The 72,089-nt window shown below is 39.4% G+C and overlaps 1 protein-coding gene and 1 long non-coding RNA gene across 4 annotated transcripts in view; one reads left to right on the top strand and one right to left on the bottom strand.

The window, feature by feature from the left end:
* Positions 1-41,050: 41,050 nt before the first annotated feature.
* Positions 41,051-67,669, bottom strand: LOC122206467. The gene is made up of 3 exons (XR_006196464.1): positions 67,453-67,669; positions 44,464-44,532; positions 41,051-41,261 (listed from the first exon to the last, which is right to left on the bottom strand). It is a non-coding gene; the product is annotated as an uncharacterized LOC122206467 (long non-coding RNA).
* Positions 67,670-68,967: 1,298 nt separating this feature from the next.
* MED13 (mediator complex subunit 13) overlaps positions 68,968-72,089 on the top strand; it is a 107,875-nt gene continuing 104,753 nt past the window's right edge. Inside the window, exons 1-2 of one of the 3 annotated variants that reach the window (XR_006196688.1) lie at positions 68,968-69,132; positions 70,913-71,147. Coding sequence is in view for 1 of the 3 variants with exons in the window: in XM_042917005.1 (XP_042772939.1) it covers positions 69,067-69,132; positions 70,913-71,147 (301 nt within the window). In the remaining 2 variants the exon portion in view is untranslated. Of the gene's footprint in view, positions 69,133-70,912; positions 71,148-72,089 lie in introns of those variants that run through there. The other 2 variants (XM_042917005.1, XM_042917006.1) reach the window with 2 other exon arrangements.

Raw genomic sequence — 72,089 nt, 5'->3', positions numbered from 1 at the left:
ACTTCCATTTTTGCTTCTTGAACACATTATCATCCCCATCCTACTCTCTGACAACCGGAAAGTGTTACAACAAGATCTGGAAGGCAAGCTTACTGAAACACAAGTCACCTTTTCTCTGCTGATGAGAGTAAATTTCTAAGGTTGCTAGATTTAGCAAATAAAAATACAGGATTCCTAGTTAAATTTGAATTTCAGATAAATGTTACATGGGACATACTTATACTTTAAAAATTCTGTTTTTTATCTGAAATTCAAATTTAAGTGGCAACCTGTGTTTTATCTGGCAATTTCATGAATTCCTCAAAAATGGTTTCTCTAGCATAAGGATTACATTTTATTCATCTTTCTGTAGAACTAGAACAGTTCTCAGATCAATGATAGTGGTGTTGAGTACTAAAATCAGTGACTATTCATTATCTTTTCTGGGAAACAAAAATCTAATGTAACTTATGGATCCCCTTCCCAGAAAAATGCACAAACACGAAACACTTTGCACATAATTTCAGACCTCTAATACCTAACTTGTAAGGTATCACTTCCTGACTTTTCCCCAACTCAGACCCTTTATGTAGAGTTCCTTATTTGTATGTTTTGTGATTTACAAAGTGGTTTCATCTTCACAACAGTCTTATAATAGAACTAGCCCATTTTGTGGATGGAGAAAGTGAGACTTGGATTCAGAAACATTATATACCCAGTAATTATAATCAGAATCAAATTCAATTCTTCCCACTTTGACTCATGGGCTCTTTCACCATACCAGCCTGCCATATAAATCTTCCTTCCTTATAATGTTCTGATTTCTATAGCAGCATTTTTTGTATGGAAGTCAGGGTGGAAGAGTGGAAAGTGCATTCAGATGAAGAGTCCTGGGTGTGAATCTTAGTTCCTTCACTGAGAAGCTATATTCTTGGGCCTTAGTTTACCCATCTGTACAATGAGAAGGCTGGACACCATCCTCTGAGAGCACTGATATTCTATGATTTTAAAGGGCCCCTTCACTTTCCCCAACTTTCCTAGTAGGCCATAATAAAACCTACTTTTGTGACCTTCTAAGGTGCAGAGATTACAGATGTACTCAGAGGAATTTGAAACTGAAAAGGCTTAGGAGTTAGGAAGATATGAATTTGCTCTATGTGGGGGGTTTCCAGGGCCTATAGTATAAAGAGTTATATCTACACCTAGCCAGGGTATGAGGGGAGTCTAAAGGCATAAAGGAGTGAGATGAAATCCCCTGTGCAGACTCTGGATTTGCAGTGAGAGTAGAACATGGCTGCAGTCAAATTCTAGGCTTTGCTTTTACTCTTACCTTTTGGCTGAGCATGGGGAAGACAGAGTCTGGTGCTCAGGGACCCCACTCAGACCATCAGCCTTACTCAGCTGTCCTTGGCTGCTTTCTGTGGAGCAATGAACTTATAGCAACTAGTACCTGGAGGCACTTTCCCCACTTTAGGATTTAAAGGGAAGCTCTTTCTTTGAAACACAAGGGAAGAGGATCCTGGATTCTACTTCTTGGTACCTAAAAGAGCAACTAACTAAATTCCTGTGCTAATGGCCATATTCTCTTCTTCCCTTACATTGTTCTACTGGATGCAGATATGCCAAAGCCACACATGCCCGAGCCTAATAAACATCCAACACCACATAGGAATCCTAACAACAACCTTAGGTCAAAACAATGTGCTAAGAAATATCTTGGCAGTTACCTCAGCAGGTTTGCCAATTTGGGAAAGTTTCTTTCTTTTTTTTTTTAAGAGAGAGAGAGGGCACAAGTGAGCAAGGGGCAGAGAAAGAGAGCATCCCACAAGGGGCAGAGAGAGAGGCGAAATTTCCAAAAAGAAATCCTTGCAAAGCAAATGGTTTGTACCTCACCAGCATGGTGGTGAAATGGGCAGATGTAGGAGAGGCCATACTAAAGAGAGAACACAGCATATGTAAGAAATCAGAGACCTTCATATGGGCAATCTGGGGAAAGAGGGAGCATTTCTTTTTCTCTTCTTCCTCCTCCCAAACTTTATCCCCAAAAGTAGCAACAAGTCACCTCCTCTGTGATGCCTTTCCCATTCCACTTGTCTTTCAGGGAAAGGTTGAGACACAAGAGTGTCCCAGATAGACTAATAATTTGGTACCTCTTGAAAAAAAAATCCAGTTAAAATATTTATTCAACATTTATTAGGTGGAGTTAGGGAGAAACCAATATTTTTATTATTATATTTTAAAAAAAGAGGCTTACTCTCACTGGCCAAAGTAGAGTCAATGTTCTGGAAAAAAGAAATCTCATTTTTCTGTAATTCCTGTTCTCGTTTCTATTTTCTTTTGCAATTTACTGAATCAGACTACTTGGGAGACATACCAAAGAATTTAAAATTTAGGCTTTGTTCAACAGTTTAAAATTCATTCCAGAAAAAACAGCTTGGTGTTATGCATGATTTGATTTCAGAATTTCAGTTGACTTCATCTGCAGCTGCTCATGGCAAAACTAATCAACAGACATAGGTCAGTTCTAGAGAGAAGGTCTCTGTTTTTTTGTTTTTAAAGTTTATTTATTTTTTTAAAAAAATTTTAAATGTTTATGTATTTCTGAGGGAGAGAGAGGGAGAGAGAGAAAGAAGAGCACAAGTGGGGGAGGGGCAGAGAGAGGGAGACATAGAATCCAAAGCAGGCTCCGCACTGTCAGTGCAAGGCCTGACATGGGGCTTGAACTCTCAAACTGTGAGATCATGACCTGAGCTGAAGTCAGACACTCAATTGACTGAGCCACCCACACGCCCCTAAAGTTTATTTATTTATTTTGAGAGAGAGAGAGAGAAGGGGGAGGCAGAGAGAGAGAGAGGGAGAGAGAGAATTCCAAGCAGGCTCCATGCTCTCAGCATAGAGCCCTGAGCCAAAACCAAGAGTCAGAGGCTTAACCAACTGAGCTACCCAGGTACCCCTGTTTTTTGTTTTTAATTTCCACATGAAAGCATTGTTTTCTTTGGTGGTAGCAAAACCAAATTATCTTTCACCAGAAAGGTAAGTAATTTTGTACAGAAACCTTAGTTAACTAGCACATTTCTGGTTTTCATGGCATCCCATATGTATTGTTGCCTGCTATTGTTGCCTGGATTTCTCATTTCTTCATACAGCTGTGTCTGTCAGCTAAACAGAACTGTGTGCTTCCTCTGTCTTTCTACAGCCTTCTACTTTGCCTTGATTAGAGATAATACTTATCACATGATATTGTCATTGTTTTTGCATCTTTGTTCCCTCCTAGACTATGAACTTGCTTAGTTCAGAGACCATATTAATCTTCATGATTCTAGTGGGCCCTCAATAAATGAATGAATAAATGCCATGGGCAACAAGGAAAGATCAACAGGCAATAGGCCTGCATGTGGGATATCAGCGAAGAATCTGTAGTCTCACTGGGCAAAGCCTTCTATATGAGAAATCCTGAGCCATCTGAAGTTGCCAAAAACTCAAAGAATTTAGTCACACATTGGCCATTTTTGGTGCATAGTCCACAGCATCTCTAATTTGACAACAAAGCAAAATTAACCGTAATTGAGTTACTGACCTAAGATCTTTACACATATTTTTTATTAAATTATCATAACAACCTTATGAGGTAGGTGTTATTAGCCTCTATTTTATAGGTTAAATAGCTAAATTCAGAAAGGCTAATTAAGTTCATAATGACTGAGTCAAGAAGAGGTAGAACTGGCCTGTAAATCCACCTTTGCCTTCTTCCACCACACCTCTGTTATAGTTATACATTACATATCTCACTATGGAACTGTAAGGAACAAGGGACACCAAGCATTACATTAATTAGAACTTTCATGTGATATTCAAGAAGTCAGTGACTAAATCTCTTCAACCTCTGCCTTGAAATTGAAATACAGTAAAGTTAGACATAATAATGTATCTTGATTTTCCCCCAAGGAATCTCCCTCTCATATCCACATAGTGAGCATTAACAATTAATGGGAAGTGCTTTCCAAGCCATATAACATCATTCTTAATATTTATGATGCCCACGAAACACACAAACATCTGTTCTGTAGAGTGATAGCTATTAAAGCATACTTAAGTGCCAAGCACTCTCATGTAGACAAGCCAAAGCTTTAAGCAGTTGCTCCTCTGGAGATGTCTAAATAGCAAGGATTCCAAGAAGATGGGAGGAAGACAATTTTAGCCTCAACTCATCTTGAGGAATATTAATTCATTTTATTATGGCCCAAACACATAGTAACTTAAAGTGGAATAAAGCTATGTTTAAAAGGTTGACATGACAGTTGGGTGTCTGACTCTTGATTTCGGCTCAGGTCATGATCCCAGGTCTGTGGGATACAGCACTGCATTAAGGTCTGTGCTGAGCGTGGAGTGTATTTGGGATACTCGCCCTCTCTTCCTCTGCCCCTCTCCCACTCTTGCACGCTTTCTCTCTCTCTAAAATACAAAACTATTTTATCGAGCATTTTTCTGGGAAGAGGATCCTTAAGTTACATTAGATTTTCTGGGTGGCTCAATTGGTTGAGTGTCTGATTTAGGTTTGGGTCATGGTCTCACGGTTCATAAGTTTGAGCCCCACATTGGGCTTGCTGCTGTCAGGACAGATCCTGCTTTGGATCCTCCGTCTCCCTCTTCTCTGCTCCTCTCCTGCTCTCGCTCTCGTTCTCCCTCTCCCTCTCAAAAGCAAATAAACATGTTTTTTTTTAAATAAATAAATGAATCAAACAAAATAAATTAAAAAAAATAAAAGGTTGACATGATCTTTCATATTGGGGATGATTGTAAGACTAAAGCTAAAGTTAATGTTTCCTTCTGAGAAACAAAATTAGACTCAAAAGTTCAATGGATGAGATTACCCATCAGCAGGAATGACAGATCTAAGAAATATGCTGTTAAAGTAAGATTGAAGAGTTGAGCATACCCAAAATCCAATCAAGGTGGTCTGTGTGTACCCTCAGGGAGCAGGCCTGGCTTGAGATTATTACTAAGGAAAAAATCTCTTACCTGCTTGTAAAGAGAATATGTTAATGGAAGAGAGTGGTTAGCCTGGATCTCTGGTAATGGAGTCAGTGGAACCATTACCTTCACCAAAACTTCCTATTTATTTGACAATAAAATTTGTCATGATAAAATAACTAATACATTAATGTCTACATATCTATATCAATACCTGTATCTATATCAACTTATCTGTATGGCTAACCTGAACATAACTCTGTGTATGGTAACACAATTTAGTTTAGCAAAGCTGAGGACCACCTTAAACATGGCAATCAATACAAGCAAATACTACCACCCAGTCTTTCCCAGCTGACACTTGTTTCAAATTGCAACAAACAAAAGATCAACATAACAGCCACAACAACAAGACAACAACAACAGTAATGGCAACTGACAATTGATGCCCACTTATCAAATATCAGGCATACTTCTAAAGCTCTGCATATGAATTACCCGTTGGGTCTTCAAGCAACCCCATGAGGTAAAAGAAAAAAATGCACACAGAGATTCTGTAATATGAACTAAGTCATATGTTAATGAGAGGTGGGGCCTAAGTTCTAACCTAGGTAGGTTGTTGGCATTCTTAACCACTCCTTGGAGGTGGGGGTCATGGGGAAACAATATAAATATATTTAAATAAGATGTTCAAACAGAGGTTCTTTTGTTCTTTTGGTTGCAAGATATAAAACTTCACTCAAGCTACTTCGAATATAATGTTGTTTGAGGCTAACCCTAAGCCAAGTAAGGTATTTTGTTCTCATAATATCTTACATTCATCTCTATCATTGCATTTACTACTCTGTTATAGTTATCTGTTATATGTTCATTATAATAGTCCCTCTGGACCCCAATAACTATGATTTTTTTCTCTTTTGTTTACTACTGTAGCCTTCCTTGATGCATGTCTGACAACTGATAGGTGCTGTTTGTTCAAATAAAAAGTAGGATTGGGGACACTGGTCAGGGACAGGAATGTTAATTGATTAATGATTTTTTAAAAAGCATGAAACAATGTCAGTCAGATTTCATAGGAAATTAAAATTCAGGAACAGATCTCATTCCTCCACCCTGCACCCTACTCACAGTGCCTTGTCTCTGTACTTTTTTTGCATATGTGTTCCATTTTCCTTTTTTTCAAGTAGGCTTCTTTTGCTTACTTAACAGTTTCTGCTCCCTCATAATTTTGGCTTTTGTGAAACTTTGGATAGCTTTGGTGTTAATCTCAGCCTCAACTCTAGTTGACCTTTGAGTTCTAGAAGCTCTAGCTCACCACTACCTACAGACTCAAGACCTACTAATTCAGATTGTCATGAGAAAGATTCTGATTGGTTCAGCTTAGATGAAGAGTTCTCCAGATGTCCAATAAGTTGTGGTTGGCGTATTGTGTGACAAAATTGGTTGTGTAGGCTTGCCCTTTTTCCAAGGAGACAGTTTTCTTTTCTTTTTTTTTTTTTTAGTTGTTTTATTTATTTTGAGAGAGAGAGAGAGAGGATCCCAAGCAGGCTCTGCACTGTCAGTGCAAGCTCGGTATAGAGCTCAAACTCGCAAACTGTGAGATCATGACCTGAGATGAAACCAAGAATCAGTTGCTTAACCAACTGAGACCACCCAGGCACCCAGAGACAGTTTTCACAGAAAGGGATGTGGACTGAGTATGTACCCCTAAAGTAGGTCTCCTATAGATGTCAAACTGATATTTCTCTCCTTTTGAAATCTAGACAAATTTTTTAAACCACCAAGGAGAATATTCTAAATTACATAGAAAATTTATAGTCATACATTTACCGTATTTTAACAAGGAATTTCTATGGACTGCCATTTTCCAGTTGCTTGCATTTTCAATTTTGTTCTTTGATTGCTTAAAACACAGACATCTCTTCTCTCTTGCCATGCAATGAAAATGTTCTATTTTGATATGGTATGTGTTAGTCATAGTGTTTGCATTTTCATTATGATATCAAGAAGTTAATCTGTTCCAGTCTTTTTAACTAGTGTAGTTAAGGGCTTTTGATGGTTTCTTGTGATAATTGCATTATGATTTTCATCCTCTTATATTTTGGACTACATAATTTCTGAAGCGTTAAGAGAATTGCTGGAATTTTTACTTGTAGTTCTTGATTTAATACTGATGCTGAAGAGCCCTAGATTGCTTCTAATTTACAAATGAATTCTAAAAGATAGCTTCTATGTCAGTTTGAACCTGAGGTACATTCTCCTAGTGGTTTGTAAGAGGTTATTTAACCTATAACATATTCATTCGGTAATTCATTATGTTAAGAAGCACTGTTTGCTTGGCATTGTGTTAAGCTATGTGTACAACATGAGCAAAACATATAGTCTCAGTCCCCATGAAGCTAGTTAGTCTATGGGAGGAACACAAATGAGCAATTACATTAGGGCTAATAGTAATAGCTGACCCTGGGTGTCTGGTGCATAGTAGGTTCTCCAAAAATATTCATGAGATGCATGACTCAATAGGTTAAAAGTGAATCATTTACATTCATTATTTCATTTAATCTTCACAGTTCTCTGAAGACTTAACCTTTTAAAATCTTTAATCCTAACTAAACTGATTAGTAGTTCCACTCAAAAAGACAAAGCTACTATGGATATATTTAAAACTTGTTATTGATGTATAAAATATATATACAGAATATGCACATCACAAATACATCTCACTGCATTTTCACAAAATGAAGACACCCGACGAAGAAACAAACTTTATCAGCATCTCAGAGTCTTCCTCATGTCTCTTTAAGTCACAACACCCTCAAGGATATTATTTAAATATTAAATAGTTTGGCTTGCAGTTACTTTATAATGTATTTGAGAGGAAGAAAGATTTAAGGAAATCCTAATTTGTCTGTTTAGAACTCAACAAAATTTGTTATTAGAGTTAGTTATGATTAGATTCAGATGTACATAACTGAAAATTCACAATAACAATGGTTTAGCTAACATATTTTATTTCTCTTTCATGTGAAAGAAGTTTAGAAGGAGGTATATATTTAGGGCTGATTTGGCAGCACCATAGTTATCAGACATCAGGGTTCCTTTTAGGTTATAGATCAGCCATCTTTGTGCTTAGCTAGTGATGGTCCAAGATGGCTATGAGGAATCCAGCCATTACATCCACATTCCAGACAAGAAAAAGGAGGAAGGGCAAAGGACTGCCTCCCAGCTGATTAAGTTCACCTCTAAGGGGTCTATCCCCAAGTCCCTCATAACATTTTTGCTGTTACCTAATTGTCCAGAATTTAGTCATGAGGCCATAAGTTTTTTAAGTGAAGCTGTCCTTTTAGCTGGGTATATTGATGCCCCCAATAACATAGGGTCCTGTTAGTAAGGAAGGAGAGCACATATTTGGGGTAGGCTACTAGTTGTGTCTGCTAAGTTATATTGATGTGCAGTGTACTTACCAAACAGCACATCATCTAGTGAAATTTTTCTTCCTAGGAAGGGAAAAAATGGAAATTTAAGTGTCATATATAAGAAACTGAGAGATGAGATTTCAAAGAAAGGTGTCATGTGTAAGAAAGTGAGAGATGAGAGTTCAAAGAAAGTTCACTTACTATACAAAGTGATCTAGCCAGATTCAATTTCTTGCTGTAGGCCATTGAACCCATCAGCAGACTTCTCTAAGCCCAAGAATCTCACTGGTAGAATGTGGCAGAAACACTTCCTCTCTAATTATAGCACAGAGTCATGGTTAGAATTTTCTCTTAAAAGTTCTGTGTGTGTGTGTGTGTGTGTGTGTGTGTGTTATGCATTTGCTAGAAAAACTCAAACTGATAGTATTCAGTCCTCATGGGCACATTTCATAACTTCAAATTTTGTATTTTGATATTAGCAAATGGGTAAATGTTACAGTAGAACCTGGCTTATTATATGGATTTATATCTAGAACAAGTTAGGTCTTGCCTCTCACAAGAAAAAGTTACATAAAAAGGCTAATGCACCATGATTATAAGGCAGTTACCTTGTCTCCCTTTTCCACCAGGTTATTAATGTTGGGCTCTGTTCCAAGAAGAGCCCTCTCTAAGGCTGGGTGAGACAGGGAGCAAGTTGTACTTTGAGGCCTTCCTGCCTATCATTTTTGAACAAGTAAAATCTGGTTACAGTGAGCCTCCAGGGCAGTCTGTATCAGTAGATCTAAGGACATAAACCTCAGGAAGAGCAGGAGGTAGAAAGAGAGATCAGCAGGTACCGAAAGGACCTATTTCTAAAGGAGACTATGTTTGGGTTTAACTGGAAGATGGGGCAGGGAAGCAAGGGTAAGTGATGAGAATCTTTGCAGAGGGAAAGAATAAAGAAAGGGAGTGGAAAGACAGAGAGAGGTTTCCAAGTAGGTAAAAGAGTTGCAATGAGCATGTACAGAGCCTCAAACTTCAGGAGAATGGCAATTGTAGTGGAGCAAGGGCCAAGTGGATGATTCCCTGAACATTACTGAGCATCGGCTATGCCAAAGGCACTGTGCTAAGTGCTGTAGGGGACATCGATATAAACCATACATAGACCCTGCCCAAACAGTGCTCATAGTCACCAGTCTATCAAGGGAGATGAAGCATGGGTTTAAAGGATGTCATAAGGTTCAAGGTGATCAGTACTGTAAAAGAAGAGTAATTGACATTCCAGAAATTCAGGGGGAGGATGACAGTTTAGCTGAAAGAATGGTGAAGGTGAGGTAAGGTAGGAAGAGGGGACTGTGGAAGGTCTGAGGAGGACGTATCCTTTGAGTTGGATTTTCAAGTCTGAGCAAGAGGAATAGGATTATTCCCCCCTTCCACCCTCCCATCTCCCCCACTTCCCATCACCCCTATGCCAATGGCCTTTATTGTTCGCAACAGGAAGTGAAAGAGGAAGGGACAGGACAGCTCTGGCTCCGGGGGTGGCCCCAAAGACCTACTCTGTCACTGTCCTTCAAAAAGTAAGAATAGAGTTTTTGGCGATGGGAGAGTGGGTATTAAGAGAAACAAGGGAGCTGTGAAGAAGATGGCACTAAGAGGAATGGCAGGATGACAAAATTTCATTGTTCTGCAGGAAATAGGTAGGCACCCAGGACCTCATAATGTAGAATCTGCTCTGGGGAATATCCTCTGAAGGAAGAGCAAAGAAAACACCTGCTCTCTCCCTCAGTCTCCAATTTCTACTTCTCTCCTAATTTCTCTGCCATACCTCGACTTTGCCAGCCGCATCTGTTGTCATCATCACAAGGAGATTTAGGGCACTCTGTTCTGTGACCTTTCAGCCTAGATGTGGTGGCTGCAGCTGCAGCTGGAGAAAGTGGGGTGAATTCGAAAGAGACATGAGTGAAAGAAAGAGAGAGAGAGAATAGGATGATTGCAATAGTCCCTTTGTAATAAAGCTGGTGGGTTTATTTACAAGATTTTCTTGATTTGTAACTTTGAAATCCTTCCTGAGAGAGTAATTTCCTTTAAGTGGTAGCAGAATACACATTCTTCTCAACGCGTACATAAAACATTCTCCAGAATAGATCATATGTTGGATCACAAAACAAATCTTAACAAATTTAAGTGGAAATCACATCAAGTATATTTTTTGACCACAATGGCATGAAACCAGAAATCAATAAAAGGAGGAAAATTGGAAAATTCACAAATATGTGGAACTGAACATGCTCCTGAACAACTAATAGATCAAAGAAAAAATCAAAGGGAAATAAAAAAGTATCTTGAGACAAATGAAAATGGAAATACAACTTACCAAAACTTATGGGATGCCGCAAATGCAATTCTAAGAGGGAAGTTCATAGCAATGAATGCCTGCATTAGAAAAAAAGAAAAGGAGGTGCCTGAATGGTTCAGTCGGTTAAGCATCTGGTTTCAGCTCAGGTCATGACCTTGTGGTTCTTGAGTTTTATCCTCGTGTCCGGCTCTGTGCTGACAGCTCTGAGCATGGAGCCTGCTTCAGATTCTGTGTCGCCCTCCCTTTCTGCCCCTCTCCTACTTGCACTCTGTCTCTTTCTCTCTCTCTCTCAAAAATAAGTAAACTTTAAAAAAAATTTTTTTAAAGAAAAAATAAAGATCTCAAGTAAACAATTTATACTCAAGGAACCAGAGAAAGAAGAACAAATGAAGCTCAAAGTTAGCAGAAGGAAACAATAGAGGTTGAGCAGACATAAATGAAATAGAGACTAGAAAGACAACAGAATAAATAAATAAATAAATAAATAAATAAATAAATAAAATGAAGTGGGTTTTTTTTTAAAGATAAAATTGACAAGTCTTTAGCTATGCTAAGAAAAAAAAGAGAGGGAACTAAAAGAAATAAAACTATAAATGAAAGGGAGACTTATAGCTGATACTACAGAAATAAAAAGGATCATGAGACTACTAAAAATTATATGCCAACAAATTGGACAACCTAGAAAAAATGGATCAATTCCTAGAAACATACAATCTGCCAAGACTGAATCATGAAGAAATAAAAAATCTGAACAGATCTATGGAAAGTAAGGAGATTGAAGCAGTAATCAAAAACCGCCAAACTAAGAAAAGCCTAGAACCAGATGGCTTCACAGGTGAATATGACCAAACATTTAAAGAAGAATTAATACTAATCCTTCTCGAACTCTTCTAGAAGAATGAAGAGGACAGATGCTTCCAAACTTATGTTGAAGCCAGCATTACCCTGATACCAAAGCCAGACAAGGACACTACAAGAAAAGAAAATTACAGGCCAGTATCTCTGATGAATAAAGCTGCAAAAATCCACAACAAAATACCAGAGACCAAATTCAACAGCACATTAAAAGGATCAGACACCATGATCAAATGTTATCCCTGAGATGCAAGGATTGTTCAACACATACAAATCAATAAATATAATTCACCACATTAATAGAATGAAGGACAAAAATTATATGGGGGCCCCTGGTTGGCTCAGTTGGTAGAGCATGCAACTCTTGATCTTGGGGCTGTGGGTTTGAACCCCACATTGGGTGTAGAGATTACTTAAAAATAAAATCTTTAAAAAAATGGTATGATCTTATCCATAAAGGCATAAAAAGCATTTGACAAAGTTCAATATCCATTTATGGTAAAAACTCTCAACAAATTAGGTATGGAAGGAACCTATCTCAACATAATAAAGGCTGTGTATGACTTAGTTCAGAGCTAACATCATAATCAATTGTTTGTTTCTCCAGCGCTTTCCAAAGAGTTATAAGCATCTTATTCCCCATATTAAATCCCTTCCTGCCTGAGACACCTATAGTGGTTTCTGTTTTATTACTATGTCCTGTTGGATACACCTGATGGAATGGAAGCTTAAAATAGAAATTATTATAGGAAAATAAACTTGTATTTCCTGTGCACCTGAATTTGTGATTCAGACACATACATCCTCACTTCATCACAAGCAGCTGAATCATGAATCTTTAATTAATAGCAACGCCTTCTCCTTTATCTCCCCTCACCGCCATTCTGATTCACTAAGCAGATCGAATCAACCCAATCCTGAAAACCACATAGCTCCCAAAAGAGTGGGTCTCAAGAAATTTTCCAGTTTCCAAATCATAGGTTTGACTTTATTTTAGGATGCACAGAATTTCATACTTACCCTCATGTCCTTTCCATGTTTTCCTTACCCTTGGCCTCTGCTCATTTGCAAAGCCTGGTATCACCTTCTTTCCATATTGTTTCATCTATTCTCTTTTGGCCCAACTCTCCCATTACTGTTATTAATCCAACTCCACATACTACTAAATAACTCTCCAATTTACTCCAGCATGCAGTTGCTACAGGTAAAAAGAAAGGAAAGACAGTCCAGGCTCCAAGGAGTTTACAGACTATTTTGAGACACTATATGTAATTTCAATCCTGATGTTGCTAAAATGTTAATTACAAAATGTACACCCTTTAAGGGACTGTTACAAAATATAGAATTAGATATGGTGAGACTATAATCCATAGATTTACAACTTGAATGGACTCTTGTATATCAGGTTAATTTAAAGCATGCCCACTCGGCTATTAGTGAGCTGTTCTTAATGGAAAGGAGTTGCATCAGTTGATTTATTATACAGAGGGCAAGATCCAAGCTGTCACTGCTTTGTATCTAAATTTGATTCCTAAAGGGTACGCAGGTGAAAGATCAGTTTTCAGATGAAAGAGGAAAAATTCCAAAGAAGAACACACATGATAGAGTCATAAATACTTAATGTTAGCCTGAGGCAAGCAAAGTTTATATACTACTTTTTGAATATTTATTCATTTCAAGAATGGTTTAAATTAGTACTTTCCTTCAAAGCCCCAAAGGCATTGTGATTTCAACAAAACTAATAATCACTTCCTGATAACATTAACTGACTTATGTATGTTTTTCTTCTTATCTTGTTGTTTGAGAGAAGGAAGTCATAAAACTAAGCATCTGGTTTCAGCACAGGGCTTCAAAGAAAGAGCTACTATGTATGTTGCAGAGGACGGGTATATTGAAAATCTTTTTACTCTTTTCATTTATCACCTAAATCTACTTGCACATTGTAACCTGCGGACCACCGAAATAAGAAGGGGAAGCCTTCTGTAAGAGATGCTCCTTACTTGGAGTGCTCACTCAGCCCTGAAATCTTGTTTGCAAAAGTCAGATGGAATCCGACTGGTTCAGATACTTTTCTTTCACAAAAGGATTCTTAGACCCATGATACCAGTAAGATATCAAAAAGATAGTTAACTGAGAATCACTGGATCCATACAATGGAATGAAATATATGCATTACCCAATAGTTCAGCATAAATATATGTATTAGGACTCTTAATGAAGGTAACAGAAACCAACCTGAGGTAACTTAAAGCTAAAGAGGGAATTTATTATGTGGGTAAAGTGTTATCTCAGGCTGGAAGCCAGCCAGATTTCAGGAAGTAAGTGACATTGGATACAGGGGAACTGTCAAGATTCTGGCTCTCTTGTATTTTGCTTCTCTCTTTGCAACTTGATTTTTCTCTACATTGACCAAATTTATGCTATAGAATTTTATTTTTGTTGTTGTTGCTGCTGTTTTGTTTCTTTGTTTTAAATTGGGGAAATCATAAATGCCTCTGGACAACTGCCTTGCAAATATTAAAGTCAACTCTACATTCACAAACATATTTAAACTAATGAATATCACTTTTAAAAACTGAAAACCAGGGGTGTCTGGGTGGCTTGGTTGAGCCTCTGACTCTTGGTTTTGGCTCTGGTCATGATCTCGCAGTTCATGGGTTCGAGCCCCATGTTGGACTCTGCACTGATAGCACAGAGCCTGCTTGGGATTCTGTCTCCCTCTCTCTCTCTCTGCCCCTCCCCTGTTTGCTCTCTATCTCTCTCTCAAAATAAATAAAAATAAACTTAAAGAAATTAAAAGAAAAACAAAACTGAAAAACCCGGGGCACCTGGCTGGCTCAGTCAGTACAGCATGTGATTCTTGATCTCAAGGTCATGGGTTCAAACCCCACATTTGGCATGGAGCCTACTTAAAAAGAGGAAATAAATTATTAATCAATTTTAAAAAATTAAAAAAACATAAAAGGAAAATTTGAGATTGACATATTAGTAAATACAGATTCAACAGGGATATATTTTGAGAGCTTATTTTAATTACCTGTGGGGAAATCCTTTTTACTTTTTTAGGTAATGATAGTATTAATTTTAGATTGTATTACTATTCAAAGGAATGAAAAATTATAAAATTATACAGAAATCTTTTAAATCGTGTCTTCCAAATAATAATGCATTAAACTTAATAAACTACTAAGCTGGTTTACTCCTGTGAAAACTATCTTCATTTTTCATGAAGGGAAAATTGCATGTATTGCGTTTAGGAAACAGTTTCCTGTACTAAGATAGTATGACATGTTGAGATTTTGGCGGGAAATCTTGAGGGAATATCAAGTTTATGGACTTGGATTAAGAGAAGATTGTACAGACTTCTATTATGGCATTAAACACACACAACCACCCCAAAGAAGTGAAACTCAATGTTGATGCCAGATAACTCATCCAACTCAAAGATGTTTTAATGATAATTACAAACTATTAAGGTATGCAGGAAATACAGAGAATAGGATAACACATTTTATATTGGTCTAATGATTGTGAATTTATTATAAGAACTGAAAAATAAGACAATATCATTTTAAAGAGTTCTTTCTCTTAAGATGTAATATGAAAATATCAAACAATTTTGATTTTGCTTTCTAATTATTAATTAGTGATTGTGGCTTAGGCACTTTCCAAATATTCTGAAAAATGTATTTAAACATTTATACAATTGCTGTAAATATATATTTGCATACAATTGGCTTTAAAAAAGCAATTAGAACTTGAATAGTATGTAAATTCAGTCCAGAAGAAATACATCTATATAGAGTTTATCAACTATATTTCTCTTACTATAATTAAAATCCAGGTATATTTTTTTACTTCATTTATTTTTTATATTTTTAAGATTATTTATTTTGAGAGAAAGAGCGTGTGTGTGTGTGCACTAGAGGGGAAGAGAGGTGGGGGCGGGGAGGGGGGAGAGAGAGAAGGAGAGAAAATCCCAAGCAGGCTGCGCACTGTCAGTCAGCTTGGAGCCCCATGCAGGCTCTAAGTTGCACAATGAGATCGTGACCTGAGCCAAAATCAAGAGTCAGATGCTTCCCCAATTGAGCTACTCAGGTGCCCCATTATCTATTTATTTTAAAATTGAGCAAACCAGGGGCGCCTGGGTGGCGCAGTCGGTTAAGCGTCCGACTTCAGCCAGGTCACGATCTCGCGGTCCGTGAGTTCGAGCCCCGCGTCAGGCTCTGGGCTGATGGCTCGGAGCCTGGAGCCTGTTTCCGATTCTGTGTCTCCCTCTCTCTCTGCCCCTCCCCCATTCATGCTCTGTCTCTCTCTGTCCCAAAAATAAATAAAAAACGTTGAAAAAAATAAATAAAATAAAATTGAGCAAATCGGATCATAAAATTTTGGATATGAGAAAGTGAATTTGTTTTACAACCCCACTACCCCCCCCAAAAAAAGGACATTAGATTTTTCACTTGTTACCAACTTAATCGTATGACATCAAACACAAAATGGGACTAGTTTTTGCTAATACAGTTATCCTATAAACATATTTTTCCCATGTTGAAATTGTTTTTTACCATCTGGAATATGAGGTGAAAGACAGCCATACAAATGATGTAAATAGCACATCTTTTAATGTTTATTTAATTTTTCTTTTTCTTTTTTTGTTTTTTTAATGTTTTCTTTTCAAATGTTTCTTTCTTTCTTTCTTTCTTTCTTTCTTTCTTTCTTCTTATTTTTTTGGTGCTAAAAGGTGATTTTATTAAAACACATGGACAGGAGGGATGGGCAGAAAGAGCTGCCTATTTTTTTTGAGAGAGAAAGAGAGAACGAGTAGGAGAGGGGTAGAGAGAGAGGGAGACAGAGGATCTGAAGCAGGCTCTGCGCTATCAGCACAGAGCCTAATGCAGGGCTCAAACTCACAAACTGTGAGATCATGACCTGACCCCAAGTCGGATGCTTAACCGGTTGAACACCCAAGCACCCCATACCACACCTCTTACTAGATTTGTGTGAATAGACTTATATTTGCAGAGAACATACAAGACCAGGAATTTAAAGTCCCAAGTCAGGAATGACTTCTGTCATTGTCTTCCATTAGTTATGTAGGAACCCTTTTTGTGATTTACTACAAAAATTTAGCAGTTAGGAGCACCTGGGTGGCTCAGTCGGTTGAGTGTCTGACTTCAGCTCAGAGCATGAGCTCGCAGTTCATGAGTTCCAGCCCCACATCGGGCTTGCTGCTGTCAGCATGAAGCCTGCTTCAGATCCTCTATTTCCTTCTCTCTCTGCCCTTCCCCCACCTCTCAAAAATAAATAAACCTTGGGGCCCCTGGGTGGCTCAGTCGGGTAAGCCTCCGACTTCGGCTCAGGTCATGATCTCAGTTTGTGAGTTCAAGCCCTGCGTCGGGCTCTGTGCTGACCGCTCAGAGCCTGGAGCCTGTTTCAGATTCTGTGTCTCCCTCTCTCTCTGACCCTCCCCCGTTCATGCTCTGTCTCTCTCTGTCTCAAAAATAAATAAACGTTAAAAAAATTAAAAAAAAAAATAAACCTTTTAAAAAAAATTTAGCAGTTAAACTCTAGAGGCTGATTATACCCCTCAGCCATCAGCCAGAAGGATTAACCAGTGGCTTTAAAACATACATTGTAAAATCCAGTTCAATATTAGTCTTTTGGCAATTTTATTTTATTTTTATTATGTAACTTTGATGCATACAAAGGAATAGAAGTCACATATATTAATACAATGATGAAATGAATATCTGTTACCTACCAACAGTCTATGAACTAGAATGTTGGAGCATGTGCTTCTCCTTGTTCCATTCTTCTGTTGCATCTCTGAAGAGCTAACTACTATCCAGAATTTTGTGTATTTTCCTGTTTTAGTCCATTCAGGTTGCTATAACAAAATACCACAGACAAGGGCTTATATACGACAGAAATTTATTTCCCACAGAAATGGAAGCTGGAAGTCCAAATTCAGGGTGCCTGAATGGTCAGCTTCCATGTCTGATGACAGCCTGCTTCCCACGCATAAACGGCCATTTCTTCACAGTAACTTCACGGGTGGGAGGAAGTAGGAAGCTCTGTGGGCTTCTTTTATAAGGTTACAAATCCCATTCATGAAGGCTCTGGTTTCATGACCAATCATTCCCCAAAGGCTCCACCTCCTAATATCATCTCATTGGGTACTAGGTTTCAACATGTGAATTTGGGGGTGGGGGGGACACAAACATTCAGCATATAGCAATTAGTCTCTTGCTTTTTAAGATAATTTAATCATACATGTATGTATTTCTAAGCAATATATTATTTAGTTTTGTTTGTGAACTTTATAAAAATGGTATTCTGTATATAGTTTTCTGCCACCTGCTCTTTTCACTCAGTGTTATGTTTTTAAGATTCATCTGAAGATTATGTCCTAAGATTCATATGCTGTTGCATATGGCTGAAGCAGTGTTTTATGACCTACTTTTCCACTCATTCTTGCATTTCTAAGCTATATCCTTGTTGCTGTGTATCTCTAGGACCTTGGGCTTTCCCTCTCAGCTAGAATTTCCTTACATTAAAATGGAAGTAATAACAGTAACTACTAATAATAAATTATTGTTACATTTCTTTAAAAAAAAAAGTCTTCTGATAGCTTATTGTTTTGTTCTTTGTGGGTGCCCTGGCTTTTTCTCTCTGGGATTTTTAAGGTCTTCATTTTTGGTATTGTGCCATTTCATCACAATATGTCTTGGTGTGGATTTTTCTTTATTTGTCATGCTTGAAATATGCTGTGCTTTATCTGTAGGTTTATCTTTAGTCAGTTTAGGAAAATTCTTGGGAATTATCGTTTTCAATATTGGCTTTCTCCTATTCTCTCTTTTCCTTACTTCTAGAACTCTGATTAAATTTATATTAAGCCTTATTTTACCTTCCGTGTCTTTTAACCCTTCTTTCATATTTTCCATCTGCTGTACTCTCTATGCTTCATCCTGGCTAATTTCTTCAGATATAACTTCCAGGTCAGTAATCCTGTCTTTAGCTGTTTTTAACAGGTTTGCTGAGTTGTTAATTTCAAAATCTAAAGCTATTGGGCTAAAAAGTTCTATTTGGTTCTTTTACTAATCTTTCTGATCTCTTGTTTCTAAATCTCTCTCTCTCTCTTTTTTTGAGAAAGAGTATGTGAGGTGGGGAGAGGGCCGGAGGGAGAGAGAGAATCCCAAGTAGGCCCACACTCAGTGCAGAGCCTGATGCAGAGCTCAATCCCATGCCTTGAGATCATGACCTAAGCAGAAATCAAGAGTCAGATGTTCAACCTACTGAGCCACTCAGGCACCACTTTCTATTTCATTCCATATTTGATTTCTTTAAATGGTTCATAAAAGGTTATTTAATATTCTATAAATGACAATTCTAATTCCAGTTCTTTAGTTCTTACAAATTATTGTTTGTTATTTCTGTTGATCTTAACTCATGGTAGTTTATGTATTGGTGATTTTTTTAAAATTGTAAACTTATATTTTCTTGAACTTAATATGTGGAAGTTTCAGGGACCCAAACAGGGAGTTGCTTTACTCTAGAGAGTCCTTGCATTTGATTCTGAGAGGTATGAGATACAACTGATCAGGGATCTCTGAAGCTCCTTTTCAGAACCAGGCTCAAAGCAGAATCCCAGGTGTGATTTCCACACTTTGCAGTGTGCCTCCAAGCTCAATCTCTTGTCCTGGATTGGCACTAGCACTTGTCCATTACAACTCTAGCTTTTGTTTGTTTATTGCTCCCTGTTCTTGTTTGAGGTCACTTTTTCTTTTTGATCCCTTTCATCAAACCCCAGCAAAACTTTAAAGTGCACATTAGTTTTCATTCAAATTATATTTAATTGTCTCATAGCTAAGGGGCCCTTCAGGTTATCTGGCTTTCCATGCTGCCAGAAATAGAAGTCTACACAACATTTCTAGCCCAGAAACAATTCTTAGACGAAATTGTGGAGGATTCTTCCTTTAAATTTTTTTTAACGTTTATTTATTTTTGATAAAGAGAGACAGAGCGTGAGTGGGGGAGGCAGAGAGAGAGAGGGAGACACAGAATCCGAAGCAAGCTCCCGGCTCTGAACTGACAGCACAGAGCCCAACACGGTGCTCGAGCTCACAGACCGTGAGATCGTGACCTGAGCTGAAGTCGGACGCTTAACCGACTGAGCCACACAGGCGCCCCAGAGGATTCTTTCTTTAATATTAACCTTCTCCTTTCACTAAAGTCCCTGTCACAGAACTTAAGTTCTGTGCAGAAGGAACATTCAGTTAGAAGTCACAGATGTGAAATATTGTCTATGTTACCTTGAAAAAAATTGCTGGATAAGTTATTTAACCTATTTCTGTTAATTGTGCTGTAAAATGGGGTTATAGTTAGCAGCATACCTACCCACAGGTTGAAAGGGTAAAATGAGAAACTGTGCTAAAAAACACATTTTAATTTGGTAATGTGAGAAACAAAATGTAATGATAATTGTGGTAACTAACATTTATTGAGCGTTTACTATGGTTGGCGGTTTGTTAAGCTTTCATCGGCTCCTTACAACAACCTTATAAGATGGGTACTGATATCCTAATTTAACAGTTGAGAAAACTGAGTCTCAGAAAGACTAAAAGTGTAAGATGATGGTACCATTATTTCGGAGCTCCTTATTTTCATCATGAAATACTATCCAGTTCAGCTATGATGATGAAGAACAGAGTATGCAAGTTAAGTACTACCATATCTCAGTTTCCTAGATGATTTTTCTCTCAAATAATGAGAAGTATTTTACAAGGATACATGCCCCTCAAGATGCCTGCTATGTTAAACTTCCATCCCGAAGAAGTGATGTGCTTTTGATAAAAGCAACTTTAGCTATGAAGACTCCATTGCAATTTGTACAGCTGTGTAATCGAAACTGCTAAAAGGCAAGTTAATATATTATTCTACTCACAGAACAGCAGTTTGATTCCTATGACTTCTTGGCACATCTGTTTGGGATATAAATCCTAAGCAGACTGAACAGTCACTTTCTAAATCTTCAAAATGCTTTACTAAGCAAAGTCTTTAGTGTGGTTAAGGGGAGAAAAAAATTAATAGACTCCCAAGTGAGGGAAGTAGTCTAGCTCAGTGCAGAGTGTTTAGGGCAGGTGCAGGTGGGACTGGGACCTTGAAGAAGATGGATTTTGAGGTAGAGGATAGCACACAAGCCTACAAATGGCAGAAGGTGAACTCTCCTGCCAACTTGAGATAATTAGAGAGGGTCTTTGGGGAATGGGTCTTTGCATGGTGTTTAATTTTTTTTTTACTGGCAAGAGTTCAAGTTACATTTAAGTAGGCTTGATTAGAGATGCCAATTATTACTGGCCTGCTCACATCCCTTTCTAGTAAAATCCCTACCCATTGACCATACTGCGTGGGCAGTGGGCCAATGACTATGACCATAAACTATACCCCATGACTTAGGCCTCCTGTACTTTGGTCTAAAAAGAAAAGCAGAAGTCAGAAATTCTGTCTTGGAAACATGCAATAAGAGACACAATAAGAGACACAAAACTGGCTACAGTTTTGGTACGTGCTGGAATTGGAGGGCCATAGAAGTATAGAGGTTAGAGTGGCTACTTGTGCAGCCAGTTGTAAGATGAGTAAGTTGAGAAGGCTGGTTCAGAGAGAGACTGGTGCTGATTCACAGAGAAGCCAAAAAACCTTGAGAGAGGCGAAGGGGTGGCTATTCCGCAGTGCTAATGATGTGATTCTGACTCTTCCTGAGGCCCTGTGGTTCAGTTTACTCAGGTTTTAGCACACGTACGTTTTTTCTATAAGCCTTTTTTTTTTGCTTGTCTTTGAGTAATGAGTAACTTGGCTCTAGTAAATTGACTCAATCTTTGTTTCTTGCAATGAAAATAGCCCAGTAAAGGGGCGCCTGGGTGGCTCAGTTGGTTAAGTGTCTGACTTCAGCTCGGGTCATGATCTTGCCATTTGTGGGTTCGAGCCCCACATCGGGCTCTGTGCTGACAGCTCAGAGGCTGAAGCCAGCTTCAGATTCTGCGTGTCTCTCTCTCTCTCTGCCCCTCCCCTGCTCACACTCTGTCTCTCTCTCAAAAATAACAAATAAGCATTATTAAAAACAATAACCCAGTATGGATCAGATAATTCATCACCAATTCTCCTCCACGTGTTAATAGTTAGACTGTCTTCAAAAGTACCCTACTTGGGGGCACCTAGGTGGCTCAGTCAATTAAGCATCTCACTCTTGTCTGAGCTCTGGTCTTGATCTCAGGGTTGTGAGTTCAAACCCTGCCTTGGGCTCCATGTTGGGCATGAGGTCTACTAAAAAAAAAAGTACCTTACTTGTTTCCTGTTTTAGTAGTACTTCTATGTTGCAAGTGGCAGGAAGCATATCAAACTGAATTAGAAGGGGAGTTTATTGGAAGGACTTAGTTATCTGATGAAACAACCAAGTTTGGAGAAGGACAAGGATGCTTCTGAGCCTCAGGAACCTAGGTCTCAAGGTTTTTAGAAACCTACCTCTACCCCTTTTATCAGCTTCTCTCTATTTTTTTTTTATTCTTTCTTCTTGCTACAGATGAACTCTATCTGCATGGCAGAAAACATGGCCTTTGAGCATCCCAATTTTACAGAGACTGTATGGCCTGGTGATTAGGAAGCATGGGCCCCAAATCAGGTGGCTTGTTTTGAATCCAAACTTAGCCATCAAGTAGCAAGGAGATCTTGACCTTTAAACTTACCCTTGACTTCTATGTAACCCATCTAAGCCTCTGTTTCCTCATCTATAAAATGGAGATTAAAAATAAGTGACAGTCTCCCAGCATTGTTGTGAAGATTGTGATAATGTGTGTAAAGCGTTAACTCAGCATCTGGCACTCATTTAATTTAGTACTTATTATTACTTCTCTGCCAAGTGCAAAACCAGAAAAGGCTTTTCCTTTGAGAATGTAGATCTTAGCATGTCTTGATGCAAATACATTTATAGGAAAAAGGAAGGTGGGGCCTGTGGTGAATTTCTCTATCAGCAAGTTGCAGGAGGTGAATTGCAAAGAAGGTAAAGCTTGCCAGGATCTGATAGCTGATTCTGATAGCAGCTCCTTTTAACTGTCACTGGTGAGCACTAACAAGCTCTGTAGGAACCTAGCTCTGAAATTCACTGCTGACCAAGGCACACCCATCCATGGCCACAGGAGGGTGCCAGATGTTAAGACGGGGAGCTGGCCCAGGCAACTTCACTGGCCTAGGAGTCTGTTCTTGGAGAGCAAGCTAAGAAAGAGAAAGGAAAGAAGGCCAATAAAGGAGTCCATGTGCCTTACTGGCTTATTAGAAATGCCATGTCAGGTAGGAGCCCTGGAAACCTGGGACAAATGAGAGTCCAAGGAAATCCAGAACCTTAGGAAATCTCAACATGAGCTTGGTCTGAGTTGAAGTTTCAAATGACCATGTCTCAAAGAGAGCAGGCTGGAGAAGCAGGGAGCTGTTAAAACATTCAGACAATGGGGGGAGATTAAGAACCTGCTTTGAGTTGGGGCGCCTGGGTGGCTCAGTCGGTTAAGCGGCTGACTCTTGTTTTCGACCCAGATATGATCTCGAGGTTCATGACGTTAAGCTCCTTGTCAGGCTCCACGCTGATAGCACAGAGCCTGGTTGGGATTCTCTCTCTCCCTCTCTCTGCTCCTCCCCTGCTTGTGCTCTCTCTCTCTCTCTCAAAATAAATAAATAAACTTAAAAAAGAAAAGACCCTTTCTTTAAAAAAAAAGAACCTGCTTTGAGTTGAAGAATCTATATAGAAGTCAAGCAAGACCAAGAGCAAGATAAAGATAGAGCTGAAAGATATAACCCAAGACAAAGTTAGCAGAGGGAAGGAGCCTTTGACAAAGCTTCTAGGCTGCCATATAGGAGGGGTGTGCTGAAAGCATCAAACCAGTTCATACTAAACTGTAAAATTATTATTTCAGTCTTAAACTCTACTGATGAATTCAATCGTGCTCCAAGCTAACATATGTTAAAGCAAAACTTAATATGTAATTTTCTAATATGTATAATGCATTTATTAGTTTTTTAAATTGATTTATTTATTTAGAGAGAAAAAACACAAGTAAGGGAGGCACAGGGAGAGAAAGAATCCCAAGCAGGCTCTGTGCTGCCACTGCAGAACCCAACGTGGGGCTTGGACTCACGAACCGTGAGATCATGACCTGAACCAAAATCTAGAGTTGGATGTTTAACTGACTGAGCCACCCAGGCGCCCCAATATTTGTTAGTTATTATATAAACTGCAGTTCTTTGAGCACCACCAGGAAACTCATTATGGGGGTAACTGGCTGGCTCAGTCTGTACAACATGCGACTCTTGATCTCAGGGTTGTGAGTTCAAGCCCTATGTTGAGCATGGAACCTACTTAAAAAATAAAAAAAATAAAAAAGAGTTGTTGAACCCTTAGAAAAAATTACTTTGATAAAAAGGAAAAAAAGAATGGTGCCTGGGTGGCTCAGTCGGTTGAGCGTCCGACTCTTGGTTTTGGCTCAGGTCATGATCTCACAGTTTGTGAGTTCAAGCCCTGCATCAGGCTTCACACTGACAGTGTGGAGCCTGCTTGGGATTCCCTCTCCCTCTCTCTCTGCCCCTCCCCTGCTCACTCTCTCTGTCTCTCTCTCAAAACAAATAAACTTTAAAAAAAATTTTAAAAAGGGAAAAAAACGCATTATGGTTTAAAGTTGTAGGAAAAAAAGAAAGCACTAGCAGTCAGAAATCCAGAGGCATTTGAAAAAAACACTATTCAGGGGTTCCTGGGTGGCTCAGTCAGTTAAGCATCCGACTCTTTTTTTTTTAAGCTTACTTATTTATTTATTTATTTTGAGAGACAGCATGAGCAGAGGAAGGACAGACAGAGAAAGAGAGAGAGAGAGAGGGAGAGAAAATCCCAACCAGGCTCTTTGCTGACACACAAGAATCCCATGAACCTGTGAGATCATGACCTGACCTGGGCTGAAATCAGGAGTTGGATGCTCAACCAACTGAGCTACCCAGTTGTGCATATGCAGCTGACGATCTCAGCTTAGGTCAGGATCTCAGGGTCATGATCTCAGGGTCGTGAATTCAAGCCCCGTCTTGGGCCCTACTTTGGGCCTCATGTTGGGCTTAAAGCCTACTTAAAAAAAAAAAAACAACCAACAACATTTATTGGGTTTCAAAAATATGGAAAATATAGAAAAGAATAAAAAAAAATGATTTATACTTTCACAATTTTAATTAAAATTAAATTTTAATTTATACTTTCATAATTTCACTCTTAGTGTTACTTTAAATATATAGTTTATGAGTGTATTCAGTTTCATATTCTGTCTTTTACACCTACCATCATTTCACAAGTATCTCTATTTAACAAAATTACTTCTAATGACTGCATGTGGGAGTTCTGAATTTCGTATGGGTTTACCATAAATTACTTTCAACATTTTCACTGTAATTGAATATTTAGGTTGTTTTCAATTATAAATTATACTATGATAAATATCTTTGGTACGTAAAACTCTGTTCACATTTGTGATTATTTCCTTAAAAGCTATTCCTAAAAATAAAATTATTGATTCAAAAAGCCTGAGCATTTTAAGACTCTTAATAAATAAGATTGAATTGTTTTACAGAAAAATTTGGTCAAATCTACATTTCTCTCTGCAATTTCACCAGCATTGAATGTTATCTCACTTAATGTCTTTGATAAATAACACTAATAAAGCTGTTGGTTTTTCCATATTTTCTAGCCATTTGTGTTTCATCTGTTGTGAATCACCTGGACATGTTTTCTACTTATTTTTCTAAAATTTGGATCTCTGTTTTTCTTATGAGTTTATTGAGATGCAGCATAAGGATTTTACAATATATTATTTGTCATATTAATTATTGGTATTATTTTTATTATGATATCTTGTTTTAGAGAAGATTTTTATGCAGTTTAATTTATTTTTAATTTATTTTGGTCTTTCATCTCTTGATTTAATGATTACAAGGTTTTTCTTTATCTAACAGATAAGGTGAATATTCATCATATTTTCTCCTAGTATCTTAAGATTTTATCTTGTATTTAATGCTTTAAATTAGCAGGATGTCCTTTGGAGGTGTGATAGGTGTGAATCCATGTATCTTTATAATAAGGCAAAGTGCTTGTGAAAGGGTTCCCTACTAGTGAAATATAGCCACTGGTCCTGGTGAAAAGGTTTCATAGTGTTCAATGTCTCCCTGACTTACTCCTGGTGCTTGGTGCCTGTGCTAGGCACTGTGAACATCAGACCTTGGATTGCCTTTGTTAGTTGTAGCCACAGAAGAATTTTCAAGAGTAGGGATGTTTCCTCTACTTCCTGGTACTTTGAAATAGGGAATCTACCTGGCCATTTCACTATCTCACTTATAATAAATATTAAAATCAGGAGCACCTGGCTAGTTCAGTTGGAAGAGCATGTGACTCTTGATCTCAAGGTCATGAGTTCAAGCTACACGTTGGGTGTAGAGATTACTTAAATAAATAAAACTTTAAAAAAGAATCAAAACACTCAAAGAAAGGAGCTCACCTGAGTCTATCTCAGCTTTTCCAGGGTTCAGTGGCCTACGCACATTGTCACAGGGCATGGGATACCTGTATCTAGTTTGATGTTTTCAAACCTCTAACATAGCCATGATGTTAAATGATTCTCATTATTAAATCAGGTAGTTAATATCAACCAAGCCAGCTTCCTCCATCAGCTTCCTCTGATTGTTGCCAGAGCCATGGCTCTCTTATCTTGGGGCAATATGGCCCCCATCGCACTGTTAAAGGCATTGGTTTCAATAGTGTAGAGCTGTTTGGGTCCAGGTAAGTAAGGTTGAGATAAGCAGGTCTTCAACTGCTAGAATGTTTTAACTCTGGATCTGAGGGAAACTTTTTCTTCCTTTTGAGGAGGTTAGTTTTGGTCCAGTAAAGGAAGAGTCCTGTGAGAATCCCAGGAATAACTCAAATGCCTTTGGTGAATCTGGCTGGGTAGAACAACCATAAGGGTCTATAACACTATTCTTTTTTTTTTTTTTTTTTTTTTTTATTTATTTATTTTGGGACAGAGAGAGACAGAGCATGAACGGGGGAGGGGCAGAGAGAGAGGGAGACACAGAGTCGGAAACAGGCTCCAGGCTCCGAGCCATCAGCCCAGAGCCTGACGCGGGGCTCGAACTCACGGACCGCGAGATCGTGACCTGGCTGAAGTCAGATGCTCAACCGACTGCGCCACCCAGGCGCCCCTATAACACTATTCTTAGAGTTGGCCTGGAGTTGTAGTACTGCTGGTGGTCAAGGAACCTGGTTTGTGGGCTCATGTTAGGTTGTGGGCTCACAACCCAAGGAGGTTGTGTAGATACAGCATGACCTCCAGGAAGTCATAGAAAGTACTGTTCATTAAATGACTGAGACACTGCTTAGACAACATGACAATGCCATATATTTAGACTTACCCAATCATAAGACAGTCTTTCATTTTCCTTCAAGATCTGGGAGAAGTTGTGGTCTCTTGATGTTTTTATTTTGTAAAGATCTGTACCAGAATTCAGACATCAGTAGGAGCAGATAGAAGACCTCTAGATATTGTGGTAATTCTACAGAGCCAGAATTACAAAGGGCAATGGGACTAAGATGAAGGAGGTAGAAAGGCTGATAAAACTGTTACAAAGGGAGGGGATCAAGATATGCCTGCTGAAGATTCCTAACTCCGAAGGGAATACACATGAAGGATCATCACATGGCACCAGATCTATTGTTCTACCCTACTCATATAGCAGGGAGGCTCCTCTATTTATGTTTTTAAAAGCACTTCCTGGGGTGCCTTGGTGGCTCAGTTGGTTAAGCATCTGATTCTTGATCTCAAGGTTGTGGGATTGAGCCCTGTGTCAGGCTCCAGGCTGATTGTGGAGCCTGCTTGAGATTCTCTTTCCCTCTCCCTTTGCCCTCTCCCCCGCTCATGTGCTCGTTCTCTCTCAAAAAGAAAGGAAGGAAAGAAAGAAAGAAAGAAAGAAAGAAAGAAAGAAAGAAAAGGAAGGAAGGAAAGGAAGGAAGGAAGGAAGGAAAGGAAGAAAGAAAGAAGAAAGAAAGAAAGAGAAAGAAAGAAAGAAAGAAAGAAAGAAAGAAAGAAAGAAAGAAAAAGAAATTCTGGAAACAGAGATCACGGATAAGAGGGTGTTTGGTTGGGGGTTGGGGTAGAGGCAAGGGGATGGCAGAAATATAACAACGGGGGTGGCTCAGTCAGTTAAGTGGCCAACTTCAGCTCAGGTCATGATCTGGCAGTTCACAAGTTTGAGCTCCGTGTCGGACTCTGTGCTGACAGCTCAGAACCTGGAGCATGCTTCAGATTGTGTCTCCCTCTATCTGCCCCTCCCCCACTCACACTCGGTCTCTCAAAAATAAATAAACATTAAAAAATATATGTGACAATAGGGAGAAGGAATGGGTTTTCCAGGTCATGGTTGGGTCATGGGCCTCCAGTCAGAGCCAGAAATCCAGAGACAGCATGTACATTGAACATCCCAGTTTCTATCTATGCTGCAGTGCCCCATGTCAAGTGGGTGAGAAACCAACTAGACCAGAGAAATCTGCTTGACCCCCTTGAGTCCATCATTGCTCCAATCTGAAGACTAGAACCCACAAATCTGTACTCCACTGGAATGTGAAACATCCCTTCCTATGCCTAAGGAAACCAGGCTACAGCATGGACTGAAGTACACAGACCATCTGGTGAGGTGGATGGCACCTTTTTGGACCAGGTATTAGTGGATAAAGCCTACTCTTTTTCAGACAAGCCGAGCCATTCGGCCTGCTAATCATGGAGCAAACAGAAAATGCCAACTGGTTAAGTTGAAACATACCTTACTTTATTTGGCCAACTGTTTGGTTTAATTAAGCAGACATATTTCCATACTCAATTGTCTCAGTTGTTATTTTTAATCTAACATCGAATCTTAATTCACTCCTTTTAAATGATGACAAGGGAATGGCATTACAGTTTGCCTGTTTTCCTAGAAATCTTTCCACTAACATAAATATGTTTATTTCTGTAAATAAATATAAACCATGGTTACTACTGAATACAGCCATCATATATATTATGCCTTCATGTTAATCATGTTACTAGAACAGTGAAGAGCTAGGAATTGGTGACCTGCTCCTAAAGTAATGTTTAAGTAAAAACATTATTTTTTCCCTCTACCTACACACCTTTGACTTCTCAGGTGAAAGTTGGGCCCATTACACCTCAATATGAATCATCATTTTTCTATTGTGAAGATGGCATACTATAACTATGCCTTCAGTGGATTACACTTCCTTGCTTCACAAGCTGTAGTGGCAGATCTGCCCAGATCTATCAACATTCTGCCGGTAGGGTCTGTATTAGTTAGAGTTCCTCAGTTGTTCACAATAAGAACAGATTCTGAAAAACTTGAGTAGAAAATAAATGTTTTAGGAGGATAATATGTAGCTAATAGACCTAAAGGGAAAGCTGGGGAATCTGCTTAGAGAAAGACAGGAACCAGGACATCTCTAGAGGTTTAGGTGGCCAGAAGTCCTTGACAGTCTGAGGATACAGCTGCTGGGTGTCAACTGGATTTTCAGTGTCTAGGCCACATCATTCAAGATTCATTCCTAGTCTGTTTACCTAACTCCTCGACTATGGGAGAACAAGGCAGTTTGATTTATAATCTCATCAAGATTATAGACAAGGTAGTTTCCCAGTCAGATTGTTGTTACCCAAATAAGTCTTGTGTGGTACTAGGGCTTTAAGCGCCCCTGTCCAAAGTTGTTCTAGTTCTGATCCCAGGGACTCATATTCTTTTTCAAGGCTTCTGCGGCTCTTTTAAGGGTCGAATTTGGAATCCTCACCACTTTTCTTGATCACCAGGACCACCAAATGTCATTGTCTTCCACCACTATGGTTAGGACTCTGGATGTAGTGAGAAGGCTTCCTACAATTAGGACTTTTGTAGCCAATAGGCAAGACATTTTGCCTATGGAGAAATGATAGTTCTGTCTTTCAGGCCCCCAAATACCATGTGGATCTTTCAATTTTCAGTTCTCCAAGTGAGCCCTCCAAGTGTGAGTGTTCAAGTATACTCTTCTGTATCACGCTGAGGAATATTTTCTCCTGCCAAAGCAACTAGTATCCTAACCTGAAGAACATTTTTAATCTTATTTTAACCAACTTCAGGGTGAATTCTTGGTCATGCTATCCTCTATTCAAAGGTTGTCCCATGCTTATCTCCTTTCCCAGTGTTTCAGGGATTGTACTAGTCCCAAAGTCTCTAACACACATTTCCCTCATGAGATGAGGACTCCTGTTCTCAGGAAAAGTCCCAGAAATATACAAATGAGGTCCTAATGTGACACAGTTTAAGGATCAGCTTGTCATTGGGTGTGCAAGGCAGTAGGGGTAAGAGGCCCCCTACTGTGCTTAGGATGCTAAACTTAGACTACAGGCCAAGGTACATGGTGGGGCTGGGATCATCTCTATGGAGGTGAATTACTTGGAACTCCAGCTTGAATCCTGTAGGAACAGAAGGCAACTAATCTGCCCTCTATCACACATGGAACCATTCTGATAAGAATGATTCAGCACTGTGGGAATAGGTCAAGAGTCCAGAGAATTCACAAGGCTGAGGAATATGTGTTACTGGCATTAAAACTCTAAATGCACTTTTCCCACAGAAACACTTTTATAAACAGTGGTCAGGGTGTTTAGTATTTTTAGTGTAATGTTTTATGTACATTAGGGTTCTGTAAGCTTTTGTGGGCTGGCCTTGGGGCAGAGCTGCCATTTGTAATATTATTTCTATGGAAAAACTTGTTCCCAGTTCCAGACAAACCAACAAATAAACTAATAATCTGGGAATTGCCTGTTTTGAGACTTTTCACTGGTACACACAATAGATTCATAGGCTTTCATAGTCAATCAAACTGAGCTTACAGCTTTGTAGTTTAAGATATTGGTTCTGCACTCAGAAGCCCTCCATTGCCCCTCTGACCCCTCTCTGCTGAACATTTTTAAAAATTGAGGTAAAATTGGTATATAACATTGTATTAGTTTCAGGCATACAGCATAATAATATGATATTTGTATATACTACAAAGTGACCACCGCAATAAGTCTAGTTACCATCTGTCACCCACTTTACCCCTTTCACCCATCCTGTAACCCCTTCTGCTTTGATAACCACAAATCTGTTCTCTGTAAGTTTTATTTTGTTTGTTGATTTATTTTTTTAATTCCACACATAAGTGAAATCATATGGTATTTGTCTTTCTCTGACTTATTTCATTCAGCATAATAGCCACAAGATCCATTCATGTTGTCACAAATGGTAAGATTTCCTTCTTTATTATGACTGAGTAGTGTCCATTGCATATATTTACATCTTCTTTACCTATTTGTCGGTTGATAAACACTGGTTGTTTTCATCTTGGCTTCTGCGACTAATGCTGCAATGAACAAAGATGTGCAAATACCTTTTCAAATTAGTGTTTTTGTTTTCTTCAGATAAATATCCAGAACTGGAATACCTAGATCATATGATAGTTCTTTTTTTAGTTTTTTGAGGAACCTCCAAACTGTTTTCCACAGTGGCTGCACCAATTTACATTCCCACTAACAGTGTATGAAGGTTTCCTTTCTCCACATCCTGGACAACACTTGTTAGTTCTTGTCTTTTTGATAATAGCCATTCTCCCAGGTGTGAGGTGATATCTCATTGTGGTTTTGATTTGCATTTCCCTAATAATTAGTGATGCTAAACATCTTTTCATACGTTTTTGGCCAGCTGTATGTCTTCTTTGAAAAAAATGTCTATTTAGATCCTCTGGCCATTTTTTCATTGGTTTGTTCACATGATCTTGAGTTATTTGAATTCTTTATATATTTTGGATATTTACCCCTTACCAAATATATGATTTACAAGTATTTTCTCTCATTCTATAGGTTGGAATTTTGTTTTGGTTTCCTTTGCTTGCAAAAGCTTTTTAGTTTCATATAGTTCCACTTGTTTATTTTTCCTTTTGTTGCCTTTGCTTTGCAGTCAGATCCAAAAATGTAGTGCTAAGACTGGTGTCAAGGAGCTTATTGCCTAGGTATTCTTCTAGGAGTTTTATGGTTTTAGTTCTTACATTTAGGTCTTTAATCTATTTTGAGTTCATTTTTGTGTGTGGTGTAAGGTAGTGCTTTAGTTTCATTCTTTTCCAAGTGGTTGTGCAATTTCAGGAGAGATTTATCTTTTTAGTGAAGAGATTATCTTTTCACTGTTGTATATTCTTGGCTCCTTTATCATAAATGAATTGACCATTTATTTGTGTGTGCTTATTTCTGGGCTCTATAGTCTGTTCCATTGATCTTTGTGTCTGTTTTTATGCCAATACCATACTGTTTTTATTACTATAGCTTTGTAATAGTGTTTTGAAATCAGGGAGCTTTGTTCTTCTTTCCCAAGATTTCTTTGGGGTCTTTTATAGTTCCATACAAATTTTAGAGTACTTATTCTAGTTCTGTGAAAAATGCCATTGGAATTTTGTTGGGAATTGCATTTAATCTGCAGATTGCTTTGGATATTATGGACATTTCAATAATATCATTTCAATCCATGAGCATGGTATATCTTTCTATTTATTTGTGTTGTCTTCAACTTCTTTCAACAATGTCTCATAGTTTTCAGAGTACCAGTCTTTCACCTCTTTAGCTGAATTTATTCATAGGTATTTTATTTATTTATTTATTTATTTATTTATTTATCTATCTATCTATTTATTTTGATGTCATTGTGTATGGGATTTTTTCTTAATTTCTCTTTCTGAGAGTTTGTTATTAGTGTATAGAAACACAATAGATTTCTGTATGTTGATTTTGCATCCTGAATTTTATTCTTTTTATTTATTCTTTTAATTTTATTCTTTTTTTATGTTTATTTATATTTTTGAGAGAGAGAGTAGGAGGAGCAGTGGGGGGGATGGCTTCCAAAGCAGGCTCTGCACTGACAGTAGAGAGCCTGATGTGGGGCTCAATCTCACGAACCCTGAGATCATGACCTGAGTGGAAGTTAGATGTTTAACTGACTGAGCCACCCAGGTGCCCCATAATTCTTTTTTTTTTTAAATGTCTTATTTATTTTTGAGAGAGAGAGAGAGACAGTGAGAGAGAATGAGTGGGGAAGGGCCAGGGAGAGAGGGGGACAGAGGATCTCAAGTGGGCTCTGCGCTGACAGCAGAGAGCCTGATGCAGGGCTGGAACTCACACAGCAGAGAGCCTGATGCAGGGATCTAGCTCACAAACCACGAGATCATGACCTGAGCTGAAGCTCAACCTACCGAGCCACCCAGGAACCCCACTTATTCTTATTCTAGAGGGTTTTTTTGGTGGAATCTTTAGCATTTTCTATATATATTATTATGTCATCTGCAATAGTGACAATTTTGCTTCTTCCTTTTCAATTTGGGTGTTTTTCTTTACCTTGCCTGATTGCCATAGCTAGGACTTCCAATAAATACTATGTTGAATAAAAGTGGTGAGAGAGAGGGGTTCCCAGGTGGCTCAGTTGGTAGAGCATGTGATTCTTTTTTTTTTTTTTTAAATGTTTATTTATTTTTGAGACAGAGAGAGACAGAGCATGAACAGGGGAGGACCAGAGAGAGAGGGAGACACAGAATCTGAAACAGGCTCCAGGCTCTGAGCTGTCAGCACAGAGCCCGACGCGGGGCTCGAACTCACGGACCGTGAGATCATGACCTGAGCCAAAGTCAGACGCTTAACCGACCGAGCCACCCAGGCGCCCCGAGCATGTGATTCTTGATCTCAGGGTTGTAAGTTCAAGCCCCATATTGGGTGTAGAGATTACTTAAAAATAAAATCTTAAAAAAAAAAAGTTTTAGTGCACATGGGTGGCTCAGTCAGGAGAGTGAGAGTGAGCATAAAAAAGTTTTCAGCTTTTCACTTTGAGTATGTTAGCAGTGCAGTTGTCATATAGGACCTTTATTATGTTGAGATATATTCCTTCTGTACCCACTTTGTTAAGAGTTTTTATCATAAGTGCATGTTGAATTTTGTATGCTTTTTCTGCATCTATTGAGATGATCATATGAGTCTATCTTTCATTATGTTAATGTGATGTATCACATTCATTGATTTTCAGATGTTGAACCACTCTTGCATCCCTGTAATAAATTTACTTGATCATGGTGTATGATACTTTTAATGTATTGTTGAATTTAGTTTGCTAATATTTTGTTGAGGATTTTTGTGTCTATGTTCATAAGCGATATTGGCCTGTAATTTTCTTTTCTGTGGTGCCCTTGTCTGGTTTTGGTATCAGGGTAAGTAATATTGGCATCAAAAATTAGTTTGGAAATATTCTGTATTCTTCAATTTTTTGGAAGAGTTTGAGAAGGATAGATACTAAATCTTCTTTGAATGTTTGGTAGAATTCACCAGTATGGGGAGGGTTTGATTACTAATTGAATTTCCTTACTAGTAATTGATCTATTCAGATTTTCTATTTCTCCATGACTGTTTTCTTTTCTTTAATTAATTAATTAATTTTTAAAAAGTAATCTCTATGCCCAATGTGGGGCTCGAATGCACAACCCCAAGATCCAGAGTCACATGCTCTACCGAGTAAGCCAGCTAGGTGCCCCCTCTTCATAATTTTTGAGTCTTCTTTCTTCAAGAATCTTAGAAGATTGTGGTTCTAGGAATTTATCCATTTCTTGTAGGTAGTTCAGTTTGTTGGTCTATAATTGTTCATAGTAGTCTCTTATGATCTTTTGCATTTCTGTGCTATCAATTGCAACTTCACCTCTTTCATCTCTCATTTTATGTATTTGAGCCCTATGTCTTTTTTTTTCTTGGTGAGTTTAACTTAAAGGATGTGTCAATTTGATTCATCCTTCCAAAGAACCAACTCTTAGTTTCATTAATCTTTTCTTTCTTTCTTTCTTTCTTTCTTTCTTTCTTTCTTTCTATGTGTGTGTCTGTTTCATTTATTTCCACTCTGATCTTTTTTATTTCTTTTTTTCTAAGATCTTATTTTTAAGTAATCTCTACACCCAATGTTGGACTTGAACCCACAACCCCAAGACCAAGAGTTGCATGCTCCACTGACTGAGCCAGCCAGGTGACCCCAATCCTTATTGTTTTTTTCTTTCTACTAACTTTGGGCTTCATTTGTTCCTCTAGTTCATTTAGGTATAAAGTTAGATTGTTTATTTGAAATTTTTCTTGTATTTGGAGGTAGGCCTGTATTGCTATGAACTTCCCTCTTGGTTTCAGCTCAGGTCATGATATCGCGGCTTGTGAGTTCGAGCTCCACATTGGGCTCTGCGCTGACAGTGCAGAGCCTGATTGGTATTCTCTCTCCCTCTCTCTCTGCCCCTAGCCTACTCACTCTCTCCCTCTCTCTCGCTCTCTCAAAACAAATAAATAAACTTTAAAAAATTCTTTAACTTTTGACATTTCAATTATAATGTGTCTAGTTGTGGATCTCTTTGAATTCCTCTGATTTGAAACTCTCTGTGCTTCCTGGACCTGGATGTCTATTTTCTTCCCCAGATTAGGGAAGTTTTCAGCCATTGTTTCTTCAAATAAGTTTTCTGCCCATTCTCATTCTCTTTTTCTTCTGGGACCCCTATAATGTGAATGTTATTCTGCTTGATGTTGTCTTATAGGTCTATTAAGCATCTACACTTTTCTAAATTCTTTTGTCTACTGATGCCCTATTTCTGCTAAACATTTTAATTGAATTCCCCCTAGCTTCAAGAGCCCATCAGCCAGTGCTCTCTCTATCCCCAGATCCACCTGCAGAGATTCCAGTAAGGTAAAACCTGAGTACTTATGATTCTGAATTTTTTAATTGAAACGTTTAAGAATTAGAAAATGTATAAAGAACACTGAATGCTTATGTATACGTCTTCAGAAATAAATTATCATCTACATAGTTGAAGGCCCCATAGCTGTCCCTGGTCTCATCCCACCTCCCAGAATTAATCACTTTACTGAATTCAGTGATCATCATGGTTATATAAATTCTCATTCTATACACTTACCCTGGGCTTCCTTTCTGCTAGAATGGCGGAGATGTAGAGAGTGGGAAAAGAATCAGTCTGGTGAATACAGACCAGGTGATCTGGCCCTAATCCCAATGTTTGGGGATGAGGACTCAAACCATGTTGTAGAGGGAAATTTTAGGAAATGGAAAAAACACTCAGTATGTGTTAGGCTCACATTCTGGAGGGATGTGGGGAAGGAGGCCAGAAATAATTGGGACAGGGTGTCTCGTGAGCTGGATTTGTCTACCCCAGCAGATGATTTATATCTGGCAAGCATGGAATCAAAGCTAGGAAATTGATATTCATAGAAAAAGGTGGGCAAGAATGGAAAAGTATTGTCAGAGAGGTCATCTCCTAGAGCCCTACATTTATAGGCTAGGAAAACAGGGCAATAAGAGATCAAAGTCCATTTACTCACTCAGTTATTCATTCAGTCATTCATCCAACAAATTAACCCCTGTTGAGGTCACAGGAAATGTGTTAAACATTATAGGAAAGGAATATAAACAAGAACAAAAAATGGCCTCTGTCCTGAAGAAACTCATTAGAAGAGGAGAGGACATATAAAAAACAATTACAGGGATACCTGGGTGGCTCAGTTGGTTGAGCGTCCGACTTCGGCTCAGATCATGATCTCATAGCTGGTGAGTTCAAGTCCCTCGTCAGGCTCTGTGTTGACAACTCAGAGCCTGGAGCCTACTTCTGCTTCTGTGTGTCCCTCTCTCTGCCGCTAACCCACTCGCATTCTGTCTCTGTCTTTCTCAAAAATAAATAAACATTTAAAAAAAAAACAATTACAATATGTGGTAAGTTGGAAGATAGAAGAGGCTTGACAGGACTCAGGGGGCAGGCTGGGTCAGCATTATACCCACTCACTGGCCATTAGTTTAGTAAATAATCTAGGATGTCACTTTTTAGAGAGGTAGCAGAGGGTTTGGTGGCATAGTGAAGATCTAAGATGTGTTTAAGGGCAAAGGAAGGGGATGAAATGGGGGAGGTCAGAAATTCAAATTCAATGGGTAAAGATCAATCAGGGAGCAGACAGATGTCTGAAACGGAATAGGAGTTCAGGTGGTGGGCAAATGGTACAACTGTCACCATGTGCTTTTTTGGTCCTCCAATAGCTATCATTTTAGATACCACCTTCCTGACACCACCGTTTAGAACCCAAAAGCCACTCTAATACTTCTTTGCACTTCTGCTTCTCTTCACCCCACCAGACATTTCTATTTGTGTCCTGTGGAACCCCTGTCTGTTGGTGTAACTCCCTTACTTCTACTTATTCACAGAACTACCTATAGCAGATACCTTTTGAGGTATCTCCCCAGATCACAAAGACCTTCATAGCACCTCTCTTGACCCATAATGGTGAACTTTTGGCTACCATCTTGTTCCATGTGTCCCAGACACCCTTGGATACTCCCCCAGTCATCTACTCTCTACTGGCCACAGATACCTAGAGATGATTTCTGTCACATGCAACCAGAGATCTAGCTAATCTCTCTCCACCTTCTAGCCTGAATTGAAACCTGGATTTCCCCTGAGGTTATCACTTCCCCTGTAGTCCTTTCAAGTAGAAGCTATTTATTCCCCATACCCCACAAACAGAGAGGCATTAGCAACAGTCTTCTAGCTCCTCAAGACCCTTCTAAATAATTTCTCCTCTATTCTAATATGAAAAACCTCTGCCCCACTGAAGTTCATGCCATTCAACTAGTCATCTTCTCTCATGTCATCTACCAACCTGGTTACACCTTCACAATTATTAAATGCCTGGTTTATTTCTTCATTCTGTGAGGAGGGGGAATTTATTGATTCTGTGGAGCACCCATTTAACGTCCCAGTTAGTTCCTTGACCTTTCAAACTCAGCATCTTCACTTCCAGTCCACTGCAGTGTCCTCCTATGGCCACATCCTGTACTCTATCACCACCAGAACGGTTCTACCCAAACTGTCTGTCATCCATCCGGCACTCTTCCTTGACACAATCTAATGGATTGAGGCTTTTACAAATTTTCAACCTGTGTTCTCAGCCTAGAAACCTTTTTACTTGTTTCCCATGAGCTTTTCCTTTCATCCCTTATGGTCATTGCAAATCTTCTCTACTCTTTTTAAGCTCCACACAGTCAGGTGAAACTCTGTTTGTTTATTAATTTATGTATAACACTACTCAACAAATATTCATTACATACCTGCTATGTGCCAGGTGTGTGGATACAATGGCACAGCTTTGCCAGTAAGAAGTTCACAGTCAAAAAGGATTTGAATCCAATAATCACACCCATAAACATATTATAAACCATGATAGACCCTGGGGGTAGGGCTGGGAGGTAGAAAGGGGCATTTCAGGAAGAAGAAACAGCATGAGCAAAGCTCTGGAGAAGAATGGAATGTGGTTTGGGGAAATGAAACAAGACCTATAAGGTTGGAAATAGAAAACTAAAAAGAGAGTGGAATAAGATGAGACAGTGAGGTGACAGGCTAAGTGACAGGGTGAGATCTGCATTTTGAAAAGACTACTGGCAAGGGATGAATAGGTGGAGCCCAGGGGCTTTTTTAGATTAGTGAAATTGTTCTGCATGATATTGTAATAGTGGATACATTTGTCTTGTCAAAACCCATAGAACTGTAAAAGACAAAGCGCGAACCCCAATATTAACTATGGGCTTTAGTTAATAATGATGTATTAATAGTGGTTCCATCAGTTGTAACAAATGTGCCACATCAATGCAAATTATTAATGATAGGGGAAGCTGGGAGTGGAGTAGTGAGTGGGGTTACAAGTACAGAGTAGTACTATGTGCTCAATTTTTATGTGAACCTAAAACTGCTCTAACAAATAAGAGTCTACTAACTAACTTTTTTTTTTAAATAAGAGGGATGGGGAAGACCATTGGCTACTGTGAGGAAAGTAGATTTGAGGTAGAACAAATATGGGCAAATCATGAAAAAGCTGTCACAGAAGTCCAGGCAAGAGAAGATGGTAGTTCAGATCAGAATGGCTATGGGGAAAAAGGAGAGAAGTAGACACAAGATGGTATTGACAAGACTTGGTGAGGGACTGGATATGAGTTGGGGATCAAGGGCCCCTGCGATTTCTGCCTTGCCCAACTTGATGGTTAAATTATATCACTCAACAGTTGTTAAAGAGGATCTAAAACAATTTTATCAACACCATTGCTACATGCTAAGAAACCACTGAACACATAGATTCTCAGCATGCATGTAAAGGTGATATTCACAGTAAAGACGTGTAACCGCCTATTTTTCAGCTTTGACCATGATTGTTGCCTGCTAGACCTTGTTTAGAGAGAGTTCATCCCATGAGTTCTATTCCTGTTTCAACCATTAATTGAAGTAGACAAGGTTACTTGGATTTTCTGGGCCTTAGTATTTATACCCATGACATGAGAAAGCTGAACCAGATTATCTACAATATGTAGTATCAAGTGAGGACAGGGGATGCCAGTGGTCTCTAGCAGCCAGAGGTCTTCCAGATAGTGAAATAGTCTTCATGCCTGTCACTTCCCAACTCCTGGGCTTTCACAATGTATGCTAATACATCCAATTTGTTGGTCAGTGTTCTCCTGCTCCTGGCAGGTCTTCAGTTCTTGGATTTCTGCTTATTTGTTCCAGGATCACGACTAGTGTCTGCATGAACCATCATAACCTCAGATAACTCTGGGCCAACACTAAATACTTCTGTCCAAGTCAGGTTTAGGACACACTACCAGATGGTCCCAGAGAAAACTCAGTTCTCTGTGTGTTTTTATTTCAAAATCAAGCCTATCTTCAGACAACAGAACAAATGTGCTAATATCCTGTTCCAAAAACCAAAATACACAAACTCTCAGGAACCACCAGCCCTCCAGTTGATCTGCCTTCTAGAAAATGCCCTTACTATTCAATGTCTCTGGGTTCTTACCTCCTTTTCAATCACACCAGTAATGCAACACAGCACCTGTAGCAACTGAGCCTTGCCAACTTTGTTGCTAACCATATAATCCACAGTACAGGGAGCTGCCACTTAATCTGGCTTTCCCCACATAAATTCCTGTTTGTGGGTTCCAGCAGGGGAAGCCAAGGTCATATGCCATAGTTGGGCCTTGATGCCTTTGCATACCATGCTTCATTGAGAACTGCCTAAGATAAACACAATGGTTCTACATCTGACATAAGAGTTAGCGCTTTGCTGAAACCTATGGCACTTAGGCCCGGACTAAGGACTGTCCCAGAGAATCCAAAGGCCTCTTGCTCTCGCCACTTTCTTCTAGGCATCCCAGGAAGCAAATTTTGTTAGAAACTTATCACTGATTTACCCTTATCTAAGGCTATGCTGTTTTCCTGCAAGGAACTGGACAGAATTTCCCTAAGCTTCACTCTGGTCATCATTTGAGTGATTAACGCAGCCTGATGCTGTATTCAAAACCACCCCTGCTCTCTGCCCTGCACCCTGCTCAGAATCCTTGATTCAAACAAGTGCCCTCTTTCTATCTCATGAATGAGAAAATTCCCTATGGGTGAAGTCCTTGCACATTTAGATTACTGCTCTGGAGTGTAAGGTTTATCTCCCAATGATAAACATGTCAATTCTATATAACGTCTGCTGCACTGTAATTTCTTCCTTCCAAGAGAAGCTTATTAATTTGAGTTAAGCGGCAGGTTGCTGATCAGCCCATGTATTAATTGTCCGTGGTCAAATGCCAGCCTTTAGTCCAATTAGCTCTGTCTGGATGTTGTGGACATGACCGCCTGTTGTTGCTGCCCTGAAGATGGCCAGCTCATGGGTAGTTTAGCAACTGATCCCAAGCCCTGGTTTGAACAAATAAACCGAGGCAATTAGAATGCACCTGAAGCACTTTTGTGATTATCTGACTAATGTCTTTCTGACTAGACAATAAACTGCATGGGAGCATACAGTAGTTGCTCAATAGGTATTTTTCAAATTAATAAATGTATGAATAAAGCAGAAAGACTATGGGGTTAAGAGAAGTCAGGGAAGTCAGGGGAGGACTTGAATGAGTCAAAGGTTTGACTAAGTTATGACTAAGCCAAGTTATGAGTAAACAAAACCTATAATGCAGAGAAGACACACAGAGTAGATGGTAAAAAATCCAGACAGTAGTGAGTGGAGAGTGTGGCAGACATAGGGAGTAGCTGAGTCACTTAAGAGTAAGAATTCACAAAACTCAATGGCTGAAGTCTTAGAACTGCCTTGAATCCACAGCCGCCCTCCTATTCCTGTTCTTCCTGACTGTGATTGCTCATCCTTCCCTGGGTTTTTATGAATTGCATCTTTAAAATAAATCATTTATTACTAAAGGTAACTTGAGTAAATTGCCACTCCTGGAAGTCTCAGTTGGGAGCTTGAGGATAGCACGTGAGCTCTAAAGAATCCAGTTGTTTTTCCCATGAAGCACATTATCTCTTTCTATGAAGAGAGTGATGGTGAGTGATGGAGACACCTTGACATAATTGCATTCAGGGTGGAGACACAGCTTATGGTCCATCTAGAACTCTTGCCACAAATATTTATCTTCTTTTTTTACTCCACATTTTAAGAAAATCCTCTTATTACTCTTGAGCAGTGATAACCAGATTTGCTTGACCACATCTGCATTTTAAGATTGAAGATTAGAAAAAAATATTTTAGAATATTATTTTTGAGGATTTGTGAAGGTAATTTTTATCATATCATAAATAATTATTGCTTGGTTATTATGATTAATCAATTGGTTAATTGGAAGCCATACTGTCATTACCTCCGTGGTCCTGAGCCCTTTTCAGTGTCTGTATATATTGGTTTTCTATTGCTACTATAACAAATTATTATGACATTAGGGCTTAATCAACACAAAATTATTATCTTAAAGTTCTGTAGGCTGGAAGTTCAACACAGCCTCGCTGGGCTAAAATCAAGATATGAGAAAGGTTTCATTCCTTTCTAGAGGCCTTATGGAAGAATCTGTTTCCTAGCTTTTTTCAGCTTCTACAGGATGCCAGCATTCCTTGCCTCACGGTACGCTTTTCCCTTTTCCATTTTCAAAACCAGCAATGGTGTGTTGAGTCCTTTTTATATCAAATCTTTCTGACCGTTCTTCATAGTCACATCTCCCTTTCACTGACTGCAGCTGGGAAAGGTTTGCTGCTTTTAAGGACTCATGTGATTAAGTAGGGCCCACCTGGATAATCCAAAATAATTTCCCCATTTCAAGGTTCTTAACCTTAAACACATCTGCAAAATCCTTTTTGCCAAGTAAGGCAACATATTCACAGTTTACAGGGATTAGGAGATGGACGTTTTTGGAGAGCAATCATTCTGTAGTTACATACTCCAGTTACAAATCCTTTTATGTTCTTATAAGAACATCTAGGATCAAGATAGCAGTCAAGTATGTCTGTAAAAAGTGCAAGTAGGTTGCTAGATGGAGAGAACCTTATATAAGAGATGAGATATGGCTTTGTCCATTAAAAATCAGCAGAAAAGAAAGAGAATTACCACTTACTGGGTGCCGTTAGCTTCAATGTTTCAGGTATTACAGTGAGATATATCTTAATCACAGTTAGCCTTCACAACAACTCTCCGATAGATATTATCTCCATTTCCTAGTCAGGGAAACTGAGACTCAGAGTGATTAAATAATTTGTGCAAAGTCACACGGCTGATAAGTGGGTAAGCTCGAATTCAAACTAGATTTGTCAGGCACTAAAACAGGTACCCTTTCCAGTATGCTACAGTATGTTACTCCCAAATTTTCTGTGGAACATAGTTCGACTATATAAAAAAACATACAAAAGATTCCTTCAGGGGCTTGAAGACTGACTTTCTGGGACTCTTTAAAGATGTATTTGGCATTGCACATCTAAAAGGAAAAGATGTTCCAAGGACAGGATGCTGCTTCTATTTCCCCACTGTGGTGTATAACCAGGAAGACTGCTAGACACTGCTAGACACACTAAATATTTTTCTTAGAAATATAATCCTGCCATTTTATTAACCAGGAAGGCTGTGGACCTGAGGACTGCCCACGAAGATTTACTGATCAGATCCATGCTCCAGTCAAGTCCTCCCTTTCCATCAGTGACAGATAAACCTGCATACGAAGCTAGCCAAGACAGCCCTGAAATACTTTCCAAGGAACCTTGTTAAGTCTCCTTCTCACTCCTAACCATCTAGTTACAGTTACCAGCAAGACTACAGACCAGGCTCACTGCAGACGCATTCTCACCAGGGTGAGAGAACTGTAATGGCTTTGTTGAGGCTAAAAGAGTATGTTGCTTCTATACTGAGAGTCCTTCTCTGTTGGGTCTGGGTACTGTCTGTTCTGCTAACTCTGCCTCTTCCACATTTCCTGTGACCCTTTCTGAGGCCAACTGTTTGATTGATCAATAGCTTTCCTCCCTGCAGGCCGTATGTACTTTGGTCATCTTATCTTGTTCTGCCCTTGGATATTTATTTACTCATTCTTGATTTTTGTTGATTAATTGGCCTTTGTCTTATTGCTGCCCAAACCCTTGCATTTCTTGTTGTGGCCTTGGTCTGCTGCAACATTCAACATAAATACTATTTCTTTCTAGAATTCTCTAGACTGTTTTGGAGTCAACTTCTTTTAGATCTTTCCACAATCAAAAGCCATTTATTGAGATCAGCAATATCTTAGGACTGTGACTTTTTCTTGATTCTATCAATTTCTTAATATTTGTATTTTTTAACGCATAATGTAATTTTGGTGCTTAATTTGTATACTTGAATTGCATTCTTCTGCACCTCAGTATGTGCTTCTTTGCAGAGCTCGCTATTTATGCTTCTCTCGGTAGACAGTTATAGAAAGGGATTCATTTGTGTACTTCTCAGCAAATGCATTTTCTTTTTCAGATCAGCTTGACTCCGTAACACTATTCAGTAATTGGAAGGTAGTTAATGCCTGTTCTTAAAAACAAATCTCTGAACAATCACAACAAACATTTAACTAGTTCATAGATATTATCCTCACATAATATTGCTAAACGTTCCCAACACTTCCAGACTAGATCACTGTTTTACAAATGATGAAACTGAGGCTTTAAAAGGTCAAGTAAATTATACAAAGTCTCCTAGCTAGCAGGTGATAGATCCAGGAATTCAACCCCATTTTATCAGTTTCCAAAATATGGACTTCCATTACCTTGTATTGCTGCTGGTGGTTCAGATCTTAGTTTGCAACATTTTAAGAAAGAGAGTATCAAATAGCCATGTAAACAGCAAGAAATACTATAGAAACAAAGAGAATTTTGATTATTGTCTCCTGGTAGGATAAAATGAGACAAAAGTGGCCAAGTAGGGTAGCATCTTAGAGGGACCAGAATAGAGTACCTACTAGACTGTCTTAGAATGGGCCAAGGTATAGAACCAATGTAAGTGGGAAAACAAGGAGAGTTAACAAATAAGTTGAAGCAAAGGAAACAGGAAGGAACGATAGCATGAAGGAATTCCCAACCTGGAAGACACACACTAGTGGATACTAGTGTCATTTTAAATTTCTATGCCAGTTTACATGGGTTTGTCAATTACAGCAACTCAGTCCAAAAGGGGACAGACTGCACCAGGGACAGAGTTTCACACAAAGTGTGTGGTGGCTGTAGCAGCGAAGAAGTGATCTTGAGTTCTGAGAAGACAGCCTTGCTTGGTTCCAGCTGCTGTTTTTCTTTCTATCCAGGATCCCCACCCCAGTCAGGTGATGGTGACTGAAGGAGAGGAGTATTGTTGACCTTTGAGGGGTTGGGAGAGTCAGAGGTTGAGAGCAGGAGGTTGTTGGCTAAAGCGTGGGATTTCTCACCTCAGATGATGGAAGATGCCCAAATCATAGAAGCCAGGAGAGCTGAGAAAGGTTCAAGGAACCAAAATCCTAGAAGATGGGAGGTAAGATGTGAGTGAGGGATGTCACCAAAACAGCACAGAAAGGGAAGCTGGATAGTAACACAAAGAGTAAAGGATTTTTGTCTAGAACAGTTCAGACCTTTCATAGTTCTTTTCCAATGCGTGGAGGCTGTAAAGGCCCTATTAAAAGCCTGGGGCTGCTCATTCCTCTGCTCCTTTATTTTATTTTATTATTACTATTTTTTTTTTTTTTTTTTTTTTTTTACCAAAACGACTTGCTCTGTCCTAATGGTCTCCATTTCCATCCTGTTGTGCTGTACCTAGCCTCTGCTGCTCTGCTTAGTCTCATTGGCCATGTAATTCACTAAGATAATCTCTGTAGCCATCTATTACAGTTTTAACCCTTGACAATGTCGACATTTGCTGTCGCTTCATGCTCTGCAGCCTGCAATCTGTCTTATCCAGCCAACTGGTTAACTCATTCCACAATACCCCCTGACTCCTTCTTAGAGGTAGGCCCACAATGGTGTTTCTTCCATTCTATCTGGGAACCAAGGGGTGGAGACCTGTGTAGTGTTGGCTGTATGCAATATCACTGATCATGTCCTGCCAAATACCATGATGTCCACTGGAGGTGGGTTGGGGAGGGATGTCTCCATTATAGCAGCAGAATCTATAGGTTTTATAGGTTAATAGGAATTGCTATGTTTTTCAAAATGACAAGTAGGAACACAAAAGCCATTTAGTCAGCCACTAAACTTGAGCGTCTTTAATAACTACATTTTCAGGAGAAAGCAAGAAAATTTTTCCTTCTGTCATTCACTTTATTCACGTAGACCATATATAGGAAAATACATGAATCACAAGTATACAGCTGGATGAATTTTCACAAAGTGAACACACTAGTTTAATCAGTACCCAGATTAAGAAACAAACATTATCAGCAACCAATCCTCTCATGTCCCCATCTGGTTACCACTCCCCATATGGTAATCATTCTTCTGACTTCCAACAACATTGATTAGTTTTGCCTGTTTTAGAATTTCATATAAATGGAAAATATATTATGTATTCTTTTGTGTGTGGCTTTTTTGGGTCAACATTGTATATATAAGATTTATCCATATAAATCTTGTCATGCATAGAAGTAGTCTGTTCTTTTTCATTGTTATATTAGCACATTGTATGAATATACTACTCTATCCACTCTACTGCTATTAGACATTTGGATTGTTTCTAGTTTTTAGCTATCATGAATAGTCTTGTGAACATTCTTGTACGTGTCTTTTGGTGAACATATGTATGCATTTCTACTGGAAATGTATCTAGGAGTAGGATTGTTTGGTAAAAGTATACACATATGTTCAGTTTTAGTAGATACTGCCAAACGGTTTCCAAAATTGTTGTAACCAAATATATATATATATATATATATATATATATATATATATATATATATATTATCCTTCCTAAATTTCATGGAGCCAGAAGAAAAATGGGACGGAGGTGGGCAGGTAGAAATTTGGCTGGCAGTGACAGCAAGTGCAGGTTGAAAACAATTCTTCCCTGTCTTCTGCCATTGTTTTTGTCAGATAGTTTTCTTTCCCAGTCACAGGGCTTGGACAATACATGCCACCCAGGTGCAGGTAGCTGTTGGAATTCTGCAATAATGGGGATGAGAATGAAGATTCTCAGCTAAATCAATATGGGATACCAAGCCAGAGGAACTAGTATAGCTGAAAAGTGAGCAAGAGGTCAAAGTCCAACCAGCCTAAAGGCAACAGTATAATCCACCAGAGAATGAAGTTGGGTTGACACAAAGAAAGAGAGATGCAGATATCAAATTGGCATATGAGACCAAGAATCCAGGATTAGGAGAGAAAGAACAAGCAGGTAAAAGTGAGTGGGAACAGATATGTGGCTCATGACTGGCTTTTATACACCAGCCTAGGGTGGAATGAGAATGGTCAGCCAAGTATAAAAAAAATAAAACAAAACAAAATAATTTTATCCTACCAAAAACCAAAGCTGAGTAAGTCTTGTCTGGAAACATCTTTTGAGGATAATTGCAAACTTCTGGGAACTTGAATGTTAAGTGTGGGGGTGGAACAAATACAGAGTTTTCTGTCAGAGTTGTGATGTTTGTATAGCAGACATTTCTCTGGGCCACTCTAGTTTGACAGTAGAACTGGATAATGTGGACAGTAGCAGCCTCTACAAGGTGATCATATGAACCTTAGGTCACTTCTGTATCTCTCAAGATACATGGGGGGAGGGCAGGTCTCACATGCATTTCTGAGTGGCTATTCACAGACGCATATCACCAACCACAGCTGGACAGTGCAGCCACTTCTTTGCTGAAGTAGAAAGAGATGCCTTCTTCCTACCTGTTCTGTTATCAAGCCACAAAAAAGGTGACTTTGGGCCCAGTTTCCTTGGGTGCCTCTAATAGAATAGCACTTTCATTTGACTTTGTTTTTCACTTGAACAGACAACAGTTGAGATGACCATGTAAGTGACTTCATGATGTGCCATGCTCAAAAAGCATCTCTCCTGGGGCACCTGGGTGGCTCAGTCGGTTAAGTGTCAGAGTTCAGCTCAGGTCATGTGTGATCTCATGGCTCATGAGTTCGAGCTCCACGTCGGGCTCTGTGCTGACAGCTTGGAGCCTGGGGCCTGCTTTGGATTCTGTGTCTCCCTCTTTCTCTGCCCCTTCCCTGCTCACACTCTGTCTCATTCTCTCTCTCTCTGAGAAATAAATTAAAAAAAAAAAACATCTCTCCTGATCAACCTCCTCCAACCCACCCCTGTAATTCCTAATACTTACACTGTGTTGCCTCAAACAAGTCATTCAACCTCTCTGATACTTAATTTTCTCATGGGTAATATAGCAAGAAAAATATCTACCTTCTAAAGTAGAGTTAATGTGATTAAATAGGTAATATGCATTTTTCCCTAACTTCCCTGACAGAAGTGGCTATTGGTTGGTTAGATTCCAAGACATTGACCAGGTCATTTTCCCCAGCAGTCAAGATCATGCACAATGTCCTTGGATCACACATGGGTATGGATCCCTCTGGGCTCCTCTCTCTTTGCCCTCATAGGAACTGAGTGACACTTTAACCCAGGCCTGCCCTCAGGCTTAGAGAGGGAACAGCCAGGTTGTAGTTACACTGTGAAGGCGCAGCCTGTTTCAGCTAGTGTCCATTTTGATTAGGCAGGTTCTTGGCTTTCCTGGTGGCTAAATATATTTTTTTAATTTTTTGTTTATTTTTGAGAGAGAGACACAGAGAGAGAGAGAGAGAGAGAGCAAGCATTAGCAGGGGAGGGGCAGAGAGAGAGGGAGACAGAGAATCCAAAGCAAGCTCCAGGCTCTGAGCTGTCAGCGCAAAGCCTGACGTGGGGCTCGAACCCATGAACCATGAGATCATGACCTGAGCTGAAGTTAAATGTTCAACCAACTGAGCCCTGGTGGCTAAGTATTTTTAGTTTTACCCTTGAAAAAGGCCCTATAAGCCTCCAGCTCTAAGCATGTCACCTCAGACCACCTGATCAGAGAGAGCAAGCCTAGCTAAAATTCAAGTGTTGTTTTCTTTTGCCACTGTCTCCTGTATATATTTCTTCCTCCAGACCTTGGTGGAGGCGTAGGGGATGGCTGTGGTCTAAGGTAGGATTCTAGTATTCTTAAGCTTCTTGACCAAATATTATCTAATGGGACTCAAAACTAATCATAACCTTTAACATTATTAATCTTAGTAGTGTTTTGGTTATCTATTACTGCTTAATAAACCACTCTAAAATTTCATGGCTTAAAACGACATCTTTTGTTTTTGTTTTTTATTATTTATTTATTTATTTATTTAACATTTTTTTATTTTTGAGACAGAGAGAGACAGAGTATGAACGGAAGAGAGTCCGAGAGAGAGGGAGACACAGAATCTGAAACAGGCTCCAGGCTCTGAGCTGTCAGCACAGAGCCCGACGCGGGGCTCAAACTCACGGACAGCAAGATCATGACCTGAGCCGAAGTCGGACGCTTAACCGACTGAGCCACCCAGGCGCCCCTGTTTTTGTTTTTTAATTTCTCACGATTGTACAGGTTGACTGGTTGGTGCTCTGCTGGTCAGTTCTCCTGGTCTCCTTTGGGTCTCTCACATGGCTGCAGTCGGATGGCAGCTGACACTGGAAATCTCCAGGATGGCTTCACTTCTGTATCTGACACCTCATTGGGCATGTCTGGAAGGCCAGACTCAGTTGGGATGCTGGCAAGGAGAGACCTCTCTTTCCTACCATGTAGTCTCAGGGCTTTTCTCTCTCCATGTGAACTTACCAAATGGTGACTCAAGGCTCCTAAAAGCATAAAAGTGGAAGCTGCCAGACATTCTTAGGGCTTAGGCCTGGAACAGGCAGAATGTCACTTCTACCATATTCCATTCTTTTTTTTTAAATTATTTTTTAAATGTTTATTTTTGAGAGAAGAAAGCATGTGCATATGCGCACACAGGGGAGGGAGGGGCAGAAACAGAGGGGGACAGAGGGTCTGAAGTGGGCTCTTTGCTGACAGCAGAGAGCCCAACTTGGGGCTCGAACTTACAAACTGTGAGATCATGACCTGAGCTGAAGTTGGACACTTAACTGGAGCCACCCAGGTACCCCTCTACTGTATTCTACTCTTAAAAACATAGACCGAGCCCTGAGAGAAGGGACTATATAAGAATGTAAATGCCAGGAGGTATGGTTGATTGAGGGCCACCAATGTAACTGACTTCCATAAGAAATATTAGATTTTATTTTCTGTCTTTAGATTTAATAGACATATACCAGGATTAACCTCTCTCTCTACCCAGGGTAAGTTTTTTCTTCGTATGATACAAATCTCCATTGAGTGTGTCTTGAGAACTTGGGGGTCTTAGTGTATAGGGCTAGTCATATACTCCAACATATCCAGTCACTATTTTTGTATGTGGTTTTATTTACAATCATGCAGATAAAGCTTCTGCTGACCCACCTGTTCAAATTTGACCTCATAGGGTTATGTGGAGGATTAAATAAAATCATTTGTGTAAATTGCCTGGCAGTACATGTCAGTAAGTTCTCAATAATGGTAATTGTTATTATTTTATTACCAGGGTCCCTAAGGCATTGGGTTGGCCTTGGTAAAAATGTAATGAGATGACTTTGGGAAGTCACAGTTCCCGAGGGCACCTGAGTGATTAATACCCAAGAAAGTGGGTGAGATAATGGGACAGAACAGGTTATCTGCTGTCCACATGCAAGATGGAAAGAGAATCAACAAGTACAGTTGTAGGAAGTATCAGAAAAACAAAAACAACAAAAGGAAAAGATAGAAATAGTGTGAGGTCAGGAGAATAGGAAAAATAATTTAGAGATGTCAGAACAAAAGGAAGAATCATTTATTTCTTAGGCAGCAACAGGCCCCAACAGGCGATGAGGCAATCTAATACAGACATTACCTGGAGGCGGGAAATAAGACGAAGAGCCACCAGTTTCCAGCTTGCAAGGAAGACAGAGCCAGGCACCAACTAGACTGAGAGACAAGTAGAACCTACATGCCCTTTGGAGTAGCATCAGCTTTCCAATACAACTAATTGTGATGAGCCAGACAGCAGAGGACAAAGGAGAACACCAGCTCTTGGAAAATAACAAATCAACTCTATCCAGAATGAAGAACCTGAGCCAATCAAAACAGCTTTGGTCTCAGGGCACCTGGGTGGCTCAGTTGGTTAAGCATCTGACTCTTGATTTCTACTCGGGTCATGACCTTATGGTCATGAGATAGAGCCCCGCCTTGACCTCTGTGCTGGGCACTGGACATGGAGCCTGCTTAAGATTCTCTGTCTCCTTCTCCCTCTGCCCCTCCCCTGTGTGTGCACATGTGCACTCTTTCTCTCTTTCAACAAACAACAACAACAGCAACAAACAAACACACACACACACACATACACAAAACCCCAGCTTTGGTTTTATCATGATTACAGTGTTACCATTTAGTCAGCTTATAACTATCTATGAACTTCCTTTTCCCACATCTTACTCAAGTTTTCCCCTTGGTTCTCCTAGAAAAACTTGTAATAACCTGCATGAGAATAAAGGGATTAAATAAGATTTAAGTAAGATCATGGGGTTAAAAAGCATCTTGTAAACTCTTAAGTGCTCTACAAATGTGAAATGCTATTACTTTCAAGGGAAGCAGATTCAAGTATTACCGCTCAGAGAGAGAAGTGTTGGAGCCCCATGGCTGAGGCATGTAGTTCCAAAGCCAGTAAAAACCACAGAGATATTGGGATAGAGACCATTGCTAATTGTTGACCTTGTGAGCTCTCCTCCCTGGCTCTGATCCTCACCTCCGTCTCATCTCCCAGTGGCTCTGAGAGAGGTGTTTCGTACCATTCAATCTCAGCCAAGCTTGTAAGCTGAAGTTGCAAGAAAAAGGGCTAATGGATATTTAGCCATTGCATCAAACTAATAATCAAATATCTGGAGACAAGTAATACAGAAAGAACTGAGAGAAGCACAGATAATCATCTCTCTCTTCTAGCTTCATTTTTATCAAAGAAAGAATTTCTGAACAGAAGGGGAGGAAAATTTATGGGGAAATACTTTACTAGTAGTCTGAAAGGAGGGCAGTCATAAGAATAATTTCTTCAGTTAATTTTACTAGAAACACAGCAGGAGGGTCTGTAAGGGCTTTTGGTGCTAAATTAGTCTGAAGCTACAAAGCCATGGAAATGTACCAGAAAAGATGGTATAAGATTCAATATAATTTTCACTTTCTCTTTTATTCAGCAAGAATTTACTGAGTATTTATATCCATGATACTCTCTGCCTTCAAGGAATTTATATTCTGGAGGGTGAGACAGACAATAAAATAATAAATAAATAAAAACCAAATAAATAAAATTTCAGGTAATGAGAAATTCTATGAAGGAAATTAAATTGGGAAAGGGGATGGAGAAATATTGTGCACTCGCACTCACAGCATCTCTGTTCCCCCTGCACTTAGCTCAGTGAGTGTCTATAAATGCCTGATACATAAATGAATAAATAATGTGCCTTCCCAAGTTCAAGCCCTTACTACTCCATGCCTAGTTTATTGTTAATCATGCTTTAAAGGGTCGTTCTGCCTTCATTCTCTCATTTTCTGATATGATACATACCTGGTTTAAAATACTACTTTTATCATGTCACTTTTTTTTACTTCAAATCTTTCAGTGACTTCCTAATAATTAAAAAACATGTTAATGTTTATTCATTTTTGAGAGACAGAGACAGACAGAGCACGAGTGGGGGAGGAACAGAGAGAGGAGACAGAATCTGAAGCAGGCTCCAGGCTCTGAGCTGTCAGCACAGAGCCCGGTGCGGGGCTTGAATTCACTGACTAGGAGATCATGACCTGAGCTGAAGTCAGAGGCCCAACTGAGCCACCCAGGTGCCCCCTTTCAAGTAACTTTTTTAAGCAAAGTTTATTTTTTTAATTTTTAAAAAATGTTTATTAATTTACTTTTGAGAGAGAAAGTATGAGCAGGGGAGGGGCAAAGAGAGAGGGAGAGAGAGAATCCCAAGCAGGCTCCATGCTGACAGCACAGAACCCAACGTGGGGCTCAATCCCATGAACTGTGAGATCATGACTTCAACCGAAATCGAGAGTTGCGTGCTTAACCGACTCAGCCACCCAGGCACCCCTGCAAAGTTTAAAGAAAACATTATATTTGTCTGTCGCTGAATCTTATTTCCTGATTAATATTATGTCTGTCCTATGTCTTCCTAAAAATATGTGGTATCCTTTTAAAATTATTATTAACCTAAACAATTTTATGGGAAAGAAGGTAATAAACGATAAACTATATCTATGTCACTCCGAATCTGTGAACTCTGGAATCACTAAACTTTAGCACTGAGACTGGCCTTCCTTATAGACTGACTCTAGATTAAATTCTTCATTTCATGGATGAGGAAACTGAGAACAAGCAGATAAATTGCTTAGATATCAATATCCAGCCAAGTGTCACAACTAGAATACAGCTCTTCTGATTTCCACTGTCCTTTCCACTGTACTACAGTATATAGGCATATATTTTTACATAGTTTAACCAGAGTATATATGCTACTTTGTATCTCTTCTTTTCTTTTTTTTATTACTCTATACACATTTCCATGTATGGACATGAATGAGGCTCTTGTCATTTTTGGTAGCTACATGGCATTCCATTATATCCATATAGGCTATGGTACTTTATGAATCATCACTGAGTTGCACAAAGGAAGAAAAGCCAATACTAATACTTTGTATTAACTTTTTAACAATAAAATAATATCTGCAGCTGCTTTGTAAATTATGTTTTAATAAAATCATATATTCTTAATCTCGTTTACTCATATTTTCTTTTTTTAAAAGTGGACATTTAAAAACATTTTGTGTGTTTTCTAAGAGCTATTCTTTTTTTAAAATTTTTTATATGTTTATTTATTTTTGAGAGAGAGAGAGAGAGAGCGTGAGCAGGGGAGGGGCAGAGAGAAGGAAACACAGAATCTGAAGCAGGCTTCAGGTTCTAAGCTGTCAGCACAGAGCTGATGCAGGGCTTGAACCCACAAATCATAAGTTATGACCTGAGCTGAAGTCAGAGGCTTAACTGACTGAGCCACCCAGGCACCCCTCTGTTATTCTTATTTCAGTTTTTAAAAGTATATAAAATGGTTAAGCTATAAATACATGCAAAGTATGAAATAGTTTTGCATCAAAATTGCCAAACCCATTTAGTACTGAATCAAAATATGTACATATTTAGATTCCTGATTATTCTTTGTAATTCATTTTTTTGGTTATGGCTGTTCTGCATTTGAATATATAAAAAGACTTCATAAAGTATTATTCTTCTCCCCTTTCCGTCTAGAAAATAGGGGGAAAGAGTCTTACAAAGGTGATTACCTCCAAAGTTTATTGAATACTTCCCAAAATATCTTAAGATTTATAACATTTACTTTCCAAAGACCAATTCTGGGAAAATTAAGCCCAGGTTTATAATCTGATAATCATTTTGTGGTGTTGCAGTGTCTTATTTTTCTCGAGGGTCATCATTGTGAGAAAAAGTATTTTTAAAAATGTCTACTTCATTGAATTACATATTGAATGGACTGCTTTGCATCCAGAGAAAACTTAAAAGTAAGGAGCAACACGACCATAAGTTAAGCTTTTTAATCATTGTTATTTTTGAAGTGCCTTCAACATTTTAAAATCACTAATCACAATATGTCTTTTGAGGCAAGGGAAACAAGAGCAAAAATGAACTAGTGGGACCTCATCAAAATAAAAAGCTTCTGCACAGTGAAGGAAACAATCAACAAAACTAAAAGGCAACTTAAAGAATGGGAGAAGATATTTGCAAGTGACATATACAATAAAGGGCTAGTATTCAAAATACATACAGAACTTATAAAACCTAACACCCCCAAAAAACAAATGATCTAATTAAAAATGGGCAGAAGACATGAACAGACATTTCTCCAAAGAAAGACAGATGGCCTGGGAATGCAAGCTGGTGCAGCCAGTCAGGAAAACGGTATGGAGGTTCCTCAAAAAACTAAAAATAGAACTACCCTATGAGCCAGCAATTGCACTACTAGGCATTTATCCAAGGGATACAGGTATGCTGTTTCAAAGGGACACATGCACCCCCATGTTTACAGCAGCACTATCAACAATAGCCAAAGTATGGAAAGAGCCCAAATGTCCATCGATGGATGAATGGATAAAGAAAATGTGGTATATGTATACAATGGAGTATTACTCGGCAATCACAAAGAATGAAATCTTGCCATTTGCAACTACGTGGATGGAATTGGAAGGTATTATGCTAAGTGAAATTAGTCAGAGAAAGACAAAAATCATATGACTTCACTCATATGAGGACTTTAAGAGACAAAACAGATGAACATAAGGGAAGGGAAACAAAAATAATATAAAAACAGGAAGGGGGACAAAACAGAAGAGACTCATAAGTATGGAGAACAAACTGAGGGTTATGGGAGGGGTTGTGGGAGGGGGTATGGGCTAAATGGGTAAGGGACACTAAGGAATCTACTCCTGAAATCATTGTTGCACTATATGCTAACTAATTTGGATGTAAATTTTTAAAAATAAAAAATAAAAAACAATAGAAAAAAAAGAAAAAGACAGATGGCCAACAGACACAAGAAAAGATGCTCACCATCAATATCATCAAGGAAATGAAAATCAAAACTACAATGAGGTATCACCTCACACCTGTCAGAATGGCTAAAATAAAAAACACAAGAAACAACAAGTGTTGGCAAGGATCTGGAGAAAAAGGAACCCTCATGCATCGTTAGGTGGGAATGAAAACTGGTACAGCCACTGTGGAAAACAGTATGGAGATTCCTCAAATAGTTAAAAATGGAACTACCTTATGATCCAGCAATGGCATTGCTGGCTATTTACCCAAAGAACACAAGAACACTAATTCAAAGAGATACATGTACCCCTATGTTTATAGTAGCATTATTTACAGTGGCCAAGATATAGACACAGCCAAGTGAACGGATAAAAAATATGTGAAATGTGTATATATATTTTATTCAACCATAAAAAAAAGAATGAAATCTTGCCATTTGCAACAAAATGGATATAGCTAGAGAATATAATGCTAAGTGAAATAAGTCAGAGAAAGAAAATACCATGTGATTTCACTCATATGTGGAATTTAAGAAATAAAACAAACAGGGGCACCTGGGTGGCTCAGTTGGTTAAATGTCAGACTTCATGGTCTTGCAGCTGGTGAGTTAGAGCCCCGTGTCAGGCTCTGTGCTGCCAGCTCAGAGCCTGGAACTTGCTTCAGATTCTGTGTCTCCCTCTCTCTCTCTGCTCCTCCCCCATTCTCTCTCTCCCAAAAATAAATAAACATTTAAAAATTTAAAAAAAGGGAACAAAACAAACAAGCAAAGGGAAAAAATAACAGAGAGACAAATCAAGACACAGACTCTTAATTACAGAGAATATACTGATGGTTACCAGAGGAGAGAGGGTGAGAGGGTGGGTTAAATCGGTGATGGGGATTAAGAAGTGCACTTATGGGGGCGCCTGGGTGGCTCAGTCGGTTACGTGGCCGACTTCAGCTCAGGTCATGATCTCACGGTCCGTGAGTTCGAGCCCCGCGTCGGGCTCTGTGCTGACAGCTCAGAACCTGGAGCCCGTTTCAGCTTCTGTGTCTCCCTCTCTCTCTGACCCTCCCCTGCTCATGCTCTGTCTCTGTCTCAAAAATAAATAAACGTTAAAAAAAAAAAAAAAAAGAAGTGCACTTATGATGAGCACCAGGTGATGTGTGGAAGTGTTGAATCAGTATATTGTACACCTGAAACTAATATAACACTGTGTTAACGACCTAGAATTAAAACAAAGGCTTAAAAAATATCCCTAATCAGAGGTGCTTGGGCGGCTCAGTCAGTTAAGTGCCTGACTCTTGGTTTTGGCTCAGGGCATGATCTTACAGTTTGTGAGTTCGAGCCCCACATTGGGCTTGCTGCTGTCAGCACAGAGGCAGAGCCAGCTTCAAATCCCCCATCTCCCTCTACCTCTGCCCCTCTCCCCCCAAATAAATAAACTAAAAAAAAAAAAGAATTAAAATAATCACTAATCACAGATGCCATGTAGTGTTAAGAGAAGATAAGACCTGAAGACTGAAAGGTGAACTTCTTTCTTTGCTTGCCCAAACTGTTAATAGTAGCTATCATTCATTGAACCCTCACTCTAACAGGCATTTTGCTAAGTACTATATTATATCATCTAATCCTCAATTTGGTTATTATCCCCATTTTACAGAGTAGTAAATAGAGATTTGGAGAAGTTTGGTAACTTGCCCAAGGTCACACAGCTAGCAAAGATACAAGGTTTTAATTCCAAAGTTTATACTTTTCATATACCATACTGTCTCTATTTGGCAAATCATTGAGGGAGAGGGCAATAGTTCATCTTTGGAACAGTCTCATAGAGAAGACCTATCTAAAGGTCAAGGTCGTACCTGTAAGAAGAAGGTAAGTCTTCTTATTAATTGAAATGTAACATTTCTTCTGGTCATATACTTTCAGTAACTTATCTCTCCCACATTAAAAGATACAGATTGTGAATGAATACAGTTTGGGCTTTTTAAAGGAAAAAAGTTACTGATTATTTATATGATTTTCATGTTTTAAAAAAAAGAGGTCTTCTAAAATCAAGCATGTCAGATATTGTATATACCTGCTTCCCCTCTCCCCAAAGAGATGAATTTGTTTATGGTGAGCAAAGGAATAAAATAACTGGTGTCATAAACTACTTTTCTTCATCAATGATGAATTTTCAGCCTTTGGATAAATCTTTGTTCTTGAGAGATTCCTGACTTGCTTAGCTTTTGCAATAGGAAATCCCATACATAGCTTTGAAAACAGAAATCCAGAAGACTGGCTGAGCTTGCACTGAAATTCTTTAAAATTTGACCTGATAATATGATATTTTCAGTATGCTAGGCATAATTTGGCTATCCAAATTGTATCTATTTCGAAAGAGTTTTGTTGAGGGAAAGACTGTTAACAGAGGAATCTAGAAATGCAGAACATATGCTATGGTAGCCAGCTTCCAAGATAACCTAGACTGATGCTCCTATCTTGGTGTTCCCCTCCTACATTCAATCAGGGATGATTTGTGTAACAAATAGATTACTATAGAAGTGACAGTGTAGGCCTTCTGAAACTAGACATTAAAGACATTGTAATTTTTGCCTTGGCCTCTTAAATCCCTTGCTCTGGGGGGAAGTCAGCCACCATGAATTCAAGGACCCCCTGAAAATTTACCTCTGTGAAGAGAAACTGAGGCCTCCTGCTGGTAGCCAGCACTAACTTGCCATTCATGTGAATGAGCCACCATGGAAGCACATCTAGTAGCCTAAGTCAGGCCTTTAGATGACTGCAATCACAACCACCATCTGACTTAACCTCATGGGAATCTCTAAGCTAGAACCAAACAGCCACAGACTATGAAAGATAATAATGTTAATAATGTTAAGATAATAATAATGTTTGGGGATAATTTGTTTTGCAGAAATAGGTAAGTCATGTACACATTACAATTTAAATACTGCTTTTCCTAAAAGATGTCTATTCTCTTCCTAGTTACTAGCTCATTATTTCCCTGAGATATACTTCCATCTTCTTTTCTCATCACTAATTCTTTTCAAAAGAATTTCTCTATCTTTTAATGTCTCTGACAAAGCTGTTTTTTAGAGGAGTATGTTGCAGCATTTTCTTTTCTTCTGAGGGTTTCTCCATTTTTTTTTTTTTTCAAATTCATCTACTATATTGAAAACATAAGCCAAACAAGATGAGATACCTGAAGTTTGGGCCAAGTTTCTTCAACCCTTTTAAACCAAAGATAAAGGCAGTAGAAAGAAAAACATTTAAACTGCAATTCTCTTGGGGTCCCTGGGTGGCTCAGTCGGTTAAGCGTCCAACTTCGGCTCAGGTCATGATCTCACGGTTCGTGAGTTCAAGCCCCGTGTTGGGCTCTGTGCTGACAGCTCAGAGCCTGGAACCTGTTTCAGGTTCTGTGTGTGTGTCTCTCTCTCCCTCTGACCCTCCCCCGTTCATGCTCTGTCTCTCTCTGTCTCAAAAATAAAAATAAACATTAAAAAAAATTTAAACTACAATTCTCTTTTCACCATTTCACTAACCATACTAGGTAATTCTGCATATAAAAAAATAAAGGGCATTGCTATGATTAAACAGTTTAGCTCAACAATTCTAACTTTTTACCCAACAGGAGGCAACCTTCAGTGACTCTTCAATGCCTATAGGATCAAGTTTAAACACCTCACCCTCAGTGATTAAGCCTAAACCCTTTTCTCACCTTGTTTTCTACTGCTTTCCTTTACAAAGCTTATTGTTTCAGTTAAATTGATCTATGATGCTTCTAAATCATGGCTCTTGCATCCTAGCTATAAGGTGCATGTAAAAACAAAACAAAACAAAAACAAAACAAAGGTAGGATCTGTGATGAAAAGAATTTGGGAAATGTTGTGTGTTGTAGATTCCTCAGGGAGATTGACAGTGTATTTAACATATTAAAAGCTCTGAAAAGTCCCACAGTAAAGAAATTTGTTCCCTCAAACAAAACTTTGTTCAGCTCAACAGAACCTCATTGACTAACATATGAATCAAGATCCAGAACAGAAAACAGCACCTATGCCAGGGAATTCAATCCAGGGAATCTAATGTGAGGAACTAGTTTTAAAATTTTTAGAGAAATTCTAAGGGTAATAGTGGGACAACCCACAGATGGGCAATATGAGGGAGATGCTACCCCTTGGATTCTAGAGACTAAGGGAGAAGGTAATGTTGCCCAGATGTGTGGTAATACATTTTTTGGCAGATTCTCCAGCCCCAGTTAAGCCTTGAGATAACTGCAGCTCTAGCAAACATCTTGACTGACTGCATCCTCTTGAGAAACCCTGAGCTCCTAGCCCTGAGATCTAGCTAAGCCAGGTCCTGGACTCCTGATCCTCAAAAACTGTGTGAGATAATAAATATTTGCTGTTTTCAACTGCTAAGCTTCAGAATAATATGTTACATAGAAATATATAACTATGTACTTATTGCTACCTGGAAGTGGGATTCTGCTGTAACAAAATCCTAAAATGCAGAAGTAACTTTGGAACTGGGCAGTGGACTTTGGAGATGGGGTTAGTGAAAGTCTAAAGTACTTGAAGAAACTGTTAATAGAGGTATCATATCATATGTTTGATATGCTGCAAGTGAAGGTTTGCAAGAAAATGAGGTTCTGTTATTGGATACGAGAGGAAAGGGGACGTTATTACAAAGGAGCATAAAGTTCAGCAACACCATTGCCTGCCATACAGTAACTGAAAGGTAGAAAACGTGTCTAATGAACTGGGTGATCTAGCAAAACAGATTTTCAAGCAAATCTTTCTTCTATAGTAACATGTGAGAGAAGAGAGGTAAAATAAAGAACTGTTAAACAAAAAGGAGACAGAATTTGCCGTTTTTGAAAATCCTCAGCTTCTCTGAATGGTAAACAAAGCTAAAATTAAGATGCAGCTTCTGAGCAATTATGAGATCCAGGGCACTGTCAGTAAAACACAGCCCAAAGATAAAGCCAGTGGTGTGACTGTAAAATCTTTTGTCAAAGAAAGTCTCAGAAAGATTTAAGGCATGTGTCAGAGTACTATTCTGTCAGACAAAAGTTCCTCTAAGGAGATTAAAAGTGTGTCTCACACAGACTCTCAATAAAATGATAAAGCATCTAGGAAGCTTAAGGTCATTATCCCTCAGCCATGTCATCAGAAAGGTATTTGTAGGTGTAGCTTTTGTCTAATGGAGTGGACTCCAATAAGATTCACAGAAAACTCATACAAATTTTAAAGGAAGTGTGTATGCAGAAACATTGCCATCTTGGACCAAAAATTATCAATATAATACAAAATTTTAAAAGGCCTTTACACTCTCAAAAGTCCTACTCGCAAGAAGTAGGCTGAGAAAACTCCTCAGCTGTAAACATGGGCTATCTTTCATGAAAAAGGGAGGATGACTTTGAAGTCAGAACCAAGACCCCAGAACATGAAGCTCAGAGCCAGGGAGAATTATTCCCAGACATTGAGACTTAATTAAGGAACTTTCAACATTTGCTCAGCTGGGTTTAGGAATTACAATGGACCAGTGACTTCTCTGTGCCTGCCATTCTCCCCCTTTTTGAGCAGGAATATCCATAGCAGTTACCCTCTTATGCCCGTGTCACCATTGTATGTTGGATGAATGGAGGGCTGATAAGTTGTTGCTTTAGCTCTATGGAGGGGAGAGGGACTATACTCAAGGAGCTATACTTAAGGAAGCCTCAACTGTGTTGGGACTTGATTTAGACGATGACACGTTGACTTCAAGCTGATGCCGTAAGAGACTTTTGGTGACTTTGGGGAGAAAGTAAGTGTATTTCATATTTGAGAGGGACGTTAATCATCAGGGACCAGAGGATGGACCAGCCTTCAAGATAGCCCTCAATTATCCTTGCCTCTTGGTATTAGCACCCGTGTGTGCCTTTCCCGCACTGATCACAGTTAGTCTGTGTTACCAACAGCATGTGGCAGAAGTGGTGGTGGTATGTTACTTCTGAGTTAGGTTATTAAAAAGACTGCATTTCTATTCTGGTATCTCTAGCTCTTGGATAACTTCCTATTGGAAACACAAGCTGCCATGTTGTATACAGTTCTGAGGAGGCCACCTGGCAGAATACTGAAACCTCTGGCCAATGTCCAGCTAGGAGCTGTGTCCTGCCAACAACCATGTGAGTGAACTTGGAAGTGAACTCTTCAGTCCTACTCTGGAGACTGAAGACTCTCTGGAGTCTACTCTGGAGTCCTACTCTGGAGTCCTACTCTGGAGAGTTATCTTGAGATAACTGTAGCCCCAGCCAACATCTTGACTGCAACCTCATGAGAGACCTTGAGCCAGAATCACCTGGTTAAGTCACTCTCAGATTACTAAACCTCAGGAATTGTGTGAGATAATAAAATATTTGCTGTTTTAAGCTGTGAAGTTTCAAGGTAATTCAATATGCATCAGGAGATGGCCCAAGAGCCAAGACTACCCAGTAGAAGCTGGGTCCACTGAGAGAGAGGAGCTGTCCATTTGCAGTTGGAGTCCCAAAGAAGATGCAGCCAGTACTGGAGACACTGCCTGAAGCACAGGGAGAAGGAAAGACCTAGCCTCTCCATGGCCCCTCATCTGCTGCCCTTGCTTTCATTGGCCAAACCAAACCACAAGGAAACTGATAAGAGAGCCTGAGAAATGTCAGTTGTAAGGAGCAACTTCTTAAAATGCAAAATATGGCAGAGGGAGAGAAGGAAATCAATTTGAGAATAGGCAAGTTCCCAGCACAACCAAGAACCTTCTGTCATGGAATTTCCAATGTTCTTCAGAACCTTGTTTTCAAAGTCCAGCTTGGGAAACAGTAGCCTAAATTGCTCTTCCGAAATCTCTGCAAATCCAAATCTTATACATAAATTATTGTCCGCTTTAAATGCAAAGTTTCGCTCCTTTAACCTTTTGTTCCTCATTACTTGAGGATAGCCCCATCTACTTTCAATTTTATAATATTTGATCTACACCCATTTTAGTCATTTTTATACACAACTTACTTTTATTTAATGTTATCTTATTGTCTGAGAATTAAGAGCTTCTTCAGAGTCAAATCTATTTCTGATGTACTATTGCATATTGCCCCATCGTTATAGCACCTAGCACAGAACCTTGCTCATTGTAAATATCAATAGATATTAATTGAATGAATGTCAAAGCTAGTGGTAGAAATGCTATGAAACTATTACCTTCATCTATGTTACTATTAAATCCCTTACATATATGCAAGTTCTACACGGTAGAATAATCCTAGAATAATCTTCCCATTTTATCACCTCATTACATCTTCTGAATTCTTTTGAACCTTTCCTTGAGGGAAGAGAACATAAAATCCCAAACTGGGTTGTATCTGGGTAGGAATTATCCTGTGAGACCAAAGTTCTGTGTGGAACTTTTTTTTTTTTTTTAATTTTTTTTCAACGTTTTTTATTTATTTTTGGGACAGAGAGAGACAGAGCATGAACGGGGGAGGGGCAGAGAGAGAGGGAGACACAGAATTGGAAACAGGCTCCAGGCTCCGAGCCATAAGCCCAGAGCCTGACGCGGGGCTCGAACTCACAGACCGCGAGATCGTGACCTGGCTGAAGTCGGACGCTTAACTGACTGCGCCACCCAGGCGCCCCTTTGTGGAACTTTTTAGTAGGAGGAGTAGGTTCAGAGAATGGCACTTGTCTCCTCTCTTAACTTTGGCTACTCTGAGAAAAATCATCTGCTCAGTAAGAAAGGAATGCTCAGCATTTTGCAAAAGTGATTTCCTCTAGCTCCCTGTCTTCCTTGCTGATGCCTTAATAGAGGGAATAATTGTGAAGCAAAAAGGATGTTTTTAGATAAGCTCCTCTTAATTAGTTCAGGCGTCTTCACTTCCTGACTGGATTTCCATAATGCCCAGAACAAGTCTCCTGGCATCTTGCTTCTAAAAACAAATCTTAGTTCGGTACTCTCATGTTTAAAGTTTTTCAGTGGTTACTCATTCTCTTCTGGAAGAAATCCACACTCTTCATAATTTGGCCGTAAGGTTACTTCTTCAGCCTAATCTTTTCTTACCAACACTAAGCTTTCCGTTCAGCCCCCACCCATCTCCACCCCATCCTTTCCTTCTGTCCCTCTCCTTCCCCTTTCACCGGAATCTTTCCTAGCTCAACCTAACTCATCCTTCAAGATTTAGTTTAACTATCCCTCCAGGAAGTTTCTCTTGAGCCCGTCACTATGGATTAGGCTCCCTTAGCACACTTTTAGAGACCTTGAGCAAGTTGTTCTCTAAACCTCAGTATTCCAATCTAAAAAAGTGGGATAATATAGCACTTACCTCAGAAGCTTGTGGAAAGGATAGTAGATAATTAATGCAAAATAGTTAGCACAGTGCCTGACATATATTAAGTGTTACATTTGAGGTGTTAAATCATAGCAATTATTTAATTCAGTCTTTCATAATTGAGAAAACTGAGATCCAGAGCAATCAAATGACCAACTCAGATAAAATAAAGAAAGGGGGAAGGAGATATTTGATTTGCTTATGAAGGATTACAAACGAAATTTCAAAGTGAGGAAATTAGGGGGAATTGACTTCAAATTTAATATTAAAATAAAACATGTATTGAGAAACTTGTGTTTGAGAGTAGATGCTACACTACTAAGAAAAATGGCAAGTCAGTCCAACCTTGAAGACAGTTTAGGATATTTAGCACTTAGAACTGAAATGTTTTAATTGGCTCAACTTACTAATTTACATTGTTTATTTCTATATTCAACGAAGCAGTGTCTGTGCATTCACTCAGCCTTTTTTTTTTATACATTGAATTAAATACAACATTAAAACATTAACATGACCTTATGAAAATAAATATTGTCCCCAGGCTCAAGACCACTCACTCTACAGCTTAATTGGTCCTTAGTTTATAGCTTTTGACTGTATAGACATGTATTACTTAACATAGTAGCCACTAACCACGTGTGGCTATTGGGCATTTGATATGTGGCTAGTGTGAAATGAAATGTGCTGTAAGTGAAAATACATGTGTATTTTGATTCTGTGTAGATTTTGAAAGATTGGGTTTTAAAAAAAAGGCAAACTATCTCAATAATTTTTACATTGATTACATATGAAATTGTAATATTTCTGTTTTGTTGGGATAAATATATAATTAAAATTAATTTCACCTATTTATTTTTTTTATTTTTTTTAATGTGGCTACTGAAAAAGTTTTAATTACTTCTTTAGCTAACGTTACACTTCCATTGGATAGCTCTGCTCTAGACCCTGGGATTTTTCAGAACAGGTGGGGAACATTAGTCCTAAAGTCCGACATTGCCCTTTCCTAGACTTTCTCTGTCTTAGATGATGTATCTGTCCCCTGTCCTGGAGGCCAGGTACATCCACTGTCCTTTTCAGAATGGAGTCCCTAAAAGGGTGAAGGAGTTAGAGAACAATTTTAAATGTAGATCATTAAGCAAATTCACATTTCAAAGGGTCAAAGACAATAGGTGATTAGCACCCCAACGCAACTGTCTACCATTCACCTTAGCATTTCTGCTTGGCTCTCCTATTTTACTTAGATTATCTCCTTTGTCACAACAACTCTAACATTTGGGTGCTATTGTTGCATACACATTTTACTAATGAGTAAATGGAAGTTAGGGAGCTAGCAGGCAGTGTGGAGTTTTGATCCTAGTTGGTCTAACTATCCAATTGCCATATCTAGCAAGATTATGAACTCCTTGTATATCTGATGCCTTGTTCATACATGACCTGACACATTAACTAGATAGTAAATATGTATAGTAAAAATGTAGTATGACTACAACCATGTCGGAGATATATATGTATATAAGGAAAAGTCTGGAAGGAAAAACGTCAAAATGTTAAAAGATGGTTGATTATGAATGGTGATGTAATGGGCATTTAAAAAATTTTTTTTAAATGTTTATTTATTTTTGAGAGAGAGAGAGGAAGAGTGTGAGCGGGAGAGGGGCAGAGAGAGAGGGAGACACAGAATCTGAACTAGGCCCCAGGCTCTGAGCTATCAGCACAGAGCCCGACGTAGGGCTCGAACCCACGAACCACGAGATCATGACCTGAGCTGAAGTCAGATGCTCAACTGACTGAGCCACCCAGGCTCCCCTTGGGCATTAAAAAAAAAAAAAAAAAAAAAAAAAAAAAAAGTGTACACTTAAAACGTTTCATCTTTACACTTTTCTGTATCTTCCAAACTTTTGACAATGTGCATATACTGTTTTATTTCCGTTACTTTAAAACTTACACAAAATAGCATTTTAAGAGAAGGTAGGTGGTTACTGACATGTTCTCTGTGTGCTGATATTGATCTTTTCTCTTCTCTCCATGATGTTTCCATTCCTCTCACATTTGGTGTCCCTTTCCTCCACCTTGTTTCTCCATTTTCTCTCAGTTTTTCTCTTTTGCTTTTTCACCCTTCTTTCTCTGTCTTGCTCCTTTCATGATCCTTTCTGGGACATTTTCTCCTGGGTCTTCTATCTCCTCTCTCTTCTCTTTGACAAGAATGATATTCAAATGAAAGGTCAAACAAATGTTATTTTGCAAATGTTTCAGGGAGATTCTACCTGCCTCTGGAGTCCTGAGGAAGGTGCTTGAGTTGAGGCCTGAGCAATGGAGGGTGAGACTTCCAAAGAGGATGGCTATGTTTTGGATAAAATAAAAGGTGGGGAAGGACATTTCAGAGTGCCAAAAGCAGTGGGAACAAAGATCTGAGGATTCTATCAGGGAAAAAGAGATGTGGAGAGGCACTCTTACCTTATGGGGTCTGGGAATTGTTGTCTCCCTGGTGCTGGCACTCAGAAAGGATGTGGACTTCAGCTAATTTGAGCTCCTGGATTAAATTAGTCTTGGTTGTATAATTGACTTTGATATGTGGCCTTTGGATCTGAATTGGGCTTAATAAGATTTAACTGCTTCAAAGGGCTTTATAAGAATTCATTTTATCCTTTAAATCTGATTTCAAATGCTACCTACTTTAAGATGCCTTCTCTGACTTTGGTGCTCCTCCTCCTATTGTGCCATAGTTGATACATGCCTTATTCAAGCAATCACCTTCATTGTATTTTATCTGATTCTGTGAGAAATGTTTCCTTTATTGCCTCTTTTCAGGAATCTTGAGAGACAGGCAGGTATCTTATTCATATTTGTATCCCAGGCCTAGCAAAGACCAGGAACACACTCAGTTAAGCACGCAGATGCTCAATGTTTTTTTTTTTTTTTTAATTCTTTTAATGTTCACTTATTTGAGAGGGAGAGTGCGAGCGCGCATGTGCATAAGCGGGGGAGGGGCAGAGAGAGAGAGAGGGAGACACTGAATCCAAAGCAGGCTCCAGGCTCCGAGCTGTCAGCACGGAGCCGGACGCAGAGCTCGAACCCAGGCGCCTTGAGATCATGTCCTGAGCCGAAGTCAATCACTCAACCAACTGAGCCACCCAGGCGCCCCTCAATAATGATTTTTAAAAGTATTTTAATAGCTAACATTTAGTAAGCACTGCGGCAAGCCCTATACCTGCAATGTGTCATTCACCAGACACTTTAGGAGAAAAGTACTTTTTTTAAAAAGTTTATTTATTTATTTATTTTGGGGGGGGGGGCTGGGAGGGGCAGAGAGAAAGGGAGAGAGAATCCCAAGTAGCCTCCATACTGTCAGAGCAGAGCCTGTATGGGGCTCGATCCCACGAGACATGAAATTATGACCTAAGCCGAAATCAAGAATGATGCTTAACCAACTCAGCCAGCCACATGCCCCCCCAAAACACTTATTATCTTCATTTTACAATACAAAAGCAGAGAGTAGTAGAAATTTATTTCATCTGAAGTAAAATTTAAACCAAGATCAACTAGTGAGAGGTAGAACTTTTTCTACAGGCTTTGGGCTTTAAGATTTGGGCTCTTAATCATCATAGATGAACGAATGGTTGACTAAAGAATGCTTTCCATTCCATGGCTGTAGAAGTGACATGGAAGAGCCCATCATTTATATTACAAAGGCAATTATGATGTAAAATTATGGTAAATCCTAACTCAAGAAAGAATGTTTCTTTTTTTTTTTTTTCCTTTTTTTGAGAGTGTGCACACACACATGTGTGAATGGGGGAGGGGGGAGGGAAAGGGAGAGAATCTTTAAAAAAAATTTTTTTAATATTTATATTTGAGAGCAAGAGCGACAGAGCATGAGTGGGGGAGGGGCAGAGAAAGAGGGAGACACAGAATCTGAAGCAGGCTCCAGGCTCTGAGCTGTCAGTACAGCCCGATGCGGGGCTCGGACCCATGAACCCCCAGATCATGACCTGAGTCCAAGTCGGATGCTCAACTGACTCAGCCACCCAGGTGCCCCAAGAAATAAAAATTTTAAAGACAACAAATACATGAAAGAAAGTTCAACTTTCATCATCAAGATGAGAGAGAGAATCTTAAGCAGCCTCCACTCCCAGCACAGAGCGAGCCATGCGAGGCTGGATCTTTTGACCATGAAATTGTAACCTGAGTCCAAATCAAGAGTCGGAAGCTCAACTAACTGAGTACCCAGGCATCCCCTAACTTTTGATTCACCTTTACTTCTCCTTGCCTTCTTCCATTCTCTCTCTTACTTCCTTTCTCTCTCCCCACTGTTAGGGGAGAGAGAAAACCTCAGGGAAAATGTTTGAATTCTTATACTTAAGTGTAATCTAGGAAAGAATTGAATGTTTTATAGGGAAGGGAACTAATATCTTACTTACTTACCACTTCTTACTATTCATCGATTTGCAGATTTACAAATATCAAGCACCTACTGTGTTCTAGGAACCTTGTTTTATGCCCTAGTGATACAGCGGTAAGCAAAACAAAGTTCTAGTTCTCACAGAGATTATACTGGTGGGCACTTCACTTAAACTGACTGGCTCACCAACTCCTCACAATAATCTTATGAGGTAATGATGACAACAATAATAGATAACTCTTAGCAATGCAGATCTATCCCAGGTACTGGGATACCTGCTTTATATGTATTAATTATCACAACAATCCTGTGAGATAGGGGGTATCTCTTCCCCACTTCACAAATGAGGAAACTGAGACACAAAGAGGTGACTAGCTCAAGGTTTGAACCCCAACAGTGTGGCTCTAACTCTCAGGCTATTAACAACGAGGCTATATTGTTTCTTATACATTTCTTTCTTAGTATCACAACTTTTAAGGGTCCAAGTTCTATCTCAGGTCGTCTGACTCCCAAGCTCGGAGGTTTGCAAAACACCTCAGTGGTCCCCTGGAAAAAATGAGGATTGAGGATGCCTGAGAATTTTTACAACACTTTCTCTTACGACGAAATCAAACTGATTTCCACGTAATTATCAGATTTGTGATACAACCCTCTTGCACTGCAAAATTCCCAGCAAGGAACAAGGTAGGGCCTGGGGCCCGGGGTCATCTTACACTAGCTGGGGCACCCAGCAGATGGCGCTATCTTAGTAGCCGCCAGCTGGTTGTCCGGTCCCCAGGGCTCACCGCCTCCGCCGAAAGCTTCCCGGCCCTCTCTCACTCCCTTCTCTCTCCTCCTCCCCACAGAGCCCGAGCCCACGTGACCTCAAGGCGGCCAATGGGCGAGCAGAGAGGGCGAGCTGGTCCCTGTGGCCGCCATTAAAGCGAAGGGAAAACCCGTGAATTCGGATTAAAGGGGGAAAAACACCGCCCGCTGGGCCCACAAAATGGGGGAGACTACGGCGTCCGGGCGGTGAGGCCGCAGTAGAGCAGACGTTAGGCCGGCTTGGCCCAGGGACGACACGAAGACACAGCCCGAGAATGGTCTCAGCCCGCAGACGCCGCCACCACCTCCGCCGCTGAAGAGATTCTGGGCTTAAGGACATCGCCGCTGCCGGGCCGGGGGCCTGAGCTTCTCTCCCGGTTCTTGCCCTTCCTGCCCCTCTACGGGCGCCTCCCCGCCCGGGAGAAGTCTCCAGGGCTTGTGCTCTGCCCTCTCGGACTCGATTTTAATTATTTATTGTGTAATTTATTATTTTTCCTTGTGGAAGGGGCCCATATCTCCTCTGTCCCCCAGAGAGGAACGAGCGTCCGCGGGCTCCGCGGCGGCTGCAGTCCGGCCCGCGGGGCGAGCGCGGCGCGGCCCTCCCGCCGGCCCTGGGCCCCGGGCGGCTAGGTGCCGGCCGGGCGGCGGGGGCTGCTCGCGGCGGCGGGGGGGGTGGGTGGGGAGGGCGGGCGGCCCGGCGGCCTCCTCTTCCACCGCTCCCCCAACCACCACCCCCCCGCCCTCCCCGGTGTCTGTGTTTCTCTCTCTGGTCGGAGGCGGCGGTAATGGCGGATGGTGGGTTGTGGCGCCGGCGGCGGCTGCTGTGAGGGACGATGAGTTCCTCCTTCGTGCCGAACGGGGCCAGCCTGGAAGATTGTCACTGTAACCTCTTCTGCCTGGTAAGTGCCCGGGCCGCGGGCAGAGGCCCCGGCGAACGGGGCGGTGGGGGAGGGGGCGGCGAGGTGCGCCCTTGGGCCGTGGGGGAGGGGGTCCGGGTCTGATCCAGATGCCCGAGTCCCTAGGCTAGGCCCAGCCAGAGCCGGCGTGGCGGCCCAGCTCCGCACCAACCCCGGGAAACGCGTTCGCTCACCCACCATCCTGGGCTCTGGTGTAGGAGTGCTGGCTTTTTTTTTTTTTTTCCTTCCTTGTTTCTGACTCTTTCTCACCGTAGTCCTGCCTTCAACTTGTGCTCCTTATCTGGCTGGACACTCACATTTCCCTCTGTGTTTCTTAACTATTGCTTTTCACCTTATTGACCGTGTATCTTTCTTCACACTTTGCACATTGCCCATTCTCCCGGTGCCTTTATGCCTCAGTCCGGTAGTTTGGTTTCCCCCAATAAACAGTACCCCGGAACTTAGATACTAAAAATCTCTTTTCGTTTTACGTTCTTCTAATGAGTCAAACTAGCAGATTAGTTTTTTCCTCCGATGAGTTCATATCTCTGTATAAAAACCAGTAGATACTATTTCATATGTTTTCTCTTTAAACTTTGAAAACAGTTTACCGTTTTGACAATTTCTAGCCATCTTGCTTTTATTACATTATGTTTGTGTGAGAGTGAAACGGACTAATGGAGGTGTCATGATTTTGCACTAATTTTTTTTTTTTTATTTGTTTTGCTTGTATTTTTAGAATGCTTTGAGCAGGTTGCTCCTCGTTTTATTGAAAAGTCTAGGGAAGTTGGATGCAAGAATGACAATTGTATAGGTTGGCCCAGTTCTGGGAACATCCAACTATTAAGACTTTGAAAAGTGCCAACTGTTGCAAATATTTAGTCCTCAGTTGGGCAGTAGCTTAGCTTCATCCATGATTTAAAGTTTCAGTGACTTTTTTTATATTTTCTGTGCTATGAGAAATATTAAGAGAGAATCTGATAGGTAAGTGAACTGAGTGGGCGGAGCACAACTAGTTGGCAAGTGTAAACTGCCAGTCATGTATCAGCAGTTTCATTTTTGGCACTTTAGGCTTTACACCTTTAAGCGCAGTAAAGAATTACGGAATTTCCTCTGTCGAATTTCTTTCACTGTGCCAAATAGGGATTTTTAGCGCCCTTCTCTTATAAAATGTTTTCTTGTACAATGTCCATTAATCAGCATCATCTTCAGATGTTAAGACATAACAGCAGGTTTTACATTTCTGGCTCCGTCTATTTTTGGTACTTTTAGTATCAGGTTCTTTGAAAATAGACTACTACAAATCTTGACAGTTCTTTGTGAGCACCTATTTCACTTTTCCTAAAAGGGATATGTGAAGAACTAATAAATTTTTTCAGTTATAGTTCACGTTTCTTTTCATTAGAGACATCACTTCTATAAACATGGAATGATGAGTCTTTAAAAATTAATTTTCTGTTACAAGTGTGACTAGTTGGAACAGAACTTAGGAAATGTTTACTAAGTGTGCAGTATTAAAGTACATGTTTGTATTTAACATTATTACACTTATTTCTCTTTGGGACACAGTATTTGTTGCTATTCAGTGATATGTCAGTGTTAATTTTTTAACTGTTTCTGGTCCTTAAATTTTTGGTTCACTTATCAAACATTTTTTTTTTTCAATCTGCTTTAATATCTTAAGTATATATTGAAAAATTATAATGTCTTAAAGAAGGGACTTTAAAAGTGAGTGCTTTTGACTTTGAGTGAATGTGCAATAATCACGCTTTCTTTTCTTTAGGCTGACTTGACGGGAATTAAATGGAAAAGATATGTATGGCAAGGCCCAACTTCTGCCCCTATTCTGTTTCCGGTGACAGAGGAAGACCCCATTTTGAGCAGTTTTAGTCGCTGCCTTAAGGCAGATGTACTCGGTGTTTGGCGGCGAGATCAGAGACCTGGAAGAAGAGAATTGTGGATATTTTGGTGGGGTGAAGACCCCAATTTTGCTGACCTTATTCACCATGACTTGTCAGGTGAAAGCAACTTATCATTTCTAAGTAATGATACAGCAACATTGTATACTTTTCCTAAAAATCATTTATATTACAAATTGAGATGTTTTTGTGTGTGAAACATTGTTAGGCATGAAGCCAGATAAAAATTTAGCTTATTTCACTCTGGTTATTTTATTTTACTTAAATTATCCATACTGTGGTAGGCTTTAGCCTTGAATAACTGTTCTTTCACCACCCAGCTTCCTTGTGAACTTCTTACAGACAGGGCACAGGGAAGACATGTTACATTACCTAAGAAAAATGGAATGGGGGAGCATAAAGTTCCTAACAGTAATTTGTAGGCATATGTAACTAACTATTTGAGTCAATTTTGCCATTGCTGTCTACTGTATGAGTATGCAGATAGTTATAGGGGTATCTAGAAATGTTGTAACTTTCTCGTGTTTTTTCAGATACATATTTAGTTATTGTTATATTAACGAATGAAAGCATATGTTAATTGTGTTATTTTTGGAAAGTGATTCTTTTAGATACTGTTTCATCAAAGACTATCATTAAGATGAGACTAGTGCCAACTTACTTAGCTTATATAGAAAGAACATGGGGTCATAATCAAAGTTACACAGAAATAATTTTATTATAAATGTATCAATAAGGTTACTTCTGTCTTATTTTTGTGACTTTTAGGACTAAATGTTACTTTAGAAAAACAAACTATAGCTCTCTTACAGTAATCGCTGATGCTTTTGCTTACTTTGACTGTAAGAATCAATGTTAACTGAATCTTTGATGATAGGAATGTAAATGATTAGTTATTTGCATGTAAGGTACCAACCACTTCAGCAAGATGTTTGGTAATGCTTCTTGACAGGTAAATTTAGGATTTTTAGATAACTAAAAAAAAGCATTCTTATTTGAAATTGAGTACTCTGAAGTTTCTATTAGTGCCCATTTGACCTG

The sequence above is a fragment of the Panthera leo genome, chromosome E1 (genome assembly GCF_018350215.1).
Source record: "Panthera leo isolate Ple1 chromosome E1, P.leo_Ple1_pat1.1, whole genome shotgun sequence".
Lineage (NCBI taxonomy): Eukaryota > Metazoa > Chordata > Mammalia > Carnivora > Felidae > Panthera > Panthera leo.
The sequence above is the reverse complement of the archived record's forward strand: the minus strand, read 5'-3'. Positions and strand labels throughout refer to the sequence as shown.